The 63,021-nt window shown below is 40.0% G+C and overlaps 5 protein-coding genes and 1 pseudogene across 8 annotated transcripts; 2 read left to right on the forward strand and 4 right to left on the reverse strand.

The window, feature by feature from the left end:
* Positions 1-542: 542 nt before the first annotated feature.
* Positions 543-26,192, forward strand: rock1 (Rho-associated, coiled-coil containing protein kinase 1). Of its 3 annotated transcripts, none has more exons than XM_072363664.1 (33): positions 543-1,400; positions 10,689-10,770; positions 12,366-12,466; positions 12,557-12,694; positions 12,824-12,999; positions 13,786-13,870; positions 13,994-14,138; positions 14,231-14,369; positions 14,600-14,691; positions 15,844-16,003; positions 16,152-16,224; positions 16,310-16,398; positions 16,767-16,815; positions 17,019-17,154; positions 17,548-17,639; positions 17,833-18,079; positions 18,579-18,685; positions 18,791-18,941; positions 19,652-19,812; positions 19,895-20,079; positions 20,617-20,686; positions 20,762-20,865; positions 20,992-21,157; positions 21,260-21,353; positions 21,438-21,526; positions 21,631-21,822; positions 21,917-22,082; positions 23,380-23,450; positions 23,576-23,664; positions 23,760-23,838; positions 23,953-24,214; positions 25,192-25,399; positions 25,641-26,192. In XM_072363664.1, the coding sequence occupies exons 1-33, from the start codon at positions 1,308-1,310 to the stop codon at positions 25,690-25,692; spliced, it is 4,143 nt and encodes a 1,380-aa protein (XP_072219765.1). In that variant the 5' UTR covers positions 543-1,307; the 3' UTR covers positions 25,693-26,192. The 3 variants fall into 3 exon arrangements, with proteins under 3 accessions (XP_072219765.1, XP_072219767.1, XP_072219766.1); XM_072363666.1 differs by having other exon boundaries at positions 26,085-26,192; XM_072363665.1 differs by having other exon boundaries at positions 25,579-25,650.
* Positions 26,193-28,271: 2,079 nt separating this feature from the next.
* Positions 28,272-34,717, forward strand: usp14 (ubiquitin specific peptidase 14 (tRNA-guanine transglycosylase)). Its single transcript, XM_072363668.1, has 16 exons — positions 28,272-28,425; positions 29,284-29,429; positions 29,898-29,930; positions 30,045-30,149; positions 30,407-30,510; positions 30,690-30,748; positions 30,844-30,974; positions 31,110-31,190; positions 31,277-31,359; positions 31,522-31,636; positions 32,320-32,385; positions 32,473-32,565; positions 32,662-32,790; positions 32,881-32,941; positions 33,696-33,803; positions 33,894-34,717. Exons 1-16 carry the CDS (start codon positions 28,410-28,412, stop codon positions 34,034-34,036), a joined length of 1,473 nt encoding a protein of 490 aa, XP_072219769.1. The 5' UTR covers positions 28,272-28,409; the 3' UTR covers positions 34,037-34,717.
* A 198-nt stretch (positions 34,718-34,915) lies between these two features.
* thoc1 (THO complex 1) lies at positions 34,916-40,689 on the reverse strand. The gene is made up of 21 exons (XM_072363667.1): positions 40,607-40,689; positions 40,313-40,386; positions 40,169-40,229; positions 40,010-40,079; positions 39,520-39,638; positions 39,378-39,426; positions 39,159-39,254; positions 38,953-39,035; positions 38,790-38,863; positions 38,603-38,711; positions 38,340-38,474; positions 38,103-38,203; positions 37,950-38,016; positions 37,310-37,360; positions 37,146-37,216; positions 36,912-37,007; positions 36,586-36,651; positions 36,413-36,496; positions 36,144-36,291; positions 35,973-36,057; positions 34,916-35,343 (listed from the first exon to the last, which is right to left on the reverse strand). Exons 1-21 carry the CDS (start codon positions 40,652-40,654, stop codon positions 35,066-35,068), a joined length of 1,965 nt encoding a protein of 654 aa, XP_072219768.1. The 5' UTR covers positions 40,655-40,689; the 3' UTR covers positions 34,916-35,065.
* Positions 40,690-45,163: 4,474 nt separating this feature from the next.
* LOC140268602 (aquaporin-1-like) lies at positions 45,164-47,690 on the reverse strand. 2 transcript variants are annotated; one of them, XM_072363531.1, is made up of 4 exons: positions 47,290-47,688; positions 46,350-46,508; positions 45,596-45,676; positions 45,164-45,500 (listed from the first exon to the last, which is right to left on the reverse strand). In XM_072363531.1, exons 1-4 carry the CDS (start codon positions 47,641-47,643, stop codon positions 45,306-45,308), a joined length of 789 nt encoding a protein of 262 aa, XP_072219632.1. In that variant the 5' UTR covers positions 47,644-47,688; the 3' UTR covers positions 45,164-45,305. The 2 variants fall into 2 exon arrangements, with proteins under 2 accessions (XP_072219632.1, XP_072219633.1); XM_072363532.1 differs by having other exon boundaries at positions 45,323-45,522; positions 47,290-47,690.
* Positions 47,691-47,866: 176 nt separating this feature from the next.
* On the reverse strand, positions 47,867-50,110 carry LOC140269174 (aquaporin FA-CHIP-like; annotated as a pseudogene).
* A 4,741-nt stretch (positions 50,111-54,851) lies between these two features.
* LOC140268603 (aquaporin FA-CHIP-like) lies at positions 54,852-57,221 on the reverse strand. The gene is made up of 4 exons (XM_072363533.1): positions 56,747-57,221; positions 56,056-56,217; positions 55,773-55,853; positions 54,852-55,455 (listed from the first exon to the last, which is right to left on the reverse strand). The coding sequence occupies exons 1-4, from the start codon at positions 57,107-57,109 to the stop codon at positions 55,276-55,278; spliced, it is 786 nt and encodes a 261-aa protein (XP_072219634.1). The 5' UTR covers positions 57,110-57,221; the 3' UTR covers positions 54,852-55,275.
* Positions 57,222-63,021: the final 5,800 nt, after the last annotated feature.

Consider the following 63,021-nt stretch of genomic DNA (forward strand, 5'->3'; position numbering starts at 1 on the left):
GGCTTGGAGGTGGGTTGGAGCTGAGATACGGTTGGGGTTTGGAAAACATTACTTTTAATGTTTATCAGTGTTTTGTTTTACACACTATTGAGCAAAATGTGACATGCGTTGTCACATGAGTCATGGCCACCGTTTAAAACAAGTTAAAAAAATCAATAAATTAATAAGCAGCACTGCTCTCTTAAATGCCCAATCAGACAAAATCATTTTGTCTATGAAGAGATTTTCGATGGGAAAAAAACCCTAAACAAATCTCCTTGGTGTCTACTGCATATATTGAATATGCCTTTACAGTGTCACCCCGAAAGCCTTTACTCCAGAACCAGGATCCACAAGTTGTCTCTATCACTGAAACGGTTCAACCTTAGATTGAATTTTTTTTTTTTTTGTTGTTAATTCTTTCTTTCATTCCTGCGTGGATACGCTTTCGGTGAGATCTGAACGTTTACATAAACATTTGTGAACAGCAACGTGTTGCCTGTGAAATCTTTGAATGCGCCTCAGCACGGCGCATGCGCAATACTTGACATTTTGAAGTAGCTTCTCCGGGGTGTTTGAACAGGAAGGCGGACATGTTGGCCAGGCTGTGTGAGAAAATCGGGCATAGCCTGCGATTGTTTTCCGAAAACTAACACACATTTAACCCGGTTTTTATGTATATTCAATCTGAGAGTTACAACAGTTTGGACGGGAAACAGTTGACAGCCAATGACAGTGCCCGGGACTTTGCAGAAGGACTGCTGTGAAATGCTGGAGCGACTCCGTGTTTAAAGTGTTCGAAATTTGGAAGAAGCAGAAGTTTTTTTTCCCACCACTTCTACTTTTGAGCTGTCAGATTCGTTTGTCGTTTTCTGCAAGGGCCTGGCACAGCTATGGGAACAGGCCTAGACTAGACTTCCGACGAGCGACCCTTTTCGAGAACACACTGCATATATGTTTTTAATTGCCTTTTGTTTGGATACACCAACGTTTTAAGTCCTTATCCTCAGTGGCATCCTACGGAGGTTGACTAATCTGCCGCCGCATTTGTCTTTGCCACTGAAGTTGTTTGCCACTCATACAGAGAAGAACATCCGCTGGCTCCGAAAATGTTGCATGTTCAGTGCAACTTTAAAGCCTTCATTGCCTGTGAAAGCCCGAGGAGAACGATGCATCTTCTCTGAAGTGCGGTGTAAAGTTCACACGAAGAAAGGAACATTTGGCTAGCTAGCTCCTGCTGGCTGCTAAAGCTAGCTAGCCAGCCTGCTGCCTCGCTAGGGAGCTGTTTTTGTTCGTAGCCCAACGTCGGGACTGAATTTGAGAGCAAAATGTCTTCTAGAGAAAGTATGGAGGCTCGGTTTGAAAAAATCGATGCCATGTTGAAGGACCCAAAGTCAGAAGTAAACACGGATTGTCTACTGGTAAGTTTGTAGCTCGTTAGCTTACCAGGCAGCTAACGCTGCCGTTCGGGTTCAGTCTACTCCTTGGAGCAGAAATTCTTTCCGATACCAAGTTAGTCTCAGTTGTCACTGAAGAAATGCTGACATTCATCCCGGCAGCCCAGTTGGTTCACACACTCCATCAAGTTCAAACAGCTTTGCACAGACAAACATAAAGTATGGATTTGCGGAAGGATGGCAGTTAGTTTTTTTTTTCTTTCTTACATTGTTTGCCTTCAGTCAAACATTGTGTTAAGTTGTTACACTTGTGTTGTGAAAAAGTGCTCTCATGGGCACAAACGTGTTACCGGTTCCTCAGTCTTCCTAACAAGGACCAAGACAGTCATTGAAAAATAATCGCAGACAATTAAAAAAAAAAAAAAAAAAGTCTTTATAGTTGCCCTCTGTCCCCTCTGTGTTCGAGTCAGGTCAAATTAATTTGCACTTTGGATATTCTGAATCTATTACATTTTATTATGTATTTATATATTTTACCCATTTGGTTATTTTGATCCAGTTGAATGTGTTGTAGTCGTGCTGTCAAACAGTTTAGTATTTGCGTCTGGTGACGTCTCTCTGTGGTCATGTTGCATCTTCTTAACATCTTGCTTGAGCCATTCTGTGTCTTTGAAATAATCTCAGGTTAGGCTTGGTTAATAGATCTCCGTCTTTTTGGTCATTTTGTATCGCTTTATGATTTTTTTGTTGTCTTTTTTTTTTTTAGATAAGATCAGGATTTCCCTAACTAAGCAGTTTGCAATATGCTTCCCCAAAACAAACTGAGATAAATGACGAGCAGTGCAACTTTTTTCTTTAAAAAAAAAAAAAAAATATATATATTGTTTTGATCTGTCACCATTAATCAACAGGTGTCAGTGAGAGCATAATTGCACGAAAAAAGCAATGACAATGAGATTATACTGACATATGGCCGCCATTGTGTGCACCATAAAGACAGGCTCTCTGTGTCAAAATATTTTTGGACATTTAAGCCATATTGCTTTGTTAAATCTGACCAAATGGTTTCTCACCACTCTCTCTGAAGTTGTTTGTTTTTCCACTAGGTTCTGTTTGGATCACTCAGAAGCGAGTGATTGGGTGTGTTGTTTTTGTCTGGATTATTTGATTCTAAGCTTAGTTTGAAGCGATGGACCCATCTTCAAGAGCCTGTTGTAACCTGTAAGCCTCAAGCTGCATGAGGAGAGTTTTTCCCTGACTGTTTCCTGTGTTATAGGTGACAACTCATGAATTGACTCTCCTGTCTGCTGCCACGTGCTAAACCCTAAAGCAACCCCTTCATTGGCTTTTATTACTGCAATCTTTGGAACTGACTCAGTGTGGAGTGGATGCCAAGAGGATGCAGTTGTGTCAAGAGTTTGTTGATATCAGGAATATTTCAGCATGGGTGAGGGTAGCAAGTGTTTTCACAGTGACTTGGCTTTAGTTTTACTAGTATGTTTGGTGTGATTGATTTAGATTTGTTGAGGGTAAAAATGATGAATAACAATACTTGCAGTATCTATGGACAGAGGTTGGAATCTGTGATTCAGGTTTGCTGGTCTAACTAAATTTTTGTTACTTCTCAGATTTACAAAGAGTACGAGTCATGGGTCTAAGTACAGTAGTTTTCTTTGTGGTGGTGCATTGAGGCGTTGCATATGCAAGTCCTTTTTAGTAATGTGTACTGTATGTTTTCTGTATTTTGATAGCGCTATACAGGGTGTACGAGGTGTCAGACTGATATCTGTGCAAAAGAACATCAGGGAAGGTGTCTGTTTGGGAATGGGGTTTGACCTACCACCCCACCCACATGCCTAAGTTGTAAAGTTTATCTTATGAATAAGGTGCTGTCGATAGCTTTCTTTTGAAAAGAAAACATGCTTAATCTCTGTGACCTCCTGTCATGTTGCAGAGAGAGGCCATTAAACTCTCTTAAAGTGCACACGCTCTGCATTTTTATTGGCAGAAACCTGTGGGGACTGTTCCCACTGGCAGCTACACACAAGAGTGTTGTTCATCATCCCCCCCCCCCTCCTGCAATCTCCCCTGATCAATGAATGGGGGCCTTTTGCTGAGGCTCTCTTTGCCACCATGCAACTCCACCCACAGCTTAATAAAATTCCATGCTAATCAAATAACCTCTTGTCTTTGACTGGCCTGGAGTTCCTTGAGTGTCCCAAAGCCACTCTGCATGTCTGGAGAGAGTTTAGACCAGGCAAGCAGCTCTGAGGTAGCAGGGTGTGGGCTCTGCTCTCTTCCCATAAACCAAAATTATGTGGACTGAAGAGTAAAGACTCATGTTTCTGAGGGCTGTGAATCAGGACATTTAACTCATAAAGCAGCCAACATGCTTGGCTATGAGTAATATGTTCCATCAAAATGCACAATTCGGGCTCTTTACTGGCGGTTTCTTTACCTGCCATTGCATTCTTTGAAATGTAGCACTGTTTGAGTTATACATTACCCTATTGAAGATTGTGTTGTGTTATGGCGATAATTTGCCCTTATTTGCAGCACAGCTCTGGGTTTGGATTTCTGTTCTGTTTTCCAACCCTGTGTCTCTTATCTTCACCTTCTAAATAAATCCTACTTGGAGTGAAGAATAGCTTTATCTGGATTCCCCACCACCACCCAGTCACTTTGTTCTGGACTGGTTCCTAGAGAGATGACGTGAGCAGACACTAGTCACAGTGTCACTAAGATTGAAGTGAAATAGCCTTATTAATTTTTGTTCCCCCATCAGATCATTTGTTCAGATTATCATCCCTTCTGGAAGTTGGCACAGAGGAGGAGGCTACTTGGTCTTCGGATTGAAAGCATCCAGTATAGTTTCCTAACTGCTCCTCTGCTCGGACACAGAGTTGTAAAGTTTGATCATCATCTGGTAAATTAGAACTGTTGAGCTGATATGTTACAACCTGTTTTTCACTGGTGTAGCCCCCATTGGAGATATATTATGGTTTCCTGGCATAGCCTTTGTTGTTGCTTTGACACTTTTGAACGTGAGCCCGTATGTGTTTGATCCCGCTTTCATCTGTTATTTCGACTTTAAATCTGTAATAAGAGTAATTGCAGGAAATGGCAAGGCCATTAAACCAGATTTGCCCTCAGTGATTGTGTGAGGACTGCATACACTGCATGTTAGCTGGAGTATGAGTAAAAGCTGAAATTGTTAATATTGGCAACAGTATAAATGGTTGTTTTCACTTGCGTCACTGGAAAATAAAATGGCTAAATTTCTCTTTGCAATTAAAATATACTTTGGAATGTTTTACTTAGTGAAGTAGCACTGCTGTCAATTGGCACAGATGAAACATCGCATCTATATTAAATAGAGATTTGACACAGACGTTTGATGTCAACACTCTAGTTTTTGACACAAATTAGTTGATGTCACACAGCATCAGTCTTGATTGGTTACTAAACCCTGAAAGCTTGGCCAAAGCTATGTTAACTTTGAACTTATCCGTAATTACTCTATGACACTTTTTGAAATTATCTTTGACTTGGATGCCTCCTAATTTTCTTGGGGTAATTGATCTGTAAAGGTTCAATTTCACACAACGTACAGTGGAGTACAGTCGCTGTCAAAGTACAGTGAATGCTGCTCTTGGCCGTGCTGAATAACTGCCCTTGTCTCAGTAACCTTTGCCTTTAATTTGCAGACCTTACCCACCAGATGTTGTGTGCACTGATAACGTAGTTATGTCTAGTTGGCTCTGGGTTTACTGGCAGGTCTGGTATTTTTGACAGGAGCACGATGAAGAGTTGTCAGTATTCTCGTTGAGCATGTGGGGGGTTGGGAACATTAGTATAATATAGGGGGATTTTACCACTTTGTAGGCATACAGTCTAACCTGGGTACGTTGTATAATTTTCTTATATTTTTTAGGTTATATCAGTATCAGCACTTGCATGCTTTTGCTTTGTTTTGTGATTGCTCTATATGTTTAACCAAAACAAAGAGTGTCGCCAGCACGATGACCTTTAATGTTAAAGCAATAGTTAGCATTTATAGTCTACATATGGTTCTTATACATAGATCGTATGATAGGAATTGAGGTGAAAGTGTTTAAACATGATGCCCAGTTTCCTCAGTCAGATGGTGGTATGTACAGCATCTTCATGTGTTGCATCAACATCTGTAATATTAATGGAGGTGAATGGTCGCCAACATTAAAAATGTTCTCTTTTGCTTTGTGAAATCAACAAAGGTTTTGGAAAACTAGTGTTAAACATTGGAATGTTTGATTTGTACTAGATGACTGAAACATGTTTAACCACTAGATTGGACTTTGATTTAGATGAAAAAACATATTTGTGGTGAACGTAAGAGTCAGCATTTGATCTGCCCCCATTGTCGGAAAGGTTCAGAGTTGTCAGTTGTAAACTGCTCTCCTCAGCTCTTCAGTTATGGGAACAACAATTGGCTGAGCTATTTGTAGCTCTGCATTCCCCTCAACTGACTGATTATGTTCAGGAATGCATACTGAAATGATCTGGTCTTTTAATAACTAAGTCCTTTTTCTTTCCTTTTTTTTTTTTTTTGGTTTTAAATCATTTAACTTGAAGGCGTTACGATGATCTTTTTATCTGTTTCCTTAATTGTTTCAATCCCTGTCGGTTTTGTCCCACTCGCAGAGCGCTTTTGACTCATGTCTGGCAAAGATGGTTGAAGTGTACCGAGTTCATGCTTAATAAGATGATTACTTGTTTGGGTGAGATAAAAAAATGCTCGGCAGCAGGGGCAGGAAAGCAGAGTTTTTGCCTGACAATTCGGAGCTTAGTCAGTGGAAACATGTGAGTGTGCTCCACTGTTTGAATAAGTCATTTATATTTTCACATGAAAGCATTTGTGACGGTGATTCTTGCTCACTTGGACCTCATAAGAAAATGGAATGTCCCTTTTTAGCCACCTCTGGGTTCACTGTCACTGCCATTTAAACAGCAGAGTCTTTTAGATATGCAGCCTTTCTTGGTAAATGGGATTTGCTGACAATAGATGGCTCAAATAAGCCTAGTGCAAGTATCCCAGGTAGCTTTCAGGCTACACCAATGAAATGAATGTACAGTTGGATAAGGGTTCCTCTCAGACTGCCTGAGAGTAAGCAGTGAGGAAGTGATGTGGTATTTCATGCTTTGAATGGCTTCATTGGTTTGTATGATCGCGTTTGTGTTTACATTGGCTCAGCCTGCAGTGAAACTACCTTTATTTGCATGGCGAACTGAATGGCGGTCTGCACAATTGTTCACATGTGGAAAGCATATTGTCTTGACGAGGTGGCAGAAAAGGAAGCAAGAAGCTGGGCTCGACTTAAGCCAGTCCGCATGCCTTGTGCTAGCATGCAGAAAGAGATGATGTGGCTGAGTCTCTCATGGAAATTTTAACTCAGACTTTAATGTCTGGAAAAGAGCTTGTGTGTATTTTTCTCCGAGAAAAGTTAAGAAGTAGAAGGAATAATTGCCATATGTAATGTCAACCACTGGCATAGTGTTTTGTACAGCTATACATTTTTTTATTTTTCATTGCCACCACATTTTCTTTAATACGGTGATTAAACTGGCTTTGGTGTCATTTGATAATCTCAGAGATGTGTTGTCCTCTGGCGGGAGCAACATCGGCAGAAAGAGGATAACGGAGAGCCCTGCAAGCTAAAACATAGACTGCCTGCTCCTGTTGTATTGAGTTAAACATATGTAGGATTTGACTGTTTCTTTGCAAATAAACTCAGTTACTGAATTTAATATTGTTATAATTTTGTTGCACGATGATAACGTTCATGTATTATTTAGCTAACAGTAGAGTTAACTTTATTTGTGTTTCTGGAGCAATTTCTTTCTTTTTCCTTTATTTGAGCGACACATTCTCGCCTTCTCCCACTCTGCGTGAGAATTGGAGAGAAACAAATGAGCCCCCATGGAACAATTCAGAGCTGCAAGAGGTGATGGAGCTGCCCGACTAATGACAGTTTACCTTGTAGAAATTACTCTGAGTTTCTAGCTAAAGCTTTGTCTGTGATCTTTCACCTTGAGCCTTACACTTATTAGCCTGGCAGTGAGATGATTTGGGGTTGATCCATGTTAGGATTACTTACTGCTCAGACCAGTTTAATGGCTAAAGCCAGTGCGACACCAGTGTTTTTGGAGGCTTACCCTCACGCTTGACATACGTAAATTACTCCTTGAAGCTAATTTAATCATTAAAATTGGATTAAAGCCAATTACCTGAGTGTTTTATAGGGATTTAGAACCAAACAAAATTTGTTGCACATTAACATGTTCATGTAAGATTATTTCTATTATATTTCTAATATGAAGAAGCTTTTTCTTAAACATATTATGCACTGACTGGCATCATCTGCAACAATGCATATCAATGCATGTGGATTATCTCAAGTATTAATCTGTTTTTGGCCAAATACAGAAGATTGTTTTTTTTTGGTCCTTTATTAGCTTTTCTATTGAATTATTCAGAAGCTTTAAATTGTATCATGATAGAAAATGTGAGGTGGCAGTAAGTTAGCTGTGTGAGTCATCCACAACCTGCAAGGTTGACGGTTAGGTCACCTTCCTCGTGTCCGTGTGCACATCTGGCCCCCGCTGCTCCTGTTTGTGGGTTGGTTGTTCCAGAGCTAACAAGCCCTGAAAAGCTTTAAGGAAAAAAGTTATGGAACCAAAGCAAAGTTTGTGGACCAGCATTGGTAGAGGAAAAAAAAAAACCTCATTCATGTTTCACAATTTTATTGAAAAATGTATTCAGCATATAAATGAATGATTTCTATCTTGTTTATGCCGAACTGTGTCTGTCTGTGTCTCTTAGTGTTTCGCTCGCAGCATCTTAACGTCGCTGCCATGCACTCTGACTTTTCTTTGTTTTTTCCTTTATTTGTTCTCTTATTGGACCAGGCAGCTCTATATGTGCCAGCCACTCCCTCCGCCTTTCCGTCACAGCGTTAAACACTGGTGCTGATTGAAAATACGGTCCACTAAATGACTCTGTACTTGGGATGATTTTTCTTTTCTTTTCTTTTTTTTTTCCTCTCTCTTCCTTCACTTTTTTGTTGAGAACTTGTTTGGCCACATACCTAAAATAGCTCTCTGACGTGTACAGTCCTGTTTGGAATGTTACTGTGGCTGTCCAGAGTTCTCTGTGGCAGGAAGTTATGCAAACGTGCAATGCTGCGCACAGAGCCTTGTGATTTGGGTCCTGAAAGACTCAGTTCTTTCCCATTTTTTTTTTTCTCCCACTGTAGGCTGGTTGGATACTGCATGGTCAACAAGGTCCCTTTTTCTCCCAGTTTATGGTCTGACTTAAGGCTTTTTGGACTTCTGAAGTTTTGGTTAGCTGAGCTAAAGATGGCTCCATGTCTTGATAACAGCATTGCTATTCACCAATTTCCCATATTCTGTCCCCTTCAGTGTCTATTTTTTTTTCTTCCTACCAGCCATTCTCCTCCTCCCACACTTCTGCCTCTCCCACCTGCCTTTTCCCTGTTTCCACCCTTCCTGCAGGGCACTTGTTGGAGCTATGTCTCACGTAGAGGGGTGTGGCTGTGACCTCCACTGTAGAGCAGAAGCAGCATAGTTACTTAAGAGGATTCCTTGCTTTGTCTGAGCCGCTGATTCACCGTGTGTCATCACTGCTTTGCTCGCAAAAACAAATGCGTTATTAACACGTCCAGAATAATGGGATTACAAAATTCTTGCTATGATAGTGAATTCAGAGATATGACGTACTTTATGCTGGCCAGTAAAGAGTCTGTTTTGTTTTTTTTTTTGCATTTGAATTATACCTCGGCTTTGTCCCTTTGAACTTTTAGAAGAAAGAAAGTTTTGGTAAACTCATCTGTGACACGGTCATGAGATGCTAATTTTCAACATCTGGTGCACACCTGCTTGTGGGACAGAATAAATCTGTGTGTTCAAGTGTTAATGAGCCTGTTTTGTTTCAGACACTCTGGATTATGGCAGATTAGATTAGATTAGGCTTCTGTCTAGCCTGGGGAAAGAAAAAACTTGGATACATATTTACAGCTTTTGGAATTCAAATGTAACTCTCACATCATTTTAAATGATATTTATTAATCCCAACTTTACAGCCTTTCTCAGGCACCAGATACCCAACATTAATGAAGTTTGTGGACAAGAGAAATGAGTTGCTGTGATGAGGGACTTTTAATGTCTTCTTGCAAAAGTTTTATTGCACTTACAATAATGAGGATAAAAATGACAATATTTTCTTTAGTGCCTCCATCATTCTCAGTTTTACTTTTATGATATTCAAGTTGTTTCCACAGGGACACTGAGGGGGGGTCAGGAACTGTTCAGTTTCATTTAAACCAATCCGTATGACGTACTAGCTTAAATTGAAACAGGTTTTTGAGTATTAGTCTTATAATGGGAAACTAATGACCTGTCTTTATACAAACATTGCTTCGCTGATGTACCATTTTAAATAATGTAAACACTACCGCTCTCCTGTGCAAAGTTCTGTCAGGAGCCCAAGTGTAGGTTGCACCTCTTAGTTGGAAGTTGGATGTTGCTTTCACCGTGTTCCAGTTCTGTATATCTAGCTCAGACGCCTGCGAAATGGCGCCACTTTGTTGCCACTGGTTCCTGATGTTGCTTTGGTGTATAAGCCCTGATGAGCCCTGATGCTCATTTCTTCAGATCCCTTTATGAGACACATTTTGAGAATTGGCAGCTAAAGAAAAAGCGTGATTTGATCCTGAAGCTTTTTATGGAAATGTGTGATTAGTTGAAAGAAAGTAAGTTCAGGCAAATCAGACTTTTTGTTTGAAGATGTCATTTTCCAGGGTATCTTCACAGCTCACCCATTAAGGGTGCGCTTCATATAGTAAGGCTTAAGTTGAATCCTGTCCCCATCAAAAACAAAGGCAAAAATCCCCAAAAAGAAAAACGTGTATATATTTGCGTGCGTTTATTACAACAAATGTATTAAATGAACTAAATCTTATTATTGCAGGCAACATGAAAGACATGCTTTTTTAAAGTGACCTTTGATGTCCTTGAGGGAACCATTGAAATGTGTTTTAATGTGCTTTAACTTTACCCTCAAACTTGGCCTTATTAATAGCATCTACACTCGAAGCCCACTGGAAGCTTACTGCAGCAGTCTCTGTTCTCTACAGAGCTCCACTCCCTGCCGGCACGCTGTTTGCTTTTGAGGGTTTTCTGTGATGTTGGTGGATCAGCAGAGATGGAATAGTTTTGCTTCCCTGCTTGTTAACGCTGTTCTTCTTCCCTCAGGATGGCTTGGATGCTCTGGTGTATGACCTCGACTTCCCTGCCCTGAGGAAAAACAAGAGCATTGACAACTTTTTGAATAGATGTAAGTAGCACGCACCGTACTTTCCCTCTTAAGGAGACCTTGAACAGTGATGTCCCATTTGTGTTTGCAGACCCCTGTTTTATATGGGGTTTAAGTCTAGGCTCAGAAAAGAAGGCTGTTTTTGGGTCACTGCTTGGACACAATAGGTGTCTGCTGCTTGGTTTCCCCAACAAAGGGGCTTTCATAAATGTTTGGTGATCCACATGATTCGTATAAGGTTGGCTTCTGTTTTGTTTTACAGTGTCCTCAAACTATGTAATCCCCACAACTGTGGTTTAGATTTAATCAATGTGAGGCTGATTGTGGGTCTATTTCTCTATTTTCTGGACTGATTAATGCACCTACCTAGATCTCTGCACTTATGTTTATATGTTATATGTTGTTTATTATGTTTATTTTTTTCCTTCATATTCCTGTGTGTCCCAGAACTTGTTTTTATAAAGCCAGGGATGTCTGAGATGGGGGTAGGGTGTCAGTATCGTAACTTGGGAAGATATGCCAGATTTGTTTTTGTGGCCTTGGTTTCGTAAAAAGCTCTGCAGTAAATAGACTTTACTCTGAAATCTAGTTAGATATGTGCTCGCATGCAATGCTGACCGCTTACAGCTGACTTTTATGGAGACATTGCTGGTGCCGGGCATGCATTTTGTGTGAGCATAACTGAGTTTTATATTTGAATATCAACCAAAGCTACTGTAAGCCCCTGGGCACAAACCTGCCATTACACATCTTCTCAGTTACTCTCGGCCCTGTCCTTTTGTGTAAAGCATTGATTGGTATGGCCTAAAAGACCAGCTATCTACTGAGATCCTGGCCTTCAGTAGCACGAGTTGCCTGAAGGACTTCCTACTTTGTGCTTCATGCCACAGTCAAATCAACCGATTGCTCCAGTGTATGTGTTCGGAGACCCACTGAAAATATCCCTACATGCATGCACAGCTAAACGAATATGATCCTCTATGCAGCAACGTTTTGCACGATACCTAAACATATCAATACTTCTCAGAGATTGTCTGCAATTTCAAGTAGGGATACAGCTCCTACGAACTCATTCTTCGAGTGAAGATCCCACACACTAATAGCTTAAGATTGCTTTTTTTAATTAATTTATTTATTTTTTACATCATTTGAACTTGGACACCCCCCCCCCCCTGCTTTTCCGTGCATGCCCGTGCCAGTTTGCGGCCCATGTGAATTGAAAATGATCCCCCCTAGTACAGCATGACCAAATTTGGCTGAATGGTGGATAATATCTCCCCTAGGGGAGATAGAATTATTACATTGGGGAGAGGCCAACTCTCGGCAAGCAACAAACTTTCCCTAAACGCTGTCAGCTTTTTCTGGTGTGTTTGCCAACAGTCTTGTTCCCGTTCAAAATGTGGACATTACTTTGCTCTCAAAGGATATAAGATCGTAAAAACAGATACCTCACTGCATTAACTCTGTTGCTAATTCAGCCATCAAGCTTGTGCTGCTTTTACTTGACGCCTCGATGCGTACGGCACAGGATAAGCTTTTAGGTTTGTGTAGAGAAACTTTTTTCAGCGTTAACTTCCCTCTTTATTTATTTTTTTGTTTGGTTTTTTTCCCTCCAGACAAAGAAACCATTAGTAAAATTCGTGATCTGCGGATGAAAGCAGAGGACTATGAGGTGGTTAAAGTTATTGGAAGGGGTGCATTTGGAGAAGTTCAGTTGGTAAGAATTTGATTCTTGTGTAATATATCGATTTATTTATTTGATGCTATGAACAGAACATGAACTTTATTGTTGCATTATCTTTCTCAGGTAAGACACAAAGCCACAAGCAAAGTATACGCTATGAAGCTGCTGAGCAAGTTTGAGATGATCAAGAGGTCGGACTCTGCCTTCTTCTGGGAGGAGAGGGACATCATGGCTTTTGCCAACAGTGGATGGGTAGTGCAGGTATGATGAGTCAGCTGTTTGTAACGGATATATTCAGTTTCCCACTTGAACTTAGCTGTGTGCAGCGCTTCCATTCAGCTCCCCGCCCTCTCGCTATAAAGCGTGTCCATCTCTCTTCCCATTCTCCAGCTCTTTTTTGCATTCCAAGATGACCGCTACCTCTACATGGTGATGGAATACATGCCTGGAGGCGACTTGGTTAACCTAATGAGTAATTATGACGTCCCAGAGAAGTGGGCCCGCTTTTACACTGCTGAGGTGGTGCTGGCACTGGATGGAATTCACTCTATGGGCTTCATTCACAGGTGACTGTCGACGGACGTCTTTTTTTCTTTTTCTCCTCAAATCCTTTTTCATCTTCACATTACAGTGACTGAGTTTCGTTCCAAAACTATTGAAACATTTAATTTCAGACTTGTTTTTCATTCAGGTGTCTGAAAATCAACCCAAAGCTAATGTGTGAAATCGTTTCTCTTTGGCTTATGATCACTGTGAGACATGTTTGGTGACAATTTTGACCTTAAGAAGCACTGTGGTAAAAAATCAAGTAGCTCTGTGAGCCTATTAAGAAATATTTTTAAAAAAGTCTTACAATTCAAATACGTTAGTCATTTAAATTAGTTTTGTTAATCAAAAGGTTTTATGTGCTGGAGGACTTTTTTGTAAAATTATTTCTATATCCGACAGCCCTGATGATACTCTCTGTCCCTCTAAAGAATCATGAATACTGGTGATCTTACTAATAAGGTTTTGTCTCTGTATAATTGGGCTGGCATGGAAAATCCATACCACAAGAGTTATCTTCTTTATTTTCTGGTCGGCCTAAATTCATGGAAAAATGAATCCTGCTCTCTCAGTCCCCCCCCTTCATGGTTCATAAAATCAGACCTAATGCTGCAGCATCTTTAAACACGTCTGATTCAGCGTTTTCCTCTTCTCTCTATTCGTTCACAACAGATGATTGAGTGCACCTGTGAAGCATTTCCGTAGAACTGTTAGAACACAGCTGGAGCTTTTGAATGTCGCACATGTGATATGCGTTTCATTTGCGATGTGTTTGTACTGATACCATCATGTTTTTGTCTCAACAGGGATGTGAAGCCTGATAACATGTTGCTAGATAAAGCAGGTCACCTAAAACTAGCAGACTTTGGGACCTGCATGAAAATGAACAAGGTATCGCGTTCAGTTTCCTTAAATGCGAGAATGTTGTCTTCTGATTGTCTTCTGGTTTTTTTCTACTTTAGCAAATTGTTTTGACCAAACAGTGGAATTGGACTGTGTTTTTTCTCTCTTTAGGATGGTATGGTACGATGCGACACAGCGGTTGGCACTCCGGACTACATTTCGCCTGAGGTACTAAAATCCCAAGGAGGAGATGGCTATTATGGCAGAGAGTGTGACTGGTGGTCAGTCGGAGTGTTTCTGTACGAAATGCTCGTCGGTGAGTTTTGAAGAAGTATTTGTAGAAAAGGACAGCTATTCTGCGAGTTCAACATGCAAATTACTAACGGGTCTCGTTGGTCTTCTGCACAGGCGATACTCCTTTCTACGCGGACTCATTGGTGGGGACCTACAGCAAAATTATGAACCACAAGAATGCCCTGACCTTCCCGGACGACAGCGACATCTCCAACGATGCAAAGAAGCTCATCTGTGCTTTCCTGACCGACAGGTTAGATGGCGACAGATCAGGCACTTTATTGTAATGGGGGGTCTTTGTCCGAGGCATTTCCCTTGTTAAGATGTGAACTCTTGTCTATTGTATTTGACCCTCTGTGGAATGAATCTAGATGGAAACATTCATAGTGTTTCTCACTGCACTGCTCCATAAGCAAATATAAAAACATCGTGAAGAATTTTAAGAATTCTAAACAAACTGTTTGTCCCTCTGGTCCCCTACAGGGAGGTTCGACTCGGCCGTAATGGCGTAGATGAAATCAAGAGACACCCTTTCTTCAAGAATGACCAGTGGACCTGGGAGAACATCAGAGAGAGTAAAGCATTTCTACTGTTGAGATCCCTGATTGTCTCAGCTCTGATTTAATTTGGCAGTCTGGACACTGTTATTTCAATCATGTAGCCAGCGATCATGTTTTCCATTTGACCTACGGCAGACAGTTGCAGGAAATTCTTGTAGACGAGCCATTCATTCAGTATCCTTTCCAAGACTAAACGTGATTCCTGCTTAGAGTAATAATTGGCAGCACAGTATTTTTGAGGCCTACAGCAGGGAGGCACTTAAACTCAAATGTTAATGTGCTGGGATTGCCACTGTAGCTGAGTGATTAGAAATGTAGGGCTAAATCCTGTAGCTGCAGTCTGTTCTTTAGTGGCTTTATGTTTAATACTTTACTAGGCTGAAGTCAGCACTTTGGTGTTTGCCTCCCCTGTTGTTTCAATGCCTGACCAGCTCTGCCAGCCGACTGCTTTCCCTTGTGTTAAAAAGGATTTCAAAATGGATGTATCATCCTGGAAAAAAAGCTCAGTGCAAACTAAAGTACTTGTTTTTGTCACTCTTTTCTGTCTGGAGCTAATCCCTCTCAAAAGGAAGTTCTAACAGCTTGAAATATTTGTTAAAGATAAAGAGGCTTATGAAAAGAATCCAAAACATGTTTATGATTGGAATTAAATAACCCCATAAATGGGAGATATATTTGCATTTAGGATCAAGATTGAGCATTTTAATGGTTGACCTAATGATTTTTTTTTTTGGGGGGGGGGGGGGGGGGGGGGGGGGGGGGGCTTTTGTGATTACTGGAAGTGTCGTAATGCCCGAAATTTGGCATCAACACCTCTAAAATTCCACAGTTGAAAGCAAATGCAACATCAACATCTTATTGGTCTGGAAAAGCTCACGCACACGTGCACGAGTTCACCTTTGTGAACATTGTGTGTAGAGTATTGTTACAGCATACGAAGCGGTTGCAATTCACAAATGCTACCTTTGTTTGACACCATATTGATATAACATTAACAATTTAAAGTTGCTCACCTAGAATCTTGTGGTATGAAGTGCTTTCATTTGACGCCGTTTGCACACTAATGTCCTGATGGTCCGACTCCAAAGCAAAATATCTCTGTATCTCTTGTGTAAAGAGTTAATTGTTTGTCATCGTGAGTCTTTCTCATCCTTGTGCCGTTTGTAGCGGCTGCCCCCGTAGTGCCTGAGCTGATCAGTGACATCGACACCAGTAACTTTGATGACATCGAGGAGGATCGGGGAGAGGAGGAGACCTTTCCCATACCAAAGGCCTTTGTGGGCAACCAGCTCCCCTTTGTTGGCTTCACATATTACAGCAATCAGCAGTAAGTCGGACAGATTTAAAAACTCTCGTTGTTTCTAAAAATACTCTTCAGTATTTGTTGCTTACAGAGGAAATAAAGGCAGTGCATCGTTTCCATTTCAGCTTAATCATTGAAGTTATGTGTGCATAATGAAACCTTCTTTTCCCAGCCCTCTGCGCAGCTCCACTGCAACAAAGGCAAGTGACAAACGTTGCAGTTCCACAAAAGAAGACAAGAGTCATGTGAGTAGAAGACTGCACGTCTACGGCGTGTATGATGTCGGCCATCGTGTAAATTGAAATGACATGTTTACATGTTTCTGTTTAGCTTGAGAACCTGCAAAAACGAATCTACCAGCTGGAGGAGCAGCTCCACAGTGAAATGCAACTCAAAGATGAGCTGGAACAGAAATGCAGGTATGGAATAAATGATTCACTTGGCTTGCTTCGTCGAACAAAAGACTTAGTGCAAAATTTTCAGTCGAACAGATTCAGATTTCAGTCTCGTAAAAAAAAACCCAAAAAACAAGACTTTAGAGTTGAATTTATTGGGACTTTGATAATGTATACTTCAAAACGTTTCCAGTTGAGTTGTTTCATGTGTAAAAGGATTAGTTATTGACATGATATTGTCAGATTGTACCCTCTGTTATCTAGTTGCATGAAGCGAATGAGTTATTTGTAATGAGGAAACCAAACTTTTTACAAGCAGAAGTCGTTAACTTCAGCATTTCATTGGACGGAACAGTAAATGATTAGTTTTCCTCTCATTCTCTTCTCTCCAGAGCATCAAGCACCAAGATTGAGAAGATGATGAAAGAACTGGATGAGGAGGTGATGTTTTTGTTTCTTTTTTCTCAATATCACCTTATTGACAACCCCTAATTCACAGTGTTGGTTGCTCCGATGACAGATAAGACAGCTACGTGATTATATTCACAAGCAGTGACGTTGAATATCTTCCTGTTTATTACCATTGATTTAATGAAGGAATGAATTCCCCCACATCTAAATACCTCTTTTGTCTGTTGCCACAGGCAAACCAGAAGAAGAGTGCAGAAGCCAGCGTGTCTCTGCTGGAGAAGGACAAGATGATGCTGCAGCACAGATTCACAGAGTACCAAAGAAAAGCTGACCAAGAGGCAGAGAAGAGACGCAATTTGGAGAATGAGGGTAAAGATAATGTAGTGCTGCTACATGTAGTGACTTTTGAATTAGACACTGTTGTTGTAAAGTTTTTAGAGTGGAGATGCAGTCTGGACACAAACACAGTTTAGTTAAATAGCAACAAACTCTTCCTTTTGGTAGCAGCTGAAAGTGTATGCTGCAAATGGTATCCCTGTGTTTTCTTATTATCTCATCTTATTAACTGTTAGAAGCACTGACACAGTGTTTCGTGACCAGTGCTGTAATTGGATTGAAATGTTGAGATGTTGGGAGTTAAAAACTTGCTTTTCCATGCATCACTTAAACTTAAGAAGAAATAGATGTGTTTGGATTCTAAGCTTGAATGAGAACTAGATTCACTATTTCTTTCCCTGTATTCATTATTTTTTTCTTTCTTAGTGTCAACTTTGAGGGAACAGCTTGAAGATATGAAGAAGATCAGTCAGAACTCACAAGCTTCAAATGACAAGATTGCCCAGCTTCAGGGTCAGGTAAATAATAGAAATGCACACCTGGACAAGTGGAGGACAATGCCATCCATCAATTTCCATCAATCAAGCTGGAGTACCCCGGCCAGCTTGAACCAGAACCCTCATGCTATGAGATGACGGTGTTAATCACCACCTCATCACACCACAGAAGAACAGTACATTAAACTTTATTTTCCTCTTTATTCGTCAACAGCTGCAAGAGGCTAACGACCTGCTGCGCTCAGAGTCAGACACTGCAGCGAGACTGAGGAAGAGCCAGTCAGAGATGACTAAGTCGATAAGCCAGTTGGAGACTTTGAACCGTGAGTTGCAGGAGAGGAGTCGTACAGCTGATGGAGAGAAGGCACAGCTGGAGAAGGAACTCCTGCTTCTTCAGAGCTCCCTGGACTCAGAGCGAAGGAACTACAGTCAGGGTTCAGAGGAGATCAGGGAGCTGCAAGGTGACCTGATGACACTCATTCAACTCTCGCTTCAAGAAACAATGACTTCAAATCAGAGCTCGAGCAAATAACTTTCTTAAAATCTTTTTTTTTTCCCTTTGATGCCAATTTGAAAATGATATTTTAGATATTATGTTAACTGAACATAGAATAAATAGGGTTTGAGAAGTAGAAATTCAGTAAATCAAATTTGTATGGTTCCAAATCTGTTAAAAACTAATCTTCATGTCCTTCAGACACTTTATAAAGCTGTACAAAGTCCTACCAACAGAAAATCTCTCATTTTCCTACTGTCCACCCCACAGCCTGCAAATATGTCTGACTAATCTGTAACGGGGAAGAGTTTTTAAAAAGTCATCTAAATTAATAGGAAATGAGGTGATGTGACGGACATCAAACAATGAATGAACTGACCCCGCAACCCTAAAAAGAGTAAAGTGGACATAGAAAATGAATGGATGAATTAACTATTCTGTTTGCCTTTATGTTTCACTCTCAGCGAGACTGGCTGGACTGCAAGAGGACAATAAAAGCTTGAAGCACAGCCTCTCCAAAGTGGAAGCAGAACGCAAGCAGGCCCAGGAAAGAAGTAATAACCTGGAGAAGGTAAACACAAATAGCAGCAGTTGGAGTAATGGCTGGGATGGAAAGTGCTGATAATTTGTGTACTAATGATTGCAATTCATGTTTGTCTGGTACCCTTCCCCATAGGAAAAAAATAACCTGGAGATAGACCTGAACTACAAGCTGAAGACCTTGCAGCAGCGTCTGGAGCAGGAACAGACTGAGCACCGAGTGACGCGGGCTCAGCTCACAGACAAATATGAGTCTATTGAAGAAGCCAAATCAGCTGCCATGAATGGTATGCCGGTCCCATGTCAGAGCATGCCCTCACACTTTCCCTCCTGTTCTTTTCCCTATACAATTCCTATTTTCTGTTCTTTTTCCAAGTCCTACTTGGTCCTCTCTGTTGCCTCGCCACCTCTATTTTGTGGAACTTCTTTCCCACCCCATCAGCCTCTTTTGGCCTCATCACTCATTTCTCTCCTACCTCATCCGAAGTCACCGTCAGGTGCTGTTTGGATTGAAAGAATTCAAGGGGTCTAATCCAGTGAGCATGTTGTTCCATATCAAAGCTTGACTGCAAAGTAGTTTTTGCAATAGAAAGATGGTCTGTTGAGATAACTTCTTGCTTTTCATGCAGTTTGAGCAGAAACAGACCAACAGAGAAGAATTACCTTTGTCCCTTTTTTTTATTATTGCTTAAATTTTCAAATGGTAAATCTTTATTTTGTGAAGACTTTTCAACCTTGAGATTTCAAAATATTCTAGCCGATATGGCATGTTGTCTTCTTTGCTGTATCTGCTGTTACTTCTCTGTATCGTTTCTAAAAACGTCACAGAGATGTACTAGTTGATAACGGCTGACAATTGTGTTCACTTACAATAACCTCCAGAGACAAAGTGAACGCCAGACGCCGTTCTAATTTTCTCAAATTAGTGCCACACTTTTCTTTACTGCTCTGTTATTGGCTGTAGAAGATGGAATTAACTGTCACTGTCCTGCTCCAGCTGTTCAGCAGAAGATGTCGGAGGAGAATGGCGCGAGGATGAGAGCGGAGAGTCGGGTTGTGGAGGTTGAGAAGCAGTGCTCGATGTTGGAGTTTGACCTCAAGCAATCTGTGCAGAAAATGGAGCAGCTGATGAAACAAAAGGAAAGGCTGGAAGATGAGGTTCGTGAACGGCTTGCACACTTTGATGGGATGTATTCTGCGTGTGCTGTTCCTACAGTTCTTGTTTATATTCCTGCTGTAGGTGAAGAATCTACAGACACAGTTGGACCAGGAGTTAAGCAAGCGTGTCCTAGCTCAGAATGACCTGAAGAGCCGCATGCTGGAGGTCGACCGTCTGAGGTGTTCAGAGAAGCAGCTCAAGCAGGAGATCAACACAGCGCTTGAAAGTAAACGTTCACTGGAGTTCCAGCTGGCACAGCTGACCAAGTAAGTTTCTGAAGTAGAATTTATTTTTATTTTTTTCAAACTTTGTATGAACCTGACTGGTCATCTATTCACTAAATATATTTCTTAAGATGTTGTGATAGGAATTAAAGAAACGTAACAGGAACTGTTGACATGACCAATTCTAACGTGGGTATCATAATTGGAAGGGAAATAAGTTTACTCTGCAAGAAGCTGGCAGTAGCTTCAGGAGCTCTTATTTCCTGTTATTGTAGCATTGGGCAGTAATTCTCTTTGGGAGTCGAGGTGTAAATTACCCTAAGATTGCCTGTTATTTTCAAATAAGTGCTATTATTCCAGCTTAAAGCATGATAATGCCAAAGCTGTTTTGCCACAGTGTTTACACTATAAGATTAGGCTTTATTCTCCCTCTCCATCCACTCACTTGCTAATCCTCTGGCCAGCTCATTCCACCACACGAGCTGATTTAGCTGTTTAAAATTGGTTTGAAGAAGAAATAGAATTGAAGTGCAGGACTGATTTAATTGATTAATTTCTATTTTATTTTTTTTTTTACAGACAATATAGAGGCAACGAGGGACAGATGAGGGAACTTCAGGACCAGCTTGAGGCCGAACAGTATTTTTCTGTAAGTATAAGTTGCAGTATTTGAGTGGCTCTACTCTTAAAAACCACGGACTGAACTTTCTCTGTTTTTCCCCAGACACTTTACAAAACTCAGGTCAAGGAGCTTAAAGAAGAGATTGAGGAAAGGAACCGGCAGGTACAAGAGGCACAGAAAAGAGTGCAGGATTTGTGCAGTGAAAGGTAAGAAATAAAATTCTTTTAACCATTCAAGTGTTTATTTCTGTATTTATTTAGCTTTTGTTGTTTGGTTTTGTGGGGTTGGGCCAGTCAGAGCTAAGCATATCACACCCTTTATCCTTGACACAGGGACTCCCTGTCTGCCCAGCTGGATCTGACTGTGACCAAGGCTGAGTCAGAGCAGCTTGCACGGGCACTTCAGGAGGAGCAGTACTTTGAGCTCAGCCAGGAGAACAAGAAAGCAGCAGTTAGATATAAGCAGGACGTTGGGGAAAAGGAAGCTACTATTGCACGGGTGAGCACAACGAAAATGAACCTTTATTCTCCAGTTTACTGTTTCGCTCTAGCTTTATTACCTGCGAATGAGGGAAATGATCATTTTTGCATTTCTGTGCAGCTTGAGGAATCCAATAAAACTTTGACCAAAGATGTTGAGAACATCAGCAAAGAGAAGGCCGAGTTAAATGAGAAGCTCAATGTTCAGAAAGAAGGTACTGTTGTTTTGCTGGCCTTTATCTCTCTGGTTTATTTTAATTCTACTGTTTAGACAAACCGAGTCCCTTTTTCTTTTCTAGAATATATGGCGCAGAAGGAAGAGATTTCTAATGCACTCAAGGTTCAGTATGAGAAGAGCCTCAACAATGAGCGCACACTAAAAACTCAGGTGAGGATGTCAGCTCTTACAGAAGTTAACGGCACACGCTTCATCTGCTGAGTAAAGACAGAACAGTGGCTGATGCTTTGCAACCGTCTACTTCCATCCCTCAGGCAGTAAACAAGCTGGCAGAGATTATGAATCGAAAAGATATGAAGCTCGACCATAAGAAGAAGGGCAGCACAGCAGATCTGAGGAAGAAGGAGAAGGAGAACCGCAAGCTTCAGTTGGATCTCAATCAGGAGAAAGAGAAGTTTAACCACATGGCCATCAAATACCAGAAGGAGCTCAGCGAAATGCAGGCTGTGGGTTAACACCTCCAAGTACAATCCACTTTGATAATCGAGAGTATCGTATTATCTGGTTTTAATCCCAATTTCTTGGCCTTCCTACTACCAGCAACTGGCAGAAGAAAACGCATATCGCACCGAACTGCAGATGCAGCTGGACAGCAAAGAGAGTGACATCGAGCAGCTCCGGGAGCGCTTGACTGATATGCAACAGCGCATCGAGAACTCGAGCGTCACCAGCTTGCAGACAGATGACATAGACAGTAATATCGCAGGTATGATTACATCCGTGTATATCTGGACATGGCTGTCGTTACTTTCATGATCCAAGGCAAAAATGCTTTGTCCTTTTTGCAATCTGTCCATTTCCACTTTTGGTTCTTATTGCTCATATATAGCTAGAACACAGTTGCTTTCATTGAACAAACATTGTTAAGTTTTGCAAAGTAAGTCGTAGAAAGCTATGTCAGTAGTATATTTGTTATGGTCCAGCTACTGTGCTCTCCTTCATATGCTGAACTTTTCCTAAACAAACTGTTCCTTATACTTAGCTCTCAGTATGTTTTCGTGTATGTCGGTGTCTGTGGTTAAATCAATCTCTCTTATTTCCCTCATGTCCAGTTGGTTCTCCTTGCTCTTCTTATCTTTGTAACTCCCATTCCTTTTCCTCTGTGAGTAACTCAGTGGATGAGCCCTTCTTGCCCGCCCTGTGCTGCAGCTGTTGTGTGTTTCGTCTCGTTTCCCCTTGATTTTTCTTTAGTATTCTTTTGCCAGAGGTGCTGTATCTATTGGAAGAATTGCCTCACCTTTGATAGAAGCCTGGTAGAGCTTGGGAGTAAACGCCCTCTTGAAAGTCATCAATCCAGTCTTAAATAAATGACTAACATTAATGAGATGTTGAATCACAATGTTGGCACTTAATTTGCTGAATGTCACCAGGCTACCTCCAACCAAATTAGAGCAGTTTACTAGCAGCACCCTGTGTGAGGTTTACCACACCACTCTCAGCACCTCTCAAACACATCCTGAGGGTGAAGAGAGCACTCTTATGTCTTTGTCAGCATGATCACCAGAAATGCTACTCTTTTGGACACGGAGACCTCCGTCACACTGCCACATATAGTAGACCAGCCCGTTTAAACTCACTGGTTCTATGGTGCTTGTGTTGTTTCAGCTGCATGCCCTTGCCTTTATGATTGTTACTTCAAATTGTGTCAAAGTGTAACCTGCAGTGCACCCGTTTGTTCCTGAAACAGGAGTGAGTGATAAAACTTAAACACGCTTGACATGCTGTAGAAATGAGTTACTTCTGCTTAATATCGTCCTGCTGCATGGGATATCTTCGGTAATTTCCTGTCACCTGCTCCAGTGGAGTTACCCTAAACCCTTCAAAACTCCCTCTGGAGTTTCATCTTTTGTTCAAAAGTAGTGCAGCAGTGTAACCTTTGACTTTTGTTTTTCCCCAGTTGAGTTTGGATTTAATTGCTGCATGGCCTGCTTCCCGTGTCTTTAATTCACTGCACATTTACTCATTTATTTTTTTTATTCTTTTGTATCTTTGCTGCTTTTCAGAGTCCAGATTGGAGGGCTGGCTGTCCATCCCTAATCGTGCTAATATCAAGAGATATGGATGGAAGAAGCAGGTACGCTTGATGTTTGGAATGCTCACCTGCTTTTTGTTAAACTTTGTCATGCTGCCACAACAATTACTGCCAACGACTTGAGGGCAAAATCAGGCTTCCTCTTATTGTCTTTTCAATATTTTCAGTATGTGGTGGTGAGCAGTAAGAAGATTCTGTTCTACAACGACGAGCAGGATAAGGAACAGTCTAACCCCTCGATGGTACTAGATATCGAGTAAGTTTTTCCTTTTCCACGACATTACTGCTTTTCACTTGTTGGAATTTCCACTGATTGGGATTCTGTCATTTCTGATTTTCTATCTTGTGCAGCAAACTGTTCCATGTGAGAGCAGTTACACAAGGAGATGTGTACCGAGCTGAGACGGATGAGATTCCAAGGATATTCCAGGTAGGAGGTCCCTGCCAGTCCGGGAGTTTTATCTTGATTTTCACATTTCCATTCAGCCTCGGTTAGATTCTTTTTGTTTGTTTGTGACGTGGCTCCCTCTCTCCATCTATTCAGATTTTGTATGCCAACGAGGGAGAGTGCAGGAAGGAGGCGGACATGGAGACGGTCCCTCAGGGGGACAAGACCAACTGTCTCCCACACAAAGGCCACGAGTTCATCCCCACACTGTATCACTTCCCTTCCAACTGCGAGGCCTGCTCCAAGCCTCTGTGGCACGTCTTCAAACCACCTCCGGCCCTGGAATGTCGCCGCTGCCACGTCAAGTGCCACAAGGACCACCTCGACAAAAAGGAGGACGTTATTACTCCTTGCAAAGGTAAAGTCCTGCTCCTGTGGTGCAAGCGGCTATCACCAACATGTACATCTTATTTTTTCATGCATTTTCAAAGAGGAGTAATCCTATTCTATTAATCGTGAAGTTGCAATCCAAGTGCTGGTGATGTATTCGTACTGATTCTAATAGCTTGAGATAAACGCAACAAATGAGTTGTTTTTTCCTAGCTTAGATGTCTGTTTTTTTTTTAATCTACTGGTCAACAACCAGTAGATCAGATTAAACTCGGTGTTATTAGTCAGAAAACTTGTGTTGAATGGAGTCTGCTCCTAATAAAACTGGTATTTTGAGTATTTTAATTCCTGCATTGTTGGCGAGCTGTGCGATCCACTGCCTCTTGGCCAAAGTAAGTTAGTTTTTTTTTTTTTGTCCAGTGTCAAAAGGGCTTTGGTCAGCACACAATGGGCACTACGTCACCAGATGGTCCCTTAACAAACTTTAATCTGAAAGGGGTTGAGCGAGTTACTCAGTCAGTTGATCATTTAGGTAACATTTTCAATCAAATTAAGAATAAAAAAAGTGCTTGTTACTGCGGGGATGCGAATGTATTCATTGTCTTGTGATAGAAAGCTGAACTCTGCTGGTTTGTACTGTTCGTCGTCCATTTGTTCCGTTTTCAAAAACAACTTATTGTCCAAACAAAGGACAGAAATATGAATTGATCATGGAAGGAACTGATTTCTTCCACGAATGTAAAGAAGCAGACATGTTTAAGGGTTGCAGCCTTGACTTCCAAGACAGTCATGGTCGGGGTATTTTGATACCTGACACTAATATTTGCATTAGGCCATCTTCTGAACTGGACCTGATCCACAGATCCATGCCGTTTACCTCCCTTTGCTCTCTTTTTATTGCTGGGTATGAGAGTAAAATGGTAAATACACAGCTGGCACAAGCAGGCTAGTTCACATTCATTCAACTTGATTGTTAATCTCAACACTCTGTTTGATTCTCCTCAGTTAATTACGATGTGACCTCTGCCCGGGACATGCTCCTACTGGCACTTACCCAAGATGAGCAAAAGAAATGGATTGGCCACCTTGGAAAGAAGATTCCCAAGACCCCACCAGCGACATTTTCCAGAGCCTCTCCGCGTTCTATGTCCACCCGCTCCGGACCCAACCAGTCCTTCCGCAAGAACCCTAAAAGCAATATGGGAAAGCTGAGGTAACATGACAGTTTGGAACTATGGCCTGGCCATTCAGAATCTTTCTAATTCCGTAAGCTACTATTGCATATGAGTATTTTCTTGTTTTGTAATATTGTAATAACTATAGACTGCATTTTTTCAGGCAGTAAGTGAGGATGTGCCTGAGTCAGAAGTATTTTCTTTTTTTTAATCCCAGCTTGTGGGCTGAGTTGTGGTAAAGTCGGTCACGTGAACTGCTGTTTGTCTCCTGTGTTGTAGCAGAGCGCAGTCCAGCCTCCAAGCAGCAGACACAACATCCAGCACTTGTTGACAGGAACTTCTTCAGAGCGTGTTGCTTTCTTTTTTTCTTTTTTTTCTTAAGGCTTTCCGCTACAGCTTTAAACTTGTCTATTTATTAACTGTGTTACTTGCTGTTTCTAACATTAGAGACACTTCCGTGTTGGTTGGTTGGCTCCTGGGCTCTGTGCAGTTGACACTTGGGATTTTTGTAATCGGCACTAATGTATTCTTGGGTTCAGTATCTAACTTCATAGGGCTTACTTTGCCCTTCGTTAAAATTGTCCATATTTTGAGTATTTTTTTATTTTTTGCTCGTCCATCTGTAAGCCAGCATTTCTCCTGTGTGTCTCAGACTGGGTTACTAACTAAGGTAAAAGGTATTGTCTTTGTTTTACTGGACGCTCTCTCTGTTCTTTCTTTCAGCTAACCATCTGAACCGTTGGGATTTTTCTGGACTTCTAAACTTTCCCTCCTTCCTCCTTCACAAAAATGGAAAAGCCTGTACTACATTGAAAATGCATCCAAAATACACACACACACAAAAAAAAAAAAATAAATCGCTTGCAATGGAAAATTGCAACTCATGTCAGACACAGGGCATCATGGACATTACGTGCCCCCCCCCCCCAATATCTTCCTTTCTACATTCAGAGGAAAACCGTTATTCAACTCATCAAACTTGCAGTACTCTATTTCTACCAGAAGATGGCACACTCGCCTTGAAAGAAAGACGACAACAGAGAGATGGAAGGACTTGGTATTGGTATTTTGTGACAGACGAAATGGAAGCTGGAATGTGTAAGGGGGGTTTTGTTTGGACTCCACCAAGTATGTCTTCGGTTTAAGGTACTGTCATACAGCGATTGTAGATCTGTAGTGAAAGGTTGTCTCAGGAGTGAAAAAAGTTTTTTTTTTTTTTTTGTTTTGTTTAGTCATTTCTCTCCCCGCCTGACAGATCTTTGAGCAAAACAGCCCCCACCCCCTCCCCCAACTAAAAAATAAAGACACATGACTGATGCCTTCATCTAATGTCTCTGGCCTTTTCGCCTGTATTCTTATCACTCTGCAAGTCAATTATCAGGTTTGGGACGGCATATTGGGACACGAGTATTAGCTGTTTTGAGTATTGAGTGAGGAGCATGCAAGATCATCATTTAAATCTATGCATTATTTTTATTATTATTATTATTTTTATTGCTCCAAGCCATAAGGAAAATTCCATTGTAATGGCATATAGGAGTCATAAAACTAAATGGATTTTTTTCTGTTTATTTGGTACATTGTCTCTGTAATATTTTTTTCTTTCTTGTATTGTTCAATTTTTTTTTTGTAATGTATTGCCTTACATTGATTCATAGATAGATGGCTCAAAAGGAAAACATTAAGTTAACAAATGTAAAACTGCACTGTTTGACTTGACTGTAAATTATTTGTAGAAGACTAAACTGGTGTAGCATTTGGCCCACCTAGTGCCTTAACGTTTGAATATTGATTTTTACTGCCATATCTGCTTATTTTATTTCTTTTTCTTAGTTTTTTTTTTATTTGGACACACACACAAAGCTTTTTTTCCAATTCATTATTTTGGTTTTTCTCCAACACAACACCAAGCTTAACTCTTCCATAATTTTTTTTTTTTTTTTAAAGAAACTGCTACACATTCGTGGTTTTATCAGAACTTCCTTTCTCCAGGTTTTGAATATTAGAAGTGATATATCAGATGACCTCTTTGTGGACACATTGCAATAGTGTGTGTGTCGAAACAAAGTCTCCGAACTTGGTTTATGTTGTATGACAGATTTCAGGAGGACGTACCCAAAGTGACTGACCCGTGTGAATGGTTGTCACGTTAGTAGTAAGAGGTTGTTTCTCCTGCATGGTAATGTCCAGTTGATGCAACCCCCATTCCCCCCCCCCCCCCTCTCTCAGTGTATATAATGAAAGACACGTAAGGATTATGGAATACCTCCACAGTCTTTTTATTTGTAAGTTGTTTTTTTTGTTCAGTTTAAAAAAAAAAAAAAAGTAAAAAAAACAGCACTGGAAATATGATCTACTCTTGTCTTGGATAATTTGCATGGTTAAATTGCATTGGAGTCCGCACTGATGGATATGTCAATAAACATATCTTTATCATACCTTGTATGCTGGCTTTTTACTACATGCACACATACATATGTTTTATTGTTCTATTAGCAGTCTGTGTGCAACTTGCATGTTAGGTTTCTGAAGTGTGTGTTCAGTTTTAGTCGCTTAGGTTGTGGTCCTGTGACCTGACTGGAGAATTAATGTGTGCCACAAGACCTGTCATTGTTTTTCGCACAAATGTGTTTTCCTAATTCAATTGTGGTTTATCAAATGATCCCATAGGCGCGCAGATTTTTTTCCACTGTGCGTCTCCGGTATTTTGTTAAATCTCACCTCAAGCTGTAAGAGTATCTGATGAGGAAATGTATTATCTGTTCAAAGTGCACTACACGGGAGAAACACGAGCTTCGACCCCGTGTGAAATATCACATTAAATGTCTTTTACGGGCTGTTCAACGGTTGTCTGCGTGCGCGCAGCTTTGATGTGTTGAACGCAACAGGACGACTGGCAGACGTCGAGCGCATCGATAAGATCCCAGCGTGTTGTTGCAGCGTCATTCTGTTTGAATGAAGTTCAGGTTAAGAACTAGCCAACTCTTGATTCGCGCCCCGGTGGACACAAACAGGAAAATAAACTGAGGAAGTGAAAGATTGCCAGCCATGCCTGTGTTTACAGGTATGTTAAAAGAAAACTAATAAAGTATACTACTTGCCCTGATAAGGATCATTAAACACGAATCCTTACACGTGTTTGTAGTGCGGCAGGGTGTATTACATTAGCTTAGCTGTTTAGCGTGATATGCAGTTAGCATGCTAACAGTGGTAAACTGACTTTGTGACGTTTTAAGTTCTCTATCAGTTTGTAGAGTTATTTCAGGATACGCCAGTGGGAAACAAAGAAACACGTAAAAGTTATCAGACTATTTTCGTGTTTTAACTACTGGTTCTGTATACGAGGCATAGCAAGCTGACTATGCTAAGTGGCACCTGACACGAAACTGCAGCTAATTGTCAAGCTAGTCTAGTTAGCATGACAACTGTTAAATTTGGACTTTTTGCTCGATAATGAACTACATCTGCATCTCACTGTAGACAGGTGCTTTGTCTGCGTTCTTGCTATTTTAAGTAGTCTTGTTTTAACATTTTACGATCTAATTTGTGTATTTTAGTAATGGATAGCATTGCTAATTAAGCTAGCCACATTTTAAACGTTACGGTTTACTATTTCGATTTATCGGGGAGGTGGGGGGAGACAATTCTCAGATTACACTGTTTTATTATTTTAACAGCTGTGGTCTGGAATGGCAAAGTGAGCACTTAACTGCAGTAGGTAGGAAGCCAAACTGCAGTATATCTGCTACATTTTCGACCTACTGTCAACAAGACTGTCCTCGTCGCTGCCTGATTCCTTGGTGCTCTTCACTATTGCCAACTGGATGCTGTGTCATACATGGCAGCAGTCTGGCAAGTTGTGTTCCCAACACGCACCACGGAAGGCTGATATGTAGACATGTGTTCTTTCTGTTTCTTTCAGTAAATGTGAAATGGGGCAAAGAGAAGTTCGATGCAGTAGAGCTCAACACTGAGGAGCCACCCATGGTTTTCAAGGCTCAACTCTTTGCGCTGACGGGAGTTCAGCCAGACAGACAGAAGGTCATGGTGAAGGGAGGCACTCTGAAGGTATTAAGATGCTAAATGTTTTCTTATGCCAAAGGATAAGGCAGCATTTAGTATAGTTACTTTCTTGTTGTCAACCAATGCAATCCAAAGCCTGTAACCATTGATGTTAACTGATTTGATCAAGAAGCAATACACTAATGGACTAATGGAGCTGCTTAATTGCCATTATTTTAATGAAGACGAATGACATCAGCTGCTGATCCCTTTAAGGGGCAAAGAAGAATAAAGCAGAGCGCCTCATCATTGTAACTGTAACTGGGACAATATTTATATTCAACAATACCTAAACAGACAGACAACATAGCCATCGGTGTCTGCGTTTTTGTCTTCTTTTTTTTTTTTAACAGATTTTTACAGTAGATTCATATTTTCAGATAACAGAAACATATTTGGCTACATTGTATTGTAAGGACAAATGTTATTCCTTTTGCATTTTGACTTTAATGAAGATTTGACCTTCCTTTTTAGGATGATGACTGGGGAAACATTAAACTGAAAAATGTGAGTATTTCTTTGGAGGAATATAGCTGAATTTTCTTCTTTTTTTTCCCGTTTTACTCAGATATTCAGACCAATAATCTGTTTAACATTACTGTGTTTTTATTGTGTCCGTAGGGAATGACTCTGCTGATGATGGGCTCAGCAGATGCTCTGCCTGAGGAACCTGCTGTCCGACCCATGTTTGTAGAAGACATGACTGAGGAGCAGCTGGCCTCGGCGGTGAGTAACGGTTCCGTCACATAGTCTTTTCTGCTTAGGAAGGTTCAGAATGAAATGACATGGCCTGGAAGTGTAATCTTCAGCCACAATAAGAGCTGTTTAAGTTCTCTAAATGCTAAGGAAAGGAGCTTCAGTGCTTTCTTGATTATCTCCCTTAGCAAAGGAATATCTATGTATCTAGTATCTTGTTTTATTTCTAGATAAGAAATGGTTTGTTACATCTTTCAAAACTGTGTTTTGTTTCGATACATGTTCAGATGGAGCTGCCTTGTGGGCTGACAAACTTGGGCAACACCTGCTATATGAACGCCACAGTGCAGTGTCTACGCTCGGTGCCAGAGCTTAAAACCGCACTCAGGAGGTGTGTTTACCTGCTCGTACACCTTTAAGGCACAGCATGGATAGACTGTGAGCTTACTTGGCTCACAATGTTGACTCGTACCGGTTATTTTTGTCCTTCACACCTAAGCCAAGCTTTTCCTTTCCTCAGCTTTTGTGGTGTTGTTCCTGCTGAAATCAGGTGTCTTCCTCCCTCTGCAGGTATTCAGGTGCTCTGCGATCTTCAGGGGCGAATGCGCCATCACAGTACATCACAGCAGGTGTGAAGCATAGCCAATACTTGACTGTTGAATATATATTTCAATGTCTCAAACTTCTTAGTGCATCTAAAATGTGTTTCTTCTTTCATTATTAGCCCTCCGTGATTTATATGAGACTATGGAGAAGACCTCGTCCAGCCTCCCACCCATTATTTTGTTGCAGTTCCTTCACATGGCCTTTCCACAGTTTGCTGAGAAAGGGGACCAGGGACAGTACCTCCAGCAGGTGAGGAACCCCTTAATACTCTAAGATTCTTCTATCCAAGCTGTGTTTGCTGTACTAAACGCTCTTGTTCTTGCACAAAGCCCACGCTTGCGTCTGTTGACATTGCTTTGCTTTTTTTTTTTCTTCACTTTTCAGGATGCCAATGAGTGCTGGCTGCAGATGATGAGAGTGCTTCAGCAAAAGTTGGAACCACTAGAGCCAGAGACTGCCATGGAGGTAAAAAAAAAGTTTTATCTCGTGTTTTATAGCAAAGAGAAGATGTGCTGTAGCTGAGTTAAAGTTTGAGTCTGCTCATCTTTTAGACCGACACTGAGAGTGGAGCTGCCTCCGCCTCTTCAAAGAAGAACTTCATTGACCAGTATTTTGGTGTCGAATACGAAACTACGTATCCTTTCGGTGTGTTTTTGTGTATTGTGGTTTCTGTGCTCTGGATAGTTGGACTCTTGGTCATGGATCCGGGGTTATTGGCATGGTTGCGTTTTACATTCGGTAAGATGCAGCGATGATGAATTGCTCTGCAAGAGTGTTTCTTAACTCTGTTGTTCAGCATGAAATGCACAGAGTCTGAGGAAGAAGAGCCAATCAAGGGCAAGGAAAGCCAGCTTCAGCTCAGTTGCTTCATCAATCAAGAAGTCAAATATCTTGCAACAGGACTTAGGCTGGTATGTAAACCACACTCTGAACATAAAAGACTGACCTTGTTGCGGTTTTAGCCAATCACCAGCTTGGTTGTTAGATTTGTAACTCACTTGTCACTCAAAGCAGTCCCACCAAAAAACTGCATATAATTTTAGGTCTTAATAAAGCTAAGATCTGCACTTTACCTTCGGCACAGTTGTCACATTGTAGAAAAGTTGCTTGGAAGTTGCTGGCTTGAGTTTGTGCCATTAGATGTCACTGCATCCCATACAACACGGGGGTGTTTGAGCATTCACTGGCCCACGTTGAAAACCGACGACTGAGTTCCTAAAATAAAATAAAATAAAAAAGAAAAGAAGCCCAGAGTAGCTTATAATGAATGGACCTGGCAACCGTGGAGACAAAGGCGTGTCATTAAGAAGCTCCGTGTGTCACCAGATGCTGTAAAAGCTTCAGTTTGACGTTCATGTTGCAGTAAAGGCGTACATGTGAGAGTAAGATTGGTATTCCCCACATAACTGGATTTTATTATTGCTCATGCCAAATATGAAGTGGCAATGACTCGTTCAGACTGAGGTCATAAATAGAAATTAAATATTGACAATACATATGCATATTACACAAGTTGTAAATGGTTAGTTTGTCACCCAGTTAATGAGGATATAATGTATGTTTAATGTAATGTTTTCTTTTTTTTTTTTTCCAGAGACTGCAAGAAGAGATCACAAAAATGTCTCCAACCTTGGATAGAAATGCCCTGTATATAAAATCTGTAAGTGTTTGTTGGTCAGTTACAACATTCAATGTTTTTGAGTGTGAAATTTATTTACCTCCCGGTTTTTTCTTCTCCTCTCACCAGTCAAAGCTTAGCCGTCTCCCTGCCTATTTGACTGTTCAAATGGTCAGATTTTTCTACAAAGAGAAGGAGTCCGTCAATGCAAAAGTTCTAAAGGTGGGTCTATTTCTGTTGTCCTTCTGGGGTTTTTAACAGCTCGCTAGGGAACTTTTGTTTTTCAAACGATGTATGATTTATTTTATTTTTTCAAAGGACGTCAAGTTCCCTCTCATGTTGGATGTGTATGAGCTGTGCACCACAGAGGTCCAGGAGAAAATGTTGACGATCAGGTCAAAGTTTAAGGAGGTTGAGGACAAGAAGCTAGAGAAACAGCAACAGAAGGTTAAAAAAAAAAAAAAAAAAAGGATAAACGTTAATTTCTGCATTTATCACAATAACCAGTTCAATGTGTCTCTGCTCTGTTTGCTTTAGTTGTTGAAGAAGCCAGATGCAGTGAAAGAAGTCAAATATGAGCCTTTCTCGTTCCCTGACGGTATGTTGCAACATCAAAATGCTTTCAAAAACAGCTTTTAGCAAGATTGTCTGAAGAGAGTTCAAAGTTCCCAACGTGAAGAAGAAAAATATGCCTCCTTCCGTCTGTCACATGACACGATGAAATCATATTACAGGCTCAGATGCAGGAATATGATGCATTTGCAGGTCAGTTTTAAGTGTTTTTTAGTGATAAACACCAGGTTTTGATGCTAATCTGCCAGAGTGGATGTGAAACCAAGCTTTCAAGCTTATTTTATCATCGTTATGGACGTATATACTGAGGGTTTAATTGGAGAGGCTGACACTCATTGATGGAAAACATTAAGAAAAAAACAAGATTCTACAGAGAGATTAGATCAGATGAGAGACCAGGATGGAGGGGTTCATAATCTGACACATGGAAGCAGTGTGAGGGCACGCGTCTACCAAAGGAAGTGGGTCACTGTGTTTTTTGCTGGGACTGGTGATAGAAATGTCACGATAAGTCCTGAAGTGCAAAATTGAACCTAAGAGGACTTTGTGGAACAAGTCAAAACGTTAGTTTAAGAAAAGGAATGACCTTAACCACAAACAAGCAGCTAGCAGTGTAAGATGAGCAGATCATCTTAAAGGAGAAATCTCTCAAATTGCCGCTCTGTTTAAAACTGTTAGATTTCTCAATTAATTTCGAGCATTCAAACTCGGTCGATTGTAAACAGCTTTGTGTTTTCGGCCAATGCATTTGGATTTAAGGATTTCTAACTGTTTCGTAGACCTTGGTTCCAACAACAGCGGCTACTACGACCTGCAGGCTGTGCTGACGCACCAGGGCCGCTCCAGCTCATCAGGTCACTATGTGGGATGGGTCAAGAGGAAAGAAGGTGACCACGGTTGTTTCCTAGTAACGCTGCACACCAGACACAAAACAGAATATCCAGGAGCTTCATCTTAATCTCTTTGTCCCTTGACAGATGAGTGGGTCAAGTTCGATGACGACAAGGTGAGTGTGGTAACTCCCGAGGACATCCTGCGGCTGTCTGGGGGTGGAGACTGGCATATAGCGTATGTTCTACTGTACGGGCCCCGCCGGCTGGAAATACTTGAAGAACAGTAGCTGGAGGGAGACTCCTTAGACTGCATCCACACATACAGATTGCCATTTCCAAGCACTGTCTGCATAGATGTGCAATAAAACTGGTGTCTTTAAAGATTTGATTACCTTAAGTTTTTTGGGTTTTTTTGTAACCAACACAAATGCTTGTAAAACAAATTGTGTTAAATATTCAAACATGGTAGGCTTTGAAAATGGAGATGTGTTGAGAGGCGATCTCTGGACTGGATCCGTAAGGTTTATAAATCTAGCTCTGCAGTTTCATTAAATGTTTTATACGCATTGTATATTTTTTAAAGCCTTTGATGAGGCGATCATATCGTAAAAGCTAAATATTTCTCTTTAGTCACTTAATCAACTTGTACAAAATGCCTAGCCAAGCTGCTGTCCTTGACATTCTGGCTTGTGTCGTCGCAGATGTATTACAGAACACTGTAAAGACTTGTTCACCTGTTGGCCCGTTAGGAAATTTGGGTTCAGTCTCAGGTCTTTCAAGTGCTTTGGCTCACATCATCTCCTGTGATTGTTCTCAAAATGTATCGACAGATGAGGCTCTGTCTGCCAAATCTTCATTAAAACTCTTTTTGGGGAAGTGTGTGTGTGTGTGTGGGGAAATGGTTCGGGACAGGTTGCCCTCGTGGTGAACCGTGTGCGGTTAAATAAAGGCTTGAGATTCTACCGTCATGGTTTGCTCGTTAGGTTTTTGACGTTGTTGTTGGTGACACCAATTTCCGAGTTTGCGTCACTTTGTTTCTCTGCAGGTTTCCTCGTCACGATGTGTAAAACCTCCAACATCAACACTGTAATAAGTTATTGATCGCTTTTCATAGGTGGTGAAATAAACTGAGATTCCTTCATGTGAGCACTGAGTCAAAGTTCTTACAAGGAAAAAAAAACATTTATTGGATTTTCTACTGTGAAAAATTTAACCTACGCTACGTACAAAAATGTTAACAGCTTTTTTTTTCCTGTATGAAAAAGCGTGCTGCGACAGTGTAATGAAGGTACAGATTAAGCAACAAATTGTCTGTTTTAAGCCTCACTGAGGCTGTCGGCAATCTGGGAGAAGCCTGCAGCGTTAAGAGCTGTAACCAGGCTCTCCACAGTTGCTTGTGTTCCCTCTCTGTCCTGCCAGGCCACCAGCAGCAGTTTTGCCTGCATGTCAGCGTCTTCGCTGTCCGTCTCGATTTCCCGCAACTCTGCCGCCTTCATCTCCAAATGAGAAGCCAGCGTCTTCCACTGAGCGCTCAGTTTAGCTGCGATGTCGTCCATCTGCTGGTTTGTCACGAGTTTGCTCTGAATGCTCGGACCTGGAAGAAAACACAGGGCCTTCGTTAGAAGACTTACTCTGAAGATGGAAATGAGCAAATGCACTAAGGACAATGTGCTCCAATTACAAAGAGAAGTGTCTATGAACAGGGGCTAAAATGGGTGGAAACATCATGTAGATGCTGGATGTAAACTCATTACAAAAAAAAGCTCAAGATCTTAATCTTCGTAGAGTAAAGCAAACCAACATACAGGTTGGCTCTGACTTTTTGGAAAATGCCAAATATGTGCAGAATCTCTCTTTGGCTACAGGAGACACCAGGCAGTTTTTGTGTTTTATGTTTGCACATATACAGTCACTCTTTGACGATAACGAATGGTGGAGGTGTCACACCAATGTGATTAATTACGCGGCTGCATAAAACAACACAACCAGCAGCAAACGTCCCGCTTTTGGACGAGATTCGATCTGAGCTCCAATTGGTGGAACGACTGAAAAAAAAAAAAAGCTGCTTGACCTTCATGTTGAGGGGAAGGTGACTATGATGAGATTACCTGACAAATACAAAAAAAACATGTTTACTTTGCCTTAAACACGAGGAAGACAGCATTACTGGTTACACCCGCACGTCCTACAATATGAAGTGAAAAGGTTACAACTGAAACTCACTGTCATTGCTATCTTTGAGAAGATTGTCTCCATTATCGTCGTCATCCTCTTCTCCCGTCTTGATTTCTTCGGAGGGAATATCCTTCTGCATTTTCAGAGCAAAGCTTGGCATTAAATAATAGTTAATTCCCTGGAGAAAAAAAAACTGTTTGATTTGAACAAATCCCTCACCGGCAGTTCTTTGGCCAGTTTGCTAACCATACTGTCCAAATAGTCGGCCAGGCTCTTGAACTTCTGGTTAGTTGGCTGAAAGAAGTGTGGACTTCTCCGGGAGAGTAGCCTCAAAGCCCGCCAGCCATAGTTTGGGTTACGCACGACTCTACAAGGATTTACAGAACGACAGGTGAAGAAATTGGAAGATCCAGGAAGACAATTAAAACCGAGCTGGAACTAACCAACTTCCAGATGTTCTCACAGCAGACATGACGGTGTCGACTTACTTGTACTCCTCCTCCACCATGTTGGCTGGGTCGGCCTGTTCAATAGCTTCCGCAAAGAACTCATCCAGTGACGGCATGAACTCTCTGGGGAAAAAAACAAAAACTGATGGAACAAAGCTCATTTCCTACATCCACACGTTGTAATCTGCTACATTGTTTTGTGAACCACTGACCTGCTGTCTGATTTGCAGGCGTCCATGTTGTCCTGGTTCAGGTTCCACAATCGAGTCAACTCATCGCTAACACAACACAAACGGGTTTGAATTATGAGCGGCCTCCATTGTTTCTTCGGTCATAGACCGCAACTGGTTATCAAAGACCGATCTATTTTATCTCCACAAATATAGACCGCGATCGGTACAAAGCAAACGAGTTTACAGATAAAGCTTTACTACAATGCTCGATGTTTCTGCAGGATGGACACTTGCCAGCAAAATTTCAAACTTAAAGCATTCACACTACTCCATAAGGCCACCCTGCCTCCGGTCAGATAACATACTTTCCCATGAAAATCTTGCGGTCTGGCCCTTTTCCAAGGAAGTCCTCTGGAGCTTGTCTTTTCCTGGTGGGTCTTTTGGGTTTGTCATCTACTGTTCTGTTGCAGAGGAAAACAAGCGGGACCACTCGTCATTTTGTCATGCTCGTTTAAGCTCACACACCCACCACTCTTTTGTTGTAGCTAACCAATCAGTGCATACAAATCACGGCGACTTTGGCACATTTCACTCGGTACCTTTCTTTCACAAAGCTCGGACAGCCCTCGTTTTTCCAGGCGTTCCAGTTCTCCTCCGTGTTGAGGATATGCTGTCAAAAACCAAACAACATTTCTTCTGTGACAGAGAACTCGCACAGGCAGGCTTCTTTTAATGATTTCCGTGTTTCTAAAGCATGGCTTACCTCAACCATGGTGGCAAATTTGTCTCCATCAGGAGGGATTTCTCGCAGGAGCTGAATGAACAGAGCACACGTCAACACAGTTTATAGCAGATTTCCCAGAAACCCTGGCAGAAATGCATACCTTCTGTCTGTCTGTCTGTATTCCCCCCCACACACACAGCACAATGTATCATCACCATGTTAGATAATGGGGATGATGTGAGTTGATGCTTATTGTCAGTTTCCCACAGATGGAAGGTCAGTTCAATCTTATCTTCATCAGATTGGACGCCCTTCGGATGCCTTTTGGCAAAACTCCCAGCAGGTTGTCTGATGCCTTTTAGAAAGGAATGTCCTAAAACAGCTTTGGTGTGGCCACCCTACTTTAAAGACTTGATTTCTTGAGTGCTACATAGGTGCTGTCCCTCTCTAAGGCTCTACTGTCTCCATAACAAAAAACTAACTCATTTGGGGTGATTATTAGCGTGTTGGTTGCATATTTAAGGACTTTCATCCCTGATAACTCAGTTTGGCTACGGAGGCAGATTTGGAATGAATGAAGCTGTGCTTTCGGGCACTTTAAATACTATTCCTGTTTCACAGGTAAACAGACAATGCTCTCTACCAAATACAATGCATGTCAGTATAATGTTCAACTGACCTGATAAACCAGTTTAGTTGTCTCCTCAATCCAGGTACCCTGATCATCATTCAGGATGCAGCTGGAGCTGTACGAGGACATTAAGTATCAAAAAAACGTGACTTTCGCATGACTGGTGTATGTTTTGTCACACATCTGAGAGACATGCTTCACCTTTTGAATTTGACCTGACCCTTCAGGTACTGGAAGAGGATGAGATACTGCAGAAGTATGTGTCGCCTGAAGTTTCCATCGCTCAGCTGCAAGTCCATCAGCTGCAAACAGAGGGAGGAGAAACACGTCATACGAGTCCAACCGATCGTTAAAAGGACCAGTGACCAGTAAATAAAGACATTTAAGATTGCACTATATTGTCACACGGTGTGGTAACACCAACTGAAATGTTCTCACCTTCTCACTTGTGAGAAACTTCGCAAAGTAAACATGTTCTCCGTCAGATGCTCTCAGCTCCTCCAGCTTCCTTTTAGAGGCCTGCATGTCATCCAGCTTGTAGCTCTTGAATACTGCGAGGGTTTCATCCGAGTACTGAGCAGTATTCCAGAAACACGTGCACAGACAGTGAGTTTTAAGCATCTATTTGGGTAGCTGAAGAGACATGTCACACGTAGAGCCAAGGCATGTGGAAGTAGAAGGGCATTTGTGCCGTGCATTACCTTTAGGAATGTCATCCATGAGAATTTATCATAGCATTGTACTGGATTTCTGAAGTAGTCCTGCAGCGTCCAGAACTTTCTGTACAAGTTGTAGTCAATCGGAATTGAACTGAAAGCAAAATGTTTTTCAGTTTTGATACACACGAGACAACCTTGTGGCATACTTTGAAGCGAGGCTTCAACTCACCATGGCGCCGGTGCATCATCCTCTCCCATTTCCCCTTCCTCCACCTCCATACCATCCTCCTTTTCATCTGTGCTCTATAAACATGGCAGCAGAAAATCAAAATGAAAAGTTCTGGCTTGATTCAAAGAGTTCACGAGCAAAAGATCAGGTGTCGACACTTCACCTTCTGGCCGAGGTTGCTTTCTTGTTCATTTTTGTTGAACACGGTTAAATTGTCCAGGTTAAACTGGCTTTGTAGATTCAGCCCTGAAAAAAACCCCAAAAATATTAATATAATCTGACAAATTTTGAACATGGTTGGGACACAATATTGGAATTTTGATGCCGATGTGGTTTCTTTCTAAAAAGGTGAACAATTGTTGTTCTTACCTGATTTTTCAGACAAAGGGAAGAGACGTGCCAGGAAAAGCTGGATTCGCCCACAGAATACTGTATTCTGAGATTTGGACAGCCGCCTTAGAAGATCTACACAAACAAAAGAGTTTGGCATTTCAAAAGGCTACGCCGTTACTGATAAAGTCTTATGTGTGAAAAAAAAAAAAACGATTTAGAACAAAAACAGGGAAGAAAAAAAAAAAAACACGGTACCATTACACATCCGCAACAGATAGTTCTTCCCTGCCGTGTAAAAGGAGCTCTGGAAGAAAGCGACAGACAGACAAACAACTAAATAATACAGATTATGCTTGAACAATGCATGCTACCTCTACTGAACAGCCACGTTATTTACCGATTTCCAGGTGGAGACATTCTCTTCGACAAAAGAGAAGATTTTGTCACACAGGTCAAGGGGAAGGCAATCCAGTACGTCTCCCAGCAGGACAAACGGGGTCGTGGCAGAGCAGATGCCTGAATGGAAACATGGCCGAAGAAGAGCAAAAAGTTCTCAGCTGCTCGAGAGAGCAGATTTTTGATTGTAGAAGTATCGAAAGTCTTCCGAGCAAATTCTAAGTATAAATAAATAAATAAGACACTCTTTCCAAAACTGGGGAGAATGAAAACAAGGTGCTGTGATACTGGTCTGTGATGACCACCCAGCTGATCTGAGATGTGGTTTGTGCGGGACATAATTAAAAGGTATGTATTTATATATTCCTTTATTAAGGATAATTTTCTTTAAGATTTCATAGATAAAAGAAATTAAAAAGATTTAGCAAGTTTGATAAAGTTTCAGCTGCAGAGCAAAGCAATACAAATGAAGATTAATTGTTATAACATACCATCTGTAACAGCGTCGATGCTCAGGTAGATGAGAGACAGATAGTCATCACAACTCGCCGTCTGTTCATCCTACAGAAATACAGTATTATTTCAAATTTTCGAAGAACTGTTTAGTTACTCATTTCAAAATAATAATAATAATAATAAAAAAAACTTACAATCTGTTCACCAAGAACACCCCTCAAAGCCTGGTCAAGTGTGGTCTTCTTCTCCGTCTCACTGTGCCATGAAAAGAGAGATAAAAGTTATCTTCGTGCCTGCTTTAAAACTGCAACCCAAGACGCGACATGAGAACAACTTACTTGCCAGGGATTTGATTAAATACACCAATTATCTGTTTGCAGGATTTACTAGGAAGGCTTTCTCTGGCAGCAACCTGCAGTTGTCCGAGAGGGAAGGGAGAGAGCAGTTATGAAGGAATCGCTGGGAGAGGTTTACGTTAGCTTAGCTTAATTCGTTACATCTGTGATAACAGCACGAGAACAGGTTGTTCGCTTTGCCAACAAACCTCATTATGATTTCAGTTGCAGCATATTGAGAAAATGCACACTTGTTTTCACATAAAAAAAAATAGAATAATCTCCGCAGTTTCTCACCGTAAATTTTTCTTTGGCGTCGATAAAATTAAACAGGGACGGCGACATCTTTACACTTTGGCAACCGGAACGACCGCTGAAGTACTTCCGGTATCTTGGCACGGGTATTAAATTCTTCCCCTTTCCTATCAATAGATAATGGTCATTTTCTATATTTATTTCTTAATATTTTTATTCAAATAACTGCACACAAATATTCAGGAATAGGTCAATCAAAAATATAATTTGAATTAAAATAAATAATTATTATTATATATTTTGTCTTATAAATGTTCAAAGAGCTCTGCGCAGTTGACCAGTTTATGCTCTGTTTGCAGTTTTGAAAACCCACATAAACCCGTGAAATTTGGCTCAGCTTTGTTTTTTTTGCATTTATGACAAATGTAGCCATTTATATTTGTAGTCAGCCTTGTACCTATCATGCTCGGCATGTTTCGTGATATTTTTTTAAATTATATGTAAAAATGTTAGTTTTAACCCTGCCAATTAAAGTATTACAATTTCAGGTTAAGGCCTGAAAAGATCTCATTCGTCGCAGGGTCTGACATTTGAAGAGACAGATTTCTTGCATGTATTTTGTGTTAAATTTTGTTGCAGACCTCTTTAAGCTCATTGGTAACGCTACATTTAAATTAATAAATTATAGATTAGATTCAAATTGTTCTCATATCTAACTTTTTGTAATATCTTGTACCTATATCACGTGTGCTTAACTGCTACAAATCAATTAGTGTCATAACTAGGTAATATAAATTTCTCAACCTACTATTACCTACTATACAAACCTTGCTGAGAATATTTTTTTTCCTCTGTCTGAAAGGCCAGAAACATAAGAAAACATAGATTTGGACTAATTTAAGGTATTATCAGGCCTTGGTGATGCTACAGCTGAACTTTTTCAGGTTGTGGTTTGAGCTTCAAGATGAAACCAGGACATGCAGGCACAAATCCAATTTCTACCATATGGCGGCAGTGTTGCACACTATTTCTTCCAGTCGTGGTCAAAGATGATACACTGCTGTGCTTTCACACGTGAAATACTAATTGGCTGCGTATAAGTGGTATGTAAATGTTCTCTAAAGATTGCAGGTTAATATGAAATTTCCCAGTTCTTGCTGATGATCTCTGATATTTCTATTTCCACGTCACATACTTTTTTATTTTGTCTGTTTTGTTGTGTTCACTTTGAATATTTATTTCTAAACCTCGATTTATTAAAATGCTTGTGTATGATGTAGATAATATTGTATACATTTATACATCTACTCTCAGAGTGCGTTGGTGTATGTGTCTTAAGTGGTTAGAACTTTGGATGGAAACAAATACGAGGCCATTTTTGGTATTTAATGTTGGCTTCGCAAAGGTAACTGCTGTTATTTGAGTGGTTTTTTTTTTTAATGTCTCAGGTGGTGTGTGTATCCGCATATTATGGGCGTAAACTTGAAACTGTAACTTTGGTGCTGTGCTGAAGGGCTTGAAATCTTTGATAGGATCTCCTGTTCAACAAAGTCACACTAGACATAAGAACTAATGAACCATAACACTGAGATGGCAATCATTAAACCTAAGCTTTTTGTAATCAATTGCAAGCACTGAGGCCTGTTTTGACTTTTGTTTCACAGGTCAGGATCTGTGACGCAGGCTGCAGTTGTGGGATCATTCGCTCTCTGCTGCTTTTGTGTTTGAAGCCTAGCCGTTACAAAGTCTGTTGGGTGTTGTGCTGATGTTTGGAGAAAAGCACTGGAGCTGTGAAATGTATTTGTAGTGTCACTTAGAAAGAGCTGAGGGATCATTTTCAACACATCTCTGTGGTCTTTGTGGTTGTAAAAAAAAAAAAAAAAAAAAAAGGGGAAGTGACTGGCACCCAATTTCTTGCGCAGTTCATCTACTTCTGACACAGTGTTTATTGAATATTTGCCAGAACTGATAAAATGTAGAAAGGGAGTGAGCTTGGTAAAAAATAACCTCTTGTGTTGTAGATAAGAGCCCAGAAATTAGTTTGAGCTTAATGGCAAGCAGTCTGAGAGATTAAGACATTACCTTACATATTCTGCTGAGCATACAAAAGATGATGTATATTACATTATTTGCCCATTTGATTTCAAATGAATACTCAGGCCAATTTGTAACAAGTCAGTCTCACAGTAATTGAATTATTTGCAAAGGTCACCCAAACCACTAAACTTTCAGTGCAGGTCACAAATGACATGAGATTTACAATAGATAGAATTAAACAACAATTTTCTATTTTTCATGTCATAATGGTATGTTCCAATGTGCAGTAGGTAAATACGCAAACATTATCAGACCAGATATCTGAATATCAGATCAAGCCAGACTGAAAAGAGATGCCGAATGAGTATTTGTATGAATGAGAAACACATTGTAAAAGCCTTAAAAGGAGATTAAAAGGAGCTTTATAAGTGTGGAGCATTTACATTTAACATAGTTGGATTCTGTTATTGCAAATATTTTTTATGCAAAGTGAAAATGTTTAATAGATGTCAATAAATATCACAATGAAATGGGATTCCTTCATTGGGATATGAAGAGACCCTTTTTGTATTTAAAGTTTTCAGAAATGTTGTGTTCATTTATCCACACGTGGAATTATTTAGGTGAACATCACAAAATGACAAATGTAGTAATGTGTCTTTGGATGTTTTCTTTTTTGACTGCTTTAAAAAAAGAAAAAAAAAAACGTTATGGTAATAAAAAACAAGAACTTATAATTGACCAGAGGGTTTAATTATAATATGTACATATATTTATTCATATACTGTCTATATGTTTTTGCCTCTGTGGTTACACTTTAAAATGATTGAATTTCTAATAACATCCAGGCACTGCGGTCTTTCAAGACCCGTCAGTCAAATTGGATGTATTTGCTCGCGGCTATTTCTGGCCCTGAATTAATGCATGACAAACCATGCAGTTCAATGGTTGTACTGATTCAAAATGAACTACAGTAATTAAGTTCACTGTAATAAAGAAGCATGTCATTATGACAATGGAACAGAGTGGCTTAGTGATGTGTTTGTGGTTGAGCTCAAAAGAAATTAGGTTTATCAGGCTTTGGAAACACAAGCAACTGGTTTTGAACTATCATTTATTGATCAGAAGAGTTCTGCCAGTCATTTCCTTCAGTGTATTATTCTTGATTTTCAGAGATAGAAATAAAGGAAAGTGGGTTGTGAAATCAGCTTAAACCAGGTCAGATCTTCATTCTCAATTGTTTAATTTGTCTTGGGAAATATAATGAGAGGACCACTGAACACTCTCCAGCGCCAAGTTACGGACTAATCAAGTTCAATATGAGAGCCAAATAATTTGATGAACGCTCTCAGACAAAATTAGTGAGCAGCAACAAAAAGAGCTTTGTCCATGTTGTTGGAGACAACCTTCAAAACAAGAGGCTAAACACAATGCTCTGACCCCCGAGGTTAAGCACACAAAGGAGATTTTGGACTGCCCACTGTCATATGACTGGTCCCAAGATTCCACCGTAAAAGAAAAGTTAAATAAATAAACATCTGAAGAAGCATCACCATGTCGTAAAAGTGAGTCAACCTCATATATGGAATCGAAAGAAAAATGCATTTTAGTTGTGGAAACATACACTGAGGCTGAGCTGCATGATGCACGGACAGTGATTTAAGAGGCATTTCTAATTGGACTGACGCAGCTGTTGCACTTGAATTGAAAAAAAGTAACTGTTTTTGGCAGCCTTTTAAAACCATTTTTCTTTTCTTTACTGCTCCCAATAAAACGTCTGTCTGAAGCTGTGCCTCAATAGGTGACAAAACACTCATCTTTGTTGCATCACATGGAATCGTAAAATCATTTGGGACATTTTGTTAATGATCATCTCACACAGACGGAAATAGCATGGGGATGTGCACTAAACCACAGTGGATGTCCTGACTGACATTTAAACCTACACTAATGGGCACGTATTTCAGCAACCTTGGGGTGTCGTGACACTATGCAGTCTCTGTTAGGAATGTTCGTGGAGTTTAAAGTCATTGAATGGTAATGCTATTCAATGATTAGCCAGGGGTGTGGAGAACATAAAATATCCATGATCCATAAAACGGGACATGAGAGGGGCCGTGTGCGTAAATGGAGAAAGGACATTCTTGTTACACAGCCAAACAGGAAATCTCCACATGGCCACATCTTGTCTTATCATGCTATTTCTTATTCTCAGTGTAGTTTGTTCATATGTGCAGATACCTGATCCAAATCCTTTCGTTGCTTGATAACAATACAGATAAAAAGTTTGGGACTGTTGCCAAACATCTTGAATATAACATGTGCTCTCGGTTATACATTATAAAGAAAATTCTGTCCTGATCTCTCTCTCTTCACATATATATATACACAGTATATATATATATATATATGTGTACTGTATATATATATAGATAGATAGATAGATACATATATTTACAGTTTTGGGAAGCGATGCAATATGAAAATACTTTCAGCTTTGCCCTTTAGAAAATCAAAACAGGGAAACTGAATGAAAAAAATCTTTATTAAAATATACCCAACTGTCTCAGGCACATATGATGAAAAGCAATCCCTGCAAAAACAAAACAACACAATAATACCTGCAGCTTGTTTGAAGTATATGATAGTGGTATATAATTTCACTGAAGTGCTGACAAAAAAAAGCTAAAGCATTTCCTGTTGTTCAGTGCTTTGGCCAGTGACTTGGACCAGCATCGTTGTTGTCCCCTGCAATAGTTTCATCTGCAATGTCTTCTTCATCTCGACCATCACGCAGGATGTACATGCGAGTTCTGAGGTTAAATTCTCGTGGATACAGGAGAAAATCATAAATAAAAGATGCTGCCACGCCACCACACATTGGTCCCAGCCAGTACACCTGCAAAGAAAACAGGAATAAGCTACATTTGAAATGATTATACTAGATAGAAAAAAAATGACTGTCAGACAAAAAGCTTTTATCTGCTTGCTGACCCAATGGTTCTTCATCCTTACAAGTACCACAGCTGGTCCAAAAGAGCGAGCAGGATTAATGCCACAACCCGTGAAACTCATCTGTAAATGGCAGCACATAAAGCGTGTCAGTTACACAAAGAATTGAGAAATTCATAGTAGCAGTTTAGGACTGTGCAGTCCACTTATCACTGTAGAATGTCAGCTGGGCTGGAAAATCTTGGACCATCAGTTTTTGTAATATAACAGATACTGTTTGTACCTCTTCCAACGGCCTTATGTTTCCAGATAAAACCCCACTCAACTGCCACTTGCTAACACTTTTTTTCTTAAATTTGACATGTCGCTGGTTTTCACCAGACTTAATGTGACACTTACGTTGCCGCTTTTGCAAGTGTGATTTGCTGCACCCTCTTCCTGAACTCCTGGCACAACATCCCCACACACAATGCAGAATTATGTAATGTTGTAGGGAGGGAAAGTCTTAAATTGTGACCAGCACTGTCTAAACACAAGGAAACTGTGCTGCTGCAGAGAAACTGAAGACCATCACTGATGCTGGCTGAACAGTAATCTCTTTACAAAAATCAAAATTTTGTTGAATAAAACTTTTATTTTGTCCATCCTCATCCTGTTATCAGATAAAATACTGTTGTGTACAATAAAGGTATGCATTTTTCTCCTAAAATTATAGATTTTAAAATGCCACAATTAGTCCTATAAATGTATGTAATAACATAACAGTTTTAGTAGAAGTGCACTGATATTCACTTACAGCTGCAAAGTGTCCTACTCCCACTGACAGGCCAATAGCTAGTGGTGCAGAGCCTTTCACGTCATTCCGTCTGCTATCAGTCACCGCTGTAACACACAGAACCAGCTGAAGAGTCGCAAGAAACTCGATGACAAAGCCGGTGCCTACGTTCACTGTAAGCTGTAAGACACAAGGATCAACTACATGGTCACTCAGTGCCACCGCGCCTGAGACTCCCTGATCATGTCATGGAATTTTTATATTTCATTTTGTTTATTTATCTATTTTTTTTAAGACCATGGGATCATCTTAAATCGCAAAGTTGTGCTCCAAATTCTTCATGATTTTTTAAAAAGTTTGGCCTCTGGAGCTAAATTGAATAATTTTTGCCATTTATTCAAAGCCTGAATGAAATGTCCCTTTCCCCTCAATTAGTGCTAAATTTGCACTTAACATTAATAATAAAAAATCTCTAAAGATGGTTAGCTAAAAAAAAAAAAAGTAAAGAAAAGAAAAGCAGTCATTGAATGTTTACTGTAATTAGATTTAAACCAAATTCTGTAATGATTTTCTGTGATCTTCCCTACATTAAAAAAAAAATCTCTGCCTTCTCAATCTCTGAAACTGTAGTTAGCGGGTTATGTGGCGATCCATTTTTCATTGCATGGCTGAATAAGGTATTGGTAGGAAAGATATATAGAACTGTAAAGATGAGAGAAGATTTCTCATGTGATTTCAGCTCACACCAGAGAAAAACGAGTACAATCTGAGGCTTATAAAGAATCACAGAAATGACGGAGTTTTGTTTCAAGGTCCAAGCTTGAAAATAGAAAATATTTGTAGATGAGTTTCTGGACATCAGCGGGGAAAGTAAGGCAAGTTGGTATTAATTCACCCGAAATGGAAATCTAAGGTTTTTTCTTAGAGAATTGTCTTGTCAAGTAGAAGTATGATGACTTACCTCATTGACACCAAGAGAATGATCATGCTTATAACTATTCACGATGGCACTGGCTGCAGTTGCTCCAAGCATCTGAGCCAGTATGTAGCACACACATCTAAGTGCACTGATCTGGCTGCTGACCAGGAGGCCCAATGTCACGGCAGGGTTGAAATGTGCTCCGCTGACGTGCCCTAAGCTCTGAACCAGCGTGGCTATGGCCAGCGCAAAGGCCAGAGAGACCTTCACCACCTGATCAACTTTAAACTCATTTTTTCCGACGATAGCTGATAGACCAATGAAAATAAAAAGTAGCATTCCAATGAATTCTGCAGCCACAGCCCTCCAGAACACCCAGCTCTTGACCTCTGTCATCTTTACTTCAAACGTGTCTGTCGTGTTAAACAGAAAAGTAAGTGTTTCTCTACTTATAGCAAAGTGGTTTGTGTGCAAAGGGGAGGAGAAGAGAGATGGAAGAGGGAACAGGAAGAAGATGTACTGCATGAGATTTCAGGTCATGCATTAGAGCATCAGAGAGAAAGATGAAGCTCTTTCTTATTTTTCTTATATTGAAAAAATAATTTTATTTCATACAATGTTACAGCGCTTCTGTAGACCAGCTCTTTTGATCATTGTACATCCCAAATCTACCCCAGAAGCGTCTCGGTTTTATTTTCCAACACTGAACCACACAGACTGACTCTTGCTTTTTTGTTGTTTTTTTTCCACAGAAGAGCTCATCTCTGGGTGCCAGCAGGTAATTATACAGAAGTACTGTCACCGCACTGGCACTTATTGGTTCAGCCCAGTACACCTGAAATACCAAACAACAGGACAGGCGCGTCCGATATGTGCAACACAAATTACTTACAAAATCTAATTTTCAGCTCCACAATACATGCCCGATGATCAAAAGATCAAAAGACTCCTGAATAACTGCAGGTCCGAGCTGGGTTGATACCACATCCTGTGTAGCTGATCTGTAAAGCATATCAGAGGAAAACACCACTTGATTTTCTGGCTGTACATCAGCAGATTACATGCAAGGCTGACTTGCAGCCAGTTCAAGCCATTCTATTGTGTCAGGCCTCAGTAAGATGGAAGAACCATCTGCCAAATTAATGACAGGGGAAATAAAGGAATGTTTTCATTAACTCACCCCAGTAAAGTATCCAACAGTGAGACAGAGGTGCAAACTCGCAAACATTGTGTCATTTGTCAGTGACAGTGAACACACACGACCAGCTGATGGCCGAGTTGTAATTCAAAGCCAAAACCTTGACATGGGCTGATTCCTTTGAGCTACAGACAAAAAAAAAAAAGAAAAGGAAAAAGCATGTTAGTTTGCCTTTTTTTTTTATTGCAGTGACTTATGGTGGAACAATTTACTGTGCGTCCTTTAACTCTCTTGAAGTTGATTGTGAAAAGTATACCAACCAACAGCCCAAACACACCAGTGTCGCAGAGCCTTTAAAAATCTCTCCTTGGGTCATCATTCTCCTGAAATTAAGAATGCTGCCCAAATCCCAGAATTTGCAGTATTTGTCTGACTGACTCAGTGCTTTAATTACTGAAGAGGTCATTACAAGCTTTCATCCTTTCCCCACAGAGAAAAGGTCTGACTTTGTTGTACAAAGACTAAAAATCCCAGTAATTAACGTTTGACATTTAAATTAAAAAAGTAATCATCAGTAGATAGTAAATGAGGCAGTCATAGAGCTTGGAACACAACTTTCACAGAAAACTAGAGCAAGCGGACAGCAATTCCCCAAATGTCACCCAGTCTGAGCTCTAAATGTAATTTATAAGACGGTGCATTACTCAGATAAATTGGAAACACATGGATTCACCCTCACCTTGTTAACACCAAGTGAACCTGTGGCTTCTGGCCTGATACCATACACAATGACAATGTCTGCCGTTGCACCGTGCATTTTGAGCTATCATTTAAAAAAAAAAGAAAGAAAAGAAGGCTTTGAGAACACTCATCTGGCAGCTGTTCAGCAAACCCAAGAAGAAGGCAGGATTTAAGTGAGCACAGCTAATGTGTCCTGTGCTCTGAGACAATGTGGCAACAGCCAACCCAAAGCCAAATGCTGCTTTTATCTCTCAGCCAGAACCGCCCTCCAAAATGCCCACATTTCAATCTCTGACATGCCTGTTCGGGCAATGTCAGCCTCATGCAATCTAACAGATCTTATGTGGCATTTGCGTGATGCACCATACACTGAGGCACAGAAAATTGATTCCACCAGTCACCCCAGCAACATTCACCAGCACTCATCAAGTGGGTGAGTTTAAATAATCAGGACTGATCAGGAACAGCAGAGAGATTTGCGTTTCAAGCAGTGAGAATGACCTCCACGACTCCCACTCTGCTTGGTACTTTTCCAGTTGCGCTGAAGGCGGAGCTAGTTTTACTGCCGCTCACAGCTCAGTTAAGACCACAACAAACTGTTACAGTGAAGTGTTAACTGAAAAAAAATATATGGCATGTTGAAAAAAAAAGTGCATTACAACAAAATAACACAAGAAAAATTACAATTACAATATATTTAATTCATAATCTGACTGTAAATTAGCATATTCATTAGTACTCTTACATTAGATTGAGAGCTTGTTATCTTTCTAATTAAATCCATTAATCAATTACAGAATGTACTTTCAACAATTGGCCTAATTCAAATGTTATGTGTGAAGGACACACACACACTGCTAAAACTGCAACAAATAGTTTTCCTGTCTTTCACTCCATTTTCTGTTTTGACCACTTTCAGTCCACTTATTCTATTCTGAGCATGTGTCATGCGGGGCTCACTGCATTGAACTTAACATCAGTCATTTGCCACTGTGAAGGAAATGGGACCTTTTGAATTCATGACAAGGAAACCAGGCTCCCGTTTTGCTTTTCTTTGTGACAGAACTGGGAGGTTAAAGGGTCACGCTGCTTCTCGTCTTCCTCTCTGAAGGACGAATGAGAAGCCTTTCCAATATCACCTTTGCCTTAGGCAACTCTGCTCTACATCACCGGATTTCTTTATTCAACAAACATGGCATGACTTGCATATTTCTTGTTGCATGTTTCTTGATTTAGGCTTTTTTGGTCTTTATTTCAACCTTAAGACCAATTAGAAATTCTGGTATCTAGCCTAAAATAGCTTTAAGATAGATAGACAGATATGTTAAAATGTTGACAATACATCATTTGCAGCAAGGACGGGAATTACACTATAATTAAAAGGCTATGGGAAGGACTAAATAATCAAAGTAGGATAGAAAACATAAGTGAGGAAACATTAGTTAAGAAGTGACAACTGGAAGTGCCAACCATGCCAAATGTAGTAAAAAAAAACAAACACCTTTTTAATGTTTTGTCTGAAGATATGGTACTCTTTTTCTACTCTACATATGTCATATTACAGGGGGTGGAGGAAAATTAGTCTTTTGTAAATTAATGATGTAAATTAGTCTTAGTTTTTTTAGTTAATTAACTAATGAATTTTTCTTTGTCTGTTGGACGTGTAAGACCTCAACCAATGATATTTTAATGCTTACAGCACACCTAACCAGGTAATTAGAAATGCCTAAAACTACTCAATAGATTTTAATATCGAAATATAATCAAACATTAAGTGAAAGTAAAAAAGAAGTTGCAAACTTTAGTTTAGACACCACTGGGATGGGTGGGGGACACACTCAAATGTCCTACCTGACAGCCACAAGAGTAGCTCAACTCTGATGACCTTCACATGTACTGTTTTCACCTGTTCAATCTGATAATCACTTGTTTTTTGGCAGTTTCACAAAATGCCTTGAGACGGCTGATGTAGCAAACCCTAACTGAGAGATTCTAGACAGATAAATTATGCAGAAATGGAAGCAAGTCAAGTTTATAATCAATATGAATACTTGGATGTTGAGCAGTGAAATGGTACTTACAACTTCAAAGACTTTACCTTCCAGGTGCTTAAAAAAGAGGATAATATGATAGAATATTACAGTGAAAAATCAACAAGTAACAAGTGTGACAGCAGAAAAAAACACTCAAAATCAGCCAAGAACAGCTGTATGTTGTTCAGTTATTCCATCTGCAGCAGACAATCCAGTAAGCAGGCCAAAGGTTAGAGTTGAGTTCAGACAATACAGCCCAGTTTGCAGTTGGAGATTCGTCAGTAGGCTTCTTTAAATAAGCCTCCTGATCAAATATTATCTAGCTATCATATATTTCCAATCACATTTTTCACAGAACTATAAATGGTCTGTTGTCTCCCACCTCACAGTTGTTAAAATAAAAATATTATTCAAAGGCAAAGGCAGATTAATCAATAAGACTGCTACAAAACATTGTACACAGTCTATTCATGTAAAATATACCCGATTTATACTGGTTATATGCTTGTCAATAATCCATATTACATAAAATAACTTTGAACAAATAGGCATGTTACAGGGGGGAGGAACCAAAACGGACAAGACTCCATGAAATAGGGTCTAGAGATTCTAGGAAAACTACTTCTTCCTTGAAAACAGCATCAATGCAAAAATTTGAATACCTATAAAATTGTGACTTGAGATTCAAAGAAAATTGCCTCTTCATGTGTGGCATGAATCGCAATTCACAAACGACACTTTCCATCCTGCTTCCCCTATAATTTCATAGGATCAATAACAATAATAGTATTGACCGTATGCCTTAAAACAGCTGGATGGAGAGTAAGTGAGAGGGAGGAGAGACAAAAAGGGAAAAGAAGAGATGAAGAGTAGTAAATCAATAACACATACAGCTTCGACAAACATCGCACTCAAACAGTGATTAAGGTGGTCACTCACATCATACTGGTGGAAAGTGGGAGGCCTCCCTAACCAACAGAACCTCAAGAAAAGACGGAAGTAAAAAACGTGAATGCAAAGTTCTCTCTTTACAGTTTGTACATGTTAACTAAGAGCTCAACATAATTTGAGTAATCACTCTTTGCCATTTAGAACCACAGTAATAATATGTTTGGTAGACCAGAACATATAATACATCTGACAGGGGTTACTCCGAATAGAGGTAGAGTCAAGGCCAACATAATGCCATTTGGTTTATTCATGTATCATAATGTCAGAGCCAAATGGACAACTCAGAAACTTAAGTAAAAACAGTTGTCATGTAATTAAGCAAAGCACTAAATACCTGCTTTGGAGTCTTCATCAGGTAAGCAAGTGACATGGAAGAACAGATGATAAAGGGACTATGTGAAGATAAAGTCCGGAGGCAGGTGTCAAAACAGGTAAACAAGTGCAGTGGAGCTAACAAGGGAATAAAGATTGTTGGGTAGTGACAGGATCAGATCAGATTAGATCACTCAGACCAAATTCAGAGTAACTCTGTACCGCATTTGGCTGCATTCTTGTAGTTGTGTGGGCCACATTTAAGGACCCAACTGATGCCCTCGGCTTAAGCCAGTGTTTCTCAATTCCGGTCCTTATGACCCACTGCCCTGCATGTTTTCGATGTTTCCCTCCTCCACCACACCTGATTCAAATGAATGACTCCTTTTCAGGCCGCTGCAGAGCTTGATGATGAGCTGACAGATGCTAATTGACTCCAAATTATTTTGGATTGGTTTAATGTTTAAACAGCGGATTCAAAGCAGATGGAGCAGCATACTCCAATGATCTTCTGTCTAATTCAACACAGGCTTTAGTGATGGCTTCAAAGTCTTGAGAACAGGGTCAATAACATCTCATGCATTTTGGAGTGATGTAGATCCAGAGATAGGTTGGAAGCAGACCAAGAATACCCTTGCATGTACAAAATGTCTGAGCCAACTGGAAGACAAATCAGACCATCAAAACTGACCATGTAATGTATGTTGATAAATAAAAGTTTTAAGGTCAGTGCTAAACCTTGGGCGTATGGTAGACTGTATAGAAAGCTAATAAACACTGCAAAGATGTGTGCATGTACAGTACATCTTCATAATCCAGCAAAAGTCACTTTTTGGCCTGAAAGGAAAGACAAGACTTAATTCTGAAGAAAAAAAAACAACCAGCATGTTATAAGATAAACTCTTATTCACACATAGTGCAAGTGAGTGGGATTTGAACACGAGTGGTTACTCAAGATACACAACCATCATGTGAACTGATAACCCCTTGAGATCAAATCACCTTAAACACATTTCAATGCCATGTGTGAAATGGCACCTAGTGTATGGTAAAACAGGTAGCCTAATATGTGTCAGTCCAACTTTGTAGTCTGGGGTAAAGCTTGATCCAGGGAAGCCCCAACTCTCTCTCAAGAACATCTAGAAAAGCAGACATTTGTGTACTAAAAAACTTATAGAACGAGGATAAATATCTGACCTTTTGCATCTGGAGGCAATAGAATGTTTCCTAACCATTGGTGTCCAAATTGAATTCACTCTGCTTTTTACCTAAATGTTTAGACAAAGGGCAAAGCTCTCAAACAACAACAAATCACAGGGTCATCTGACTGCTGTTTATAACTGGAAAACAGTACTCTGACTACATCTGATCATCTGTTTCTGATGAACTTTCCAGTGCACAAATCTGTGACCATCCTTGGACTTTTTCTTCTTCAGTGCACAAATTAATACATCTCCATTAATGTTTTAGATACTTTGCTTATTTCACTTTGAACATGCCCACTAAACATAAACATTTCCAAGCATCCTTAACATGCTCCTGGAGTGAATGAGGTTCAAGCAATATTATCTTAACCACAACCCTATCTAAAGCTTACATGCTTTTACAGATGCTAACAACGTTTTTGAATGTCTTTGGTAGATACATCTTTTCCCACTTTCTTTGGCAACATATCACTGCAAAGCATATCCTGAGTTTTACAGCATATAAAACTTTGTCTCATTAGCTGGAAGACTATAATTCTGCAGCTTTTCATCTTTGGGATTACTGTTTCTTGATTACTGGGGTTAGACTTACACTAAACCGTTTTTCTTACTCTGCATCATCTGTTTCTGGTGTCTGTAGCATGGCCATAACTCTACCACTGTGTATGCTAACATGAAGATTTGACCAAACATTAGATGATACTAAAAACTCAAATTATCTTTCCATGTGTACTTAAATACAAGTTCATCACTTTGAGTGTGATGACAAATGTTTTCTCCTTTTAACTGACGTCACCTTTGTGACCTTTTTGTTTATGTTTGTGACATGGATTGGCGAATGGAGACCCTACTCTTATTTACTATTAGATAAATCCATCACTAGGTTATCAACTGGCCAGACCTTACAGATGTTTCAAATTTTGGTTGTTCAAGAGGTACTTAAGTTGATGTGCATACATCGTGTTTCTAGTACTTTAATCATCTTTGTTTACATGGTAAATAATCCATCCACATCCAATAAACCTAGAGTTTTATATGGTGATCTGTATGCACTGGTTTTTATTTATTTAACATTACTCATCCAATTTCTAGGTGTTGACACTTTTGTTTTCTTTGTGTAGCTATAAGCCTTAGGGGTCTAAATGCATGGTAGAACTATGGTGATTATATAGAAAAGGAAAACTTGAACTATAATAAAAAAAAACAACAAAAGAGGAGCAACAGTTCACATCAAGTGTTTTATTTTACTTAAAAAAGTGAAAGACATTTGGGTGCACACAAAACATGTTATCCATCATATATAAGAAGTGATATAGATACATAGAAATATACAAAGAATGGCTCAACATAGAATACTGATAATGGAAAAAAAAAGATATTGACCACACTGCCCTGTTACTCTCAACCCCAACTTGTATGCTTGAGTGGCAGTTTGGATCAAAAGTTTGTGCTGGGTCAATATAAGGAGTGAGTTAGAAAGCAATACCAACTGACCCGTAGATAACAATCCTCATTGGTATTTCACATAACACAAAAATGTTAAGGTCTTACACTAAATTCAAGAGCTTTTCTTATTATTTATTTGATCTATTTATCTTTAAACAAGAGTAAAGACATGTACATTGAAACAAAGTGTTTCTAACTGTAGCTACTTTGAAGTCATCTCCACAGTTGTGGCATCGTTGCCTCCATTAACATCATAGTCACCCACTGGGCCACTGACCAGGACCTTCATACGCTCAGGGAAGTCATCAAATTTGGGGGACAGCAAGAAATCGTATATGAGAGCTGCTGCGACACCACCACACATTGGCCCCACCCAGAACACCTATAATAGATAACTCAGATTAGCTTCTGCAAGGAGTCATGCGTAAAGTACCATTATCGCACAAAGAAATGAAAGGAATGAAACACTCCACATTCCAGGCTGGTTCAGAAGGTTTACTTTTGTCAATATCTCATAAAGGCTGAAATATAGATAGAAAAACAATAGGCTATAATTGATTAAACTTGTGCGGCTGCATTAATGTGTAAAGGAGTCATCTGTTAGGGTGTTATTGAATTATTTTAGTTTGACATATAATGTGCGTGAAGTGTTATGTGAGGCATGCATATAGTGCTTGTGTGCTTCCCTTTCTGACTTACCCATTGGTCTGTAAAATTGTTCAGGATCAAAGCTGGACCGAAGGAGCGAGCAGGATTGATGCTACAGCCTGTGTAGCTGATCTGTAATCACCAACAAAGAGACAGCATAAGAGAATATCTTACATGGTCTGGTGGTATAATAGAACATGACAGGGGTAAATAGTATCAGGCAAAGTGGTGCATGAAATTTATTCACTCCAAGAGCTTTGTCACTGAAAATTACTGTACATAACCCTGGATAAACATTGCCCTGTTTTGGGGATGATTGTAAGGTACAACTTACAGCTGCCAAATGTCCCAAGCACACCGAGAGGCCAATGGCCAAGGGTGCAGAGCCCGTGACATCACGCCGCCTTTTATCAGTGACTGCAATGACACACAGAACCAGCTGGAAGGTTGCCAGAAGCTCTATGCCCACGCCTTGGCTGGGAGTGACACCGTTGAGCTGCGAGAGTAAGAAGAATTGCAAAACAACACTGTCAGTCTGTGTCATTTAGATGGATAGTTTCCCATCAAACCCACTTCCTATTTAGCAGCCGCTGGCATTGGTCCTCTTGTCTGACACCAATTTGGCAGTGATGCCAAAGTGCCACAATGGTTATTCAGTTATGAGTTATCAGGTTTTGCCAGCCTCTTGCCATCGAGTTAGAGGAAAGCTCTTGCTACTCATTGCACATATAGATGAAGCATTTTTGTATGCAAAAGCCAAAAATAATTGATAGCAAATATCAAATGGCTGACACTGCATATTTTCATTTACATATCCTGCAGCTGTGGCAGTGTGTTGTGCTTCAATTATGTGTTCCAACATAATTTCCAACGAACAAGATCCACAGCACATTTTTTTTTACTTATATCCTCACAAAAGCTTCAGTTTAGCTTCAGTTTTGTTAGAATTGCATGATGGTTCAGAAGTCTCAAACAGTATGACCCTATGTTGTGTCAGCAACAGCTTAATGAAACTTTTTACTCACAGCATTGAGTCCCAGGGCAGTAGTGTTATTTGGACGTGCTCCATACACAATACCACTGGCCAGGGCTGAACCCAGCATTTGAGCCACAATGTACATGACTGCCTTGAACACACTGATCTGACAGCTGGCAAGCATCCCAAGGGTCACTGCGGGATTTAGGTGGGCTCCACTGATGTGGCCTAAACTTTGAGCCAGTGTGGCAATGGCTAGTCCAAAGGCAAGAGACACCTTCACCTCCTGGTCTGGATTGGTGTTGTTAGAGTTCCCGATAGCTGTGGAGATGCTGAGAAAAATGAAAAGGGTCATGCCAACGAATTCGGCCAGAACAGCCCTCCAGAATTCCTTGCTCTTGAACTCCCTCATGATGGCTGCTGTCCGGCGATGAGTGTGAGCTGACCTTCTGCAAAGTGTGTGAACTAGTAAACAACAGCAACGGGCTGCATATATAAGGCCTGTGCTGATAATGGTCAGTGGGCGGGCTTTGAAAAACTGAAAGAGAGGGCCACACTGAATTAATGAGAAATCCAAAAGACTCTCACATCCCTCCCTCTGCTTCCTCACACTCCCTCCTCCTCCTCCTCCTCTTTCTGTCCTCTGGCCCCCTCTCCCCTACCACCTTCCTGTGCAACACTCTCTGGTCTTTGGACTTTTGTGAATAATACAACTGGGTCTTAAAATAGTTGGATCCAAAGGTAAAATATATTCTCATGCAAGAATAAACAGCTTTACATCAGTCTCTTATGGAGATTTCATAGTCAGAAAATACATTTGCTTTAATTGTCATTTTATTGTATTTTACTTCTGTGAATACTATGGATCATTGGCAGCTCATAAGGGAGTACTAGATAAAAGACAGACAATTCCCATCCACTCATTTCAGACCTCACCCTTCTCTCCACAGACCAGGATTTCTGTGTTTTTCATAATCATCCAAACTATGTCACATGCCAGGTTTGAGGTACTCTATAAGACAAAGAAAGCAGTAGCATGAACTTGTCATTTATGTGAAAAGAAACAAAAAAAAAAGAAAGACAAAACAAAGAAAGACAACTTTGTTCTTGCTAAAATTAGATTTAACTAAAAGCAGTGACTTTCAAAATAGGCAGGGGACACTGAAGATAGGAACTGAACAGATAAAAACACGTGGCATGTCACAGTAGTCTGCAACATTAACTTCCTAAATGTAAAATAATAAGGGGTTTATTTCTCATGGATAGAACAGTAATTCAATGACTGGGAGGAGTTCACGACATGATTATGGGTTGGATTGCTGAGCAAGGAGTAAAACATCAACTTTGTGAACTGAGCTGTCATTTGCACCCGACTCCCAACTCATGGACGTGCTCTGACTGTCCAGTCAGCTGTCAGTCCTTGCATGCATCTCAGATAAAGATATTATACTGTCCAATTTAGTTGTATTTCGTGACCCATACTGTGTCACATATTTTGTCTCTACAAACAAAAAAACCTAAATCAACTGACTTGCCATGCGGGGTTAATTTAATCTATGCTGTCCTTATCACTTACCTTCTTTATTCTCCCTTAATTTACAACTATCACTGACTAACCACCCACTGTTTGTGACAAACAGAAGAAATGAGTGGAAACTAAGGAGATTTTCCATTATTTTTTTCTTTATAAAATGGAGCAAAGTGATTATTAATTTCAACTGCTAATTTTAGTATAGACATACTTTTTTGACCATGACTAAATAAACTTAATGTCTTAAACAGTTTTATCCTTGTCAATCAATCCTTAGAATAATAGAATTATTAAACCAAATATAGTTGTGACTATATCTATGCATTATCAAAGGCAGATGAGGGAAAGTACTCTGTCCTTAAACAAATGTATGCCCTTTTAATTATTAACTGTGCCTGATTGTACTCTTACAAGCTTGGCTCATATTTAGTACACAGGGAAAGTCACAGGGGACAGAGCCTAATGCAATACCAGAGTAATGCTCTCAGACACTCATGACTAATGCTTACGGCACTGCAAATGAGTGAATTCGGAGAAAATGCTTGAGAAATTAGCCTGCGTCATGAGTTGGTTCAGCTAATGTGCATTGGACGTATCAGAAATGTGAAGTAATTTTTTTTTTTATTCTGTAGAATTTAGTCATCAGTTTTTTGCTGAATGTTACAAAAAAATTAAAAAGATGATTGTCAGTGAATTGATGATCAAACATCAGAGCTGACAGGTAAGCCATTTATGCCTTATAAGTCAAATCATTTCAATTCAGTTATATTTATATTTTGCTAAATCACATCAAATGTAATCTCAAGGCACTTTAAAGATACAGTCCAATTCTAATTTGTTGTTATATATTCATAAATCAATCAAATATAATTAATTAGAATACAAATGAGTCAAATTCATACAATGCCACATAAAAAAAAAGGCTGAAACGTTTTGGATTTCCCGTCCAGACCATGCACGAGGCGACAGTGGAAAGAATAAAACTCTTTCTGTACGGATACAGACGAAAAGATATTTAAGAAGTTCCAAAGAAGGCAAAGAGCCGACTTAGCTCACATATTTTGTAATACAATTTTGACAACAATAAACCTTGAGTTCAGTTTCTTTATGGCCCTCTTGTGTGCTTTGCTAACCAGGAGCACATTCACAGGATTACAGCAAGAAAGGGACATGATTCCAGTAGTCCTGCATAAAACAGAACTGTTTAATTTGGACATATCAATATCTGCTGCATCACAGTAAAGGTTAAGGAGTCAGATAATTGTATATAGACATTTTTCTACAAAGGTCATTCGACATTTCGAGCTCACTGTGTCAGTTATGCAAACGTGTCTTATTAAAGTGGACCAGAAAGGAGGACAAAATTAAGACTCCTGTGAAGCTGTGAAATCAAAGGGCTTCTCAGGCTACTGCTTCGACAGGGCACTAGCAGGCTGAAGCCTCACTGGGTGAAAATGTCAGTGTCCAGGTGGGTGAAATCCCTGTTCATGGTTAGAAATGAAGGATTTTCTGAATGAGGGCAGATGTGTGTTCAGCTGTATCTGGTATTGAAAACGTTTCTTGTCACTCTGCTGTCAGGAGCAATCCCCTACTGTGATAGGAAAGGTCTCCGCTTTAGATCAGGGCACTGTGACAGTGCTCATCAGTTTTTAAATCTTGATACAGCTGAACATGCTCCCAACACAGTTTTGTTTCTGACCATGAACATGGATTTCATCTGCCTGCTTACTGATGTTTTCACCCACTGCTGGTAACTGGCACACTGAGGCTAGCAATCCACTGGATAGGACTGAGAAGACTTTGTTTTTCAGTGGCTAAATCAGCCACCCTTAAATAAACAGTGTGACTGTATTGGTATTCATGCTGATTGAGACGAAGTCTGCATTTCTGTAAAGTAAGTGATTTCACTAGAAAGAGTGATTTGTGCTTCCAGTACATTTTGTTAGTCAGAGGAGTCAGTAACCACTTATCCTGCAATGACAGCATGTGGCCAACTGAACTGAATACTTTCCCCTCTCATAATCAAATGCAGAGTTTGTCCATTAATGAATGTGATGCTTTTTGATGATGGTTTACTTGGGTCCAGCTCAGTGTTTTTTTGGTTTTCTTTTAAACTCCATGAAGACAACATTTTCAGCTTTCATACTGTAATGCAAAATGACACAAACAAATTGCTGGTGTACAGTCTTCGGTTGCTAATGCCACATCTCAGATCGCTCTGCACTGATTTAGTGGAGTCACCATAAATGTTGCAACACTGGGGCAAATGTACAGTTGTTTGGTTTGATGACAGAGATGCAAACATGAACAAACATATCCTTTTAGTGTGTTGTATGGAAAATCCTACCGTTGAAGTTTATAAATAAGGGAAGGCAATAGTTTTCAGCAAAAGCAGAATTAATTTTGAAAATAAAAGTTGTCTTAAGACATACATTATCATTTTTAACATAAATCCTTATCAGTAAAGCAGTAAGTAGATACCATATTTAAATAACATTAAGTATTTAATTTTTAATGTTGAACTTTTGTTGACTTTTTTGCTATTGTCAGCTCACACAACTGAAATACCATGAGTATCATATTGCAATGCTAACAGCAGCCCACTAATGTCAGCATAAAGCATACAGCACAGACTACAATGAATAGCTGATTAAGCTAACATTTACATTTTAGACTACACCCTTTATCAACGTATACCAAGTCTGATCACTAAAAATACTAACTAAACTGCATATACAGCCGTTAGTTATTCAAGCTCCACAGTGAGAGTTTACCTAATCTTTCTGATATGGAAGGTAAATAGAACCTTACTTTAGAAGTGATAATGTCGTTTCACCTCAGTGTTACCTAAGATAATCGCAAGAAGAAACCTGAAAAATGTAACACACAAACAGAACTGTTTTTCCTTCATATCATTGTTTGATGTAGGCTTTACCTGTATCAGAAGAGTGCCAGGAATGTGTTTACTAAGTTGTATGAATTCCAAGAAACTTTAAAAAATAGCCTGATCTGTTTGAATATAACTACCACCTCATTGGCTTATGGTAAATAACTTGGATGTTTAGATAGCATGACAACATTTGGCACTGATCTACCAACCAACCAGTACAATTTGAAATGAATACCTGTCTCAACGTGTCACCGTTTGCAGTGACACTTAACCTACAGGCACATACATTAAAATGATTCAAATCGTTAAAATTCAGAACTAGATGTGCTTTGATCAGGGAGGATTTCTCAGACCTCTAGATATCTTCCAGTGCTCATTTTGTCCTGGGTTCACTCCTGCCCACCTGATACACAAGCACTGGAGCAAAAAGTTCCAGGACACATGTGGCCCGACGACTCGGTTGAGAAACAGAGTTGTAACGAAATCATTAAATGAAATTTGCGTATGCAGGACTGGTGAAAGTTTGGCATGTTCCTGGCCAGAGGAGCACAGCTCAGCAGAGTCAAATGAGATGGGATATTGATCTATGCCACACTCTGGAGAGCCTGACATTACAAGGCTATTAGTTTCCCTGAGAGCAGTTTGTTTAGTCTAGAAGAGACTCTAATCTGTGTATGTATGCGTTTCTTGCAATGTCTTCCATAGTGTGAAAATAGAGGGATTTAAATAGCAAACAGACAATGAGAAGCATAACTTATAGCAGGAGTTTCACAGAGCGAGCTCCTGATTTCAGATATTGATTTGCATAAGACAGTGTTGCTTGTAGTTAAGTGAAGATGCTCAGTCTCTGTAATATGTCTGGGTGGATGGAGAAAAGGATGTACAAATCTGTTAAATGGATAATGTAAATGGAAAGTTTAATTAATGAGATTATGGGAACTTTATATCAACTTTACCCATTTAAAATAGTGAAGACCAAGGTTTTATCTCAGGACAGATGCAATGTATGCTCCAGATGCCCCAATGGTGGAGCGTCACAAACCACATGACAGGCCACGACAAGTATGCTTATATGAATGCATGAGAGTATGAATTTGAGGCAATTGCACTGTATGATTACTAAAAAGGTATTTATAGCTTGAATTGTAGACCTATACTCCTATTCAACACAGTTTCAAGATGAACATTTGTCTTTTGGTCTATTTTAAGTCAGTAAAGATACAATAAACATTAAAAATACAGTGTGATTCATCAAAACTATTAACACATTTATTTTCAGCCTCTACTGTTTTGAGTTCTTCAAAAGTAGCTTCAAAAAGGTACATGCAGAGGATAAACATCAGCAAATTTTTGGAGTGGCCTGTTTTGACATTAAAACAGTGTGAATTTAAGCACAGCAAGCAACTCCGTGAGGGGGATTTCTGTGGGATTTGAAGAAATGTTGAAGTAAAGGCAATGGAACAAACAGCCCAAGTAAATGTCAAAGGGAGGTACAGGTCAAGGTGGGGTTGATCATCCCATCACGTTTTGTTTAGGTTCAAAGGTGACACATACCAGAACTGTTGACTCTGATATCCTCACCATAAAAGCAGATTGTACATGTACTCACAGATAATTGTAAAAGTGCTAAAGAAGAAGAAGAATGACAACTGAGTTGCAGAGAGCCATAGAATGTTCATTATCTCTCTGAAACGGCCACAAATCTGGACAGGGAATAAGGATTTTCTCTGCCATTTGCTTTAACAACACAAACAAATCTGAATCTGCAGCCAGCAGAGGATTTTCTTCGTATTTGCATTACAATAGTACATATTTGCACGACATGAAAAGAAAAGAAAAAATAGTCAAATGTCAAATGCGCTCAAATACCTAAAGGAAAAGGAGAAATTGACAAGTTCCCCCA

This window comes from Leuresthes tenuis, unplaced genomic scaffold (assembly GCF_036924035.1).
Source record: "Leuresthes tenuis unplaced genomic scaffold, fLeuTen1.0.hap1 SCAF_14, whole genome shotgun sequence".
NCBI classification, from domain to species: Eukaryota; Metazoa; Chordata; class Actinopteri; order Atheriniformes; family Atherinopsidae; genus Leuresthes; species Leuresthes tenuis.

Coding starts and splice junctions, on each gene's coding strand:
- usp14 (XM_072363668.1), top strand. Junction 31,360..31,521: donor GGTGTCGAATACGAAACTAC/GTATCCTTTCGG, acceptor TCTGTTGTTCAG/CATGAAATGCACAGAGTCTG. Junction 31,637..32,319: donor TTGCAACAGGACTTAGGCTG/GTATGTAAACCA, acceptor TTTTTTTTCCAG/AGACTGCAAGAAGAGATCAC.
- LOC140268603 (XM_072363533.1), bottom strand. CDS start 57,109: ATGAGGGAGTTCAAGAGCAAGGAATTCTGGAGGGCTGTTCTGGCCGAA. Junction 56,218..56,746: donor CTGCCCTGGGACTCAATGCT/GTGAGTAAAAAG, acceptor TTACTCTCGCAG/CTCAACGGTGTCACTCCCAG. Junction 55,854..56,055: donor GCTTGGGACATTTGGCAGCT/GTAAGTTGTACC, acceptor TGGTGATTACAG/ATCAGCTACACAGGCTGTAG.
- rock1 (XM_072363664.1), top strand. CDS start 1,308: ATGTCTTCTAGAGAAAGTATGGAGGCTCGGTTTGAAAAAATCGATGCC. Junction 18,080..18,578: donor GGAGATCAGGGAGCTGCAAG/GTGACCTGATGA, acceptor TTTCACTCTCAG/CGAGACTGGCTGGACTGCAA. Junction 21,823..21,916: donor AGCTCAGCGAAATGCAGGCT/GTGGGTTAACAC, acceptor TCCTACTACCAG/CAACTGGCAGAAGAAAACGC.
- LOC140268602 (XM_072363531.1), bottom strand. CDS start 47,643: ATGACAGAGGTCAAGAGCTGGGTGTTCTGGAGGGCTGTGGCTGCAGAA. Junction 45,677..46,349: donor GAGTAGGACACTTTGCAGCT/GTAAGTGAATAT, acceptor TGCCATTTACAG/ATGAGTTTCACGGGTTGTGG. Junction 45,501..45,595: donor TAAGGATGAAGAACCATTGG/GTCAGCAAGCAG, acceptor TTTTCTTTGCAG/GTGTACTGGCTGGGACCAAT.
- thoc1 (XM_072363667.1), bottom strand. CDS start 40,654: ATGTCGCCGTCCCTGTTTAATTTTATCGACGCCAAAGAAAAATTTACG. Junction 36,497..36,585: donor GCCTGCAAATCAGACAGCAG/GTCAGTGGTTCA, acceptor TTTTTTCCCCAG/AGAGTTCATGCCGTCACTGG. Junction 36,292..36,412: donor ATGGTGGAGGAGGAGTACAA/GTAAGTCGACAC, acceptor AAATCCTTGTAG/AGTCGTGCGTAACCCAAACT.